General features: G+C 45.9%; 3 protein-coding genes and 1 pseudogene across 3 annotated transcripts; 3 read left to right on the top strand and 1 right to left on the bottom strand.

Annotated features, from left to right (window-relative positions):
- Positions 1-6087: 6087 nt before the first annotated feature.
- On the top strand, positions 6088-13444 carry hyal4 (hyaluronidase 4). Its single transcript, XM_018747255.2, has 4 exons — positions 6088-6181; positions 9152-10143; positions 10578-10667; positions 12633-13444. The coding sequence occupies exons 2-4, from the start codon at positions 9190-9192 to the stop codon at positions 13026-13028; spliced, it is 1440 nt and encodes a 479-aa protein (XP_018602771.1). The 5' UTR covers positions 6088-6181; positions 9152-9189; the 3' UTR covers positions 13029-13444.
- Positions 13445-19952: 6508 nt separating this feature from the next.
- LOC108931498 (hyaluronidase-5-like) lies at positions 19953-24072 on the top strand. Its single transcript, XM_018747267.1, has 4 exons — positions 19953-20017; positions 22256-23205; positions 23294-23383; positions 23694-24072. The coding sequence occupies exons 2-4, from the start codon at positions 22264-22266 to the stop codon at positions 24027-24029; spliced, it is 1368 nt and encodes a 455-aa protein (XP_018602783.1). The 5' UTR covers positions 19953-20017; positions 22256-22263; the 3' UTR covers positions 24030-24072.
- Positions 24073-25958: 1886 nt separating this feature from the next.
- On the top strand, positions 25959-27027 carry LOC114912552 (hyaluronidase-5-like; annotated as a pseudogene).
- Positions 27028-46223: 19196 nt separating this feature from the next.
- gpr37a (G protein-coupled receptor 37a) lies at positions 46224-51319 on the bottom strand. Its single transcript, XM_029249722.1, has 2 exons — positions 50125-51319; positions 46224-47212 (listed from the first exon to the last, which is right to left on the bottom strand). Exons 1-2 carry the CDS (start codon positions 50971-50973, stop codon positions 46409-46411), a joined length of 1653 nt encoding a protein of 550 aa, XP_029105555.1. The 5' UTR covers positions 50974-51319; the 3' UTR covers positions 46224-46408.
- Positions 51320-56318: the final 4999 nt, after the last annotated feature.

Here is a 56318-nt window from a genome sequence, read left to right as displayed (position 1 = left end):
TCAAAGGCGAGAGCCAAAAAAGGCAAAATGGCAACAACCACCCAGGTCCACAGAACGGAGAGCCTTTGAAGGCTGGGCCCAGCGGTGACAGGGAGAACTGCTTTGCCGTGGACCTGCTCCAAAGTAAACATTTAGACTGAAATTTCCATAGCATGGCCCTGTTTTACACCTACATTTAGAGACAAAAATAGTTCAAAGGATGAAAATGGCTTTTGCCTCTTGGAGAACTGGCATCTCTGTTTTAAAAGTCAGGTTTCCGAGCCAGGGCAACCTGAGCTGTGAGGTGGTGGGAGTTCTTTTTTCTGCTCAGCAGATGTTCGATAGAGGCACTGGGAGCAAAGTTAGCACACTGCAGCTAATGAGAACAACCGGCTCTCGCACAATTTTGCAGTAATAACACAGCGATACGATCAGATGCCTTCAAAGTCACCACACAGTTATGATAGCTCTAGAGCTCTGTACAGTAAGTACTGAGAGAACCAGAGCCTCCCAATGGGTGAGAGCGATGCAAAGTAAATGGAGCATAAATACGAGGCAATTACGAGGTCCCTTTGCCACACAATAACACTCCAAGGACAAAAACACCATATAAATACTGCACTTGTGAGAATAGAAAAGGCAGAGTGTGATTTGCAAGTTACCATAGCAAGTTACACAGTTCACAGCACAAAATGGGAAACACATACAACCCCCCCCACACACACAGGAAGCGTTAAGCAGCCAGTTGGTCACACACTTCCCATGCTAATCATCACCTACTCAAAGCTGATGGCGACATTGTAGTTGACTTTCTGCTTGAATGCAACTAAACTTTATCTCCACAGGCCTTGATTGGTTTAGGGGAAGAAAATATTAAATTAAGTAATTAAATATTTAAGTTCCTGAGACTTCTGAATCAACATCTGTGCAAAATTTACAAAACCTGTATTTCCATCTAAGTCATAATCACAAATTATTTTCCTTTCTTCATCTAACCTTTTTATCATTGCCATAAACTGATGTGGTTAAAGCCAAATGAGTAGGGTACTAAATGGGTTTCTGCACCATCCACTTTATGTAAGGCTGTTTTGGCACACTGCATGTGTCAGAAACGTTATTGCACAGTAAGCATAATTACTCATAATTACACAGTGAGCCATTAACAGGTAAAACTAAGGTTTTACTGTGTTTTTTGCTTTTAAGTAATGAAATTTAGTGACATGCTGAGTAGGGAAGCCCCCCTCCTTAGCGGCTAGTGACTCTGGGATAGGCTCCAGACCCCCTACCACCATGACCAGGACAAGAGGCTAATGAAAATGGATGGATGGTTGGATAGAAATACTGAGTGGTGTATGTAATATTTAAAAAAAAAAAAAGTGTTAAGATGGAATTTTATTCTGTCTGCCACATAAAGGGAACATGACGCAAATGTCCCCGCTATAGTTTGCCATTGTTTACTGCAGCCTCATCGGACACTGTCAGGATGAGGGAATGTCCATAGTGCCTGTTTGGTTGGGATGCACACTGCAGCTGCTCAGAGTCATGACTGGTTCCATCGTGGTCGATGGTAAACATGGGAAAATGAACAGAGACTGTAAATAAATAGCCCCATCCCACTGGAGCTAATTCACTCGATATGTTCAGAACAATGGCAATTTCATTCGATATGCCCGGGTTCGGTGTGTGTCTTGAACGACTCTCCAGCCCATCATCGATTTGGGGGGTGGGATTGTCTTATCCACAAAAAAAAAAACAGTCTGTGTGGAACTGGACATGATTTCTTTGTCTGTTGTGTTTTTTGTTTGTTTTTTCTGGTCTTGGCTACTTGTGGGAAAGAACATGAGAGGAGGTAGAGCAACTACTGAAGAGCTGTCATTTGTGTATATGCCCCCAAGGTTCCAAAAAACCACTCTGTCCTCTACTTCCTGTTACACCAACTGCCTTAATTACCGAACTGGAATGACTGTTCGACTTAATAGGCCGCATAGTAATGTTTTCAAGATGGCTATGGTACAGTAAACGAAGCGCCCTTCAGCAGAGCGGTTTCCAGGAACAGGCCTCAGATGTATCAGATCAGCAGAGAATATTGCATTCATATTGCTTTTAGGATTTCTAATAAACACTTCTGACTCAAAGCATTAAGTGAGATTTTATGCTTCTCACATATTCTAAAAAGTTAGTACAATGTTTTGTAACAGATTTATGTTTCAAACGTTTGGAACCCTTACAATCTTGTTATTTATGCAGTTCTACTTCATTTTGCAATTGCTGTATGTCAGACCTTATAAAAAATAATCAATTTTAAAGTTTCCAGTTTGAGAAAAATTCCTCTATAAATAGCTATTCTTTAATAGTGATGCAATAATCACAATAATTGCATTTCCAACATTTAAATATATATGTAAACAAGCAGACGATTTCAAAGTTTGATTTCTGGCCTCTGACTCTGTCTCTCTGTGGTTTCCTCAGGCTCACTGTTTTTGTGGGAAATCTCTCAGGCTATAAACGATACCACACAGCATGCGAGGATGAATTCAGTCTATAACTTAATGTCGTTTGTCCATTCCACTGCTGAAACCCTTTAAAATGCCTTTCCAGTATAAACAAGCCAAATATCTGGAGGGTTAAACACACATTTTAGGAGATCTGGGCAGATCTGTGCAAAGTTGTGGCACGCAGGGCAATCGCTGCTGATTGAGAGGGTGCCACACCAATAATCCAGAGAAGCCAGTCTTGGATGGGCTCTCAGGTGTGATGTTAGGCCTGGTTGATGGCTCACGGAGGGTCAGTGTGGGATAGCAGCACAAGTGGCCTCAATCCCAGTGCGACAGGCTCTCTTGCTGACCCTAAGACACTTTTCTGCAGGTATCTCTCCACTGTGACTTATTTCAGAAGCCTGTGGGTCTACGGTTACGTGTTACTATCAGCGCTGTTGGCAGCAGTTGTTTGAGTTCCATTCTCAAAACAAAAGAACACACCCACAATGCAGTGGGGATTTTCTATATGCACATCTATGTTGCTAAAGGAACATGTCATAGCATATATGTTCAATCCTGAATGTGTTTGAATACCAGATGATTTAAAGGATGAAGAATCACTGCATGTCTTTGGTTTCATGTTCTGCTGAAACATGAAGTGTGATTTTTAAATGCGTAAACCATACAAAAAAGGGCGATAAAGCATTATTGTTTTCTGGCTTCTTATTTCCATGTTTTGGCTAACAATAATCACCTTTTACTTGCTATGATTTTTGTAAAAGGAGTAATTCATGTGGGGCTGGTTGCTCAGAGGTAGAGGGGCTCAAGCACCTACTGGAAGGGTGAAACCCTAAACTCCACAGTCTCTAGCCTCTCAGATTTTCTTCTCATGTGGAGGATGCAAGTAGAACAAGAACATCCAAGAAGTTAAGAAATGTTGCTTTAGAGAGCCTGAAGTTCGTGGGCAGTTATGAAAGGAATGGAGACAAGAAGACAAGAGAAATAAAGGAGAAAGGAGGAGAACATTTTAGGAGACAGATTTGCAGTGAGAAGCCAGCAGAGGCCTGGTCTCCATCAGTTCATGTTCCGGTTGAGATTTTCGTTATGAACAGTGGGAAAAGGCATAAAGAAGGATCCGGAACCACTGGGATGGGAATAATCGCTTTCCGCAGTTCTAAAGGGGACTGAGCCAGGCGCCCGGCCCACACTGGCCCCACTGTGGGAATGTGGTCTGTACCGTGATGGAAGAAGCCTGTCTCCACTCTAACTGCACACAGCAGGGTTCTGCCAGCAGGAGCGGGGACAGGGGTTCAGCGGGGGCTAGACAGCACCAAACCCTCGGCAATAAAATCCTGCTGGGAGGACGGGGTTTGGGGCTGGCGGCTGGGATCGGGTGGAGTTTCGTCCATTCAGGCGCCAGTGTTGTTCAGTTCAATACAGGATGGGGCGAGAAGTCTGCTGATCACCGCCACTCAGACAGATTATATTCATCCCCCTTCTGGTGCAGACTGCCGGTTCCAGCGCCAGGAAGCGGGCTGCTCACCGCGAGACCTAAACTACAAACACATCAATTAGTTAGAATGACGCTGTGGTCATCATGGTACCATTTTGATCATCTGGAGGCGAGTACAGACCCTACTCCAGACAAATGTGTCCTGGGGTCTCAGTGAGTGGAAATGTTCATTCTTTTCTGAACCTCATAAGGATGTGATGTCATCGCATCTGGTCCTGTGGACTTCCTTTTTACTATCATTATTATCATTTGGTAAGCGGTTCAGAAAATGTGTGTGTGTGTGTGTGTATTATCATTTGGTATACACAGATGCATGTACTCATGTCCTGTCAAATATGTTCTCAGTACCTTTCTAGTAGAACCTACCACAAAAAGCATAATTGCAGTCATAGAGACAGTGTGCTCTCTCTCAAATACCAGAGGAAGGGTCTTGGGGCTGCAGAAGGTCAGGAAGAAGTAATGCCATATCTGGGGGTCCAAACCTGGCCATAACTCAAGTAGGGAGTGTATCAGGTAAAGGTAGAGCTGAACTCAGAAGCTTCTGAGAGCTTGGTCCGTCTTCCAAGGTCAATGAACTGAGCACCCAACTATTATTCACAGGTATTTGCATCAAGTTTGGTCCTGCTTTTCTCAGGTGGGAGGGATTAAAATGACTTTACATATCTGTTGCTGTGGGAGCGGCCATGCATGAAATGGCTGGTCCACACATATCTTCAGGGAGGATTCAGATATTGTTATGACTGGCTTTAAAAGAGGACGAACCCCCAGTAATGCGCTGAATGTGCCAGAGATCACAAATAAATATTCTTTGAACATGAAAATGAACTGACAGGGTGTACTGATGTGGCTCAAAAGCCCTGCATTTAAGAACTGTTTTGTAAGAACACATCAACAAGAGCAATTTAGAAGTAGCTCTGGGCAGCTGGAGAGTCCACAGGTCAAAGGGTTCATGTGCTGATTTTTACAGAATGAATGGATTGCTTGGGTATGAAATTCTTAGCACTCTTGATTACTTGTGGTCGAGCAGTGCGGCCAACTTTCAGAATTTCAGGAAGCAGTCAATTTACACGTTCATTCAACCCTTGGGTTATGATACAGCTTTCTGTTTCTGGCATTTCCACCCAAAATTCTGCAGCCCATTTTAATTATGATTGTTCATAAAGCAATTAAAAATCACAAATGATCACCTAGTGTTATTCTACACCTTGTAGCTAGTCATTATCACAAGTTCTATTCTTCTTGAAATTAATCTTTTGTAGACCTCATTTACCTGCGATGAATCCACTTGAGTGTGTGTGTGTGCATGTGTGTGTGCGCGCGTGCACAAATGTCTGAATCTGACATTTGATACTTCAGTATAGCTTAAGCCAGTTGCTGGTGGCTGGCTCTGACCACACACACCACAGACATAGAAAATTTGAACGAGACAAAAAATTCAATGAAAGTGGCGATCACTGATTGTACAGTATTTGTTCAGATGTGGTGTGGAGGATGTCAAGAAACGTTATGGCAAACAGATGAAAGAAACAATATTTATGACAAATAAAAGTTGTAAATAAATGGGTCAAACTGGACCAGAACGCAACCCGGGGGGTTAAACTGTCACCAGTTAAGGCAGGGTTTACATGACAGGGAAAGAGAAGTCTAACGTATTGACTGTCCCGCTACTCACAGACTCACCCCTTCAGTAAGATTACCATACCTGATATCCAGGCCCTGCAAAGAGCATCACACTTCACACTTAGTGACAGCAAGGTTTAACCACACACCCATACACAGAGACCCAAGCAGGACTCATGTGAAGTTTTAACCCTGTTCAGCTTAACTAATGCTAATCAGCAAAGATGGGGATAGGGGACAAGATGCTGGTTCTTGTTGACTTCTAGATAGTGCAGGAGGAGGTGAGGCTGTCGCTTAGTAGGATCTGGGCTGGAACCTCCCGTTGGACTCCCCCACCCCACGTCAGCCTCCACTCCAGGCTAACCACTGCGTTGTGGTGGTTGAGCTGGTGGAGGTTCCTCCTCTCTCTTAAGAAAAACTCTCTCTCCCTCGCTCGCTCTCTTTCTCTCACTGTATAAAAGGGTCCGGGGTGGGTTTGCACCTCAGACTGTGGTGCTGAACGGGAAGCACGCCTCAGTGGAGGAGCGTGGGGGAGAGCCGCACCTCCTTGGACCTCAGGAACGAGTCATCTGGAGCCGTGTGGGACCCATGGGTAAGCCCCCCATTCGCTCCTCCTCTTGAACAGACCTTCTGACGCTCAGCAGGCTTCACAAACAGGATGTCCTTCACGTTATCACACTCTGCACTCGGGCCATTTCAGACCTTTCATTACAATGGGCAGTGAGGTTAAAATGCCATCGCCCATTGTGAGTTTGCCGGCAGACAGGCGTCACGTGCTTCACGACACTCAACATCTATTCTGTGTTCCACCCGAGAAGCGGTTCTGAGTCAGCCACCGGTTGCTTGATACTAACAATTGTTCTTCATTTAAGTTTGAACCTATGCCAAGATAATAAAACGTGTCTTTCGGAGAACGGGGATGATCCCTTTTGCAGACAGTGACACTGACAGCCAAGTTAGATCAGCACTTCTCTCAAGGACAGAAACATACATCCAGATTTGCTGCTATGATTTCCGTAACTAGAGTTAAATTTCACTGCCTTCACAACGTTGAAATGGTCATTCTGGAGTAAATGAACCGAGAAGAAGCGCACACCCTTCAAGAACAGCATTCAGCCACACTTAACTGTGGGACCCAGAGCCTGAGTGGACGTCCTTTTCTTACATATAAGTGCTGTTAACTTCCAAAACCAGTTCGACATGAGCCAGAAACACAGTTTAAAACCCTACTCTGTACCCTGTTAGGTCAGACTACTATTGCAAAGGATTCCTTTGGAAACACGGCCACTTCAGAGAGCAGTCTGTCCAGTTCCTGCTCCCTCTGGGGATCTGAGTCCCAAACCAGCAGCAGTTGGACCTGGAACACAACACATAATAGTGAGGAGGCAAACCTTCCATTGCTACGACCTTGATGACAGTCATCGCTGTAGAAACACAGTGCTCCCAGTAATATTACAGGTCAGGGCTGCAAGAGCTGCCCCAATGACACTTAAACACTGCTCCTGTGAGCTGGAGGATTTCCTGCCCTGGTTTGACCCAGGAGAGAGTCCATCCCTGAGAGGTTCCCTTTCTGTGACAGGGTTTTAGTTTGACGACTGGGACATCGGTGCTTGGGGTAAACAGGATCACAGCTCATCCTAAGGGTGCTGAGTCAGACTGGACCGCGTGACCTTCCCCAGAGAAAGATGCTTGTTTATACACACACACACACAATTAAAACGCTCACAGCTATTTTAAATATCATAATGCCGACACCATATAATACTTTGTTGTATAATTGGAATAATATAACAAATAATAATTTCTTTCTATGTCTTTTAATGTTTTCATACATTGATCCATTATCAATAACCGCTTATCCAATGCAGAGCTGTGAGGTCCAGTGTCCATTGAGGAAGCAGACTAACAAATGGCATGAGATGATCTAAACTTGACCATGAGTTTAAGGCTCTACTCCTGCCAGTGCGAAGGTACTCATGTTATAAGAGCAAGTTGTAGAGGAAAGGGTATACATTTTCATATACTCTCGAAGATTTTCATTGTACAGCACCCCGTGTGGCACCGTGGGCTTCACAGCTTCTTCTTCAATGCAAAGGAGAAAAAAATGCGCGCAGAAACAGAAAAAGTCACTCAAAATAGTATAAATACAGAGTCGCTTATGAGAGTGCTGTATATCTACATGATACTGGACAAAAATTTTCCACCACTAAGCTTCTGCCCTACTGATGATTCCCAGTGGAGAACAAACCAATAATTATGATTAAACAAGTTAATGCACTAAATTCAAAACCTGCTATGCAGCACTGACGCGTAAGAACAACACAACAAACACATTTCTCATCGTGCTAGTTAATGTTTCTAGGAACTTTTCAAAACTCCTAAGAACACAATGTAAAAAATAGAAAACAAACAAATAGAAAAACTTCTCGGGCAACGAAGAGAAAACATTGCTTTATTTCTGTGACTTGCTTGAGAGAAATTTTTGTGAAATTCATCGGGCCACAACTCCGAAATGGCAGCACCTGTGCCCTTTTTAGATGTTCAGCAAACATGCTGGCTCAAAGATGTCGAGAAAAAAATTCTTGTTACCAGGTCAGACGTGCTCCCTGGTGATAATCTGATATAAATTACGAATCAGAGCATGGCTGACATTTGAACCTCCCTGTCTGTCATGCCGAGCATGCTGCCAGACACCAAATTTTACCAAAAAAGACCGACAAGCTTCCAGAAAGGTATTTACTACTCCATAATATAACCACCAGGACACTGTTAAACCTTCCATTATCTCTGGAATGCCCTACTGAGCACTTTTGTTGTACATTTTTGCAGAGCACCAATGTTAATAATGTAGACATGCATCACCATGGCGACAGTTGATTGGTTCCATAAGTTAAGCTCCATTCCAGGACACTTCAATCCTGTGTGCCTGGAAACATCCATGTTTGACCAAAGGGAATTTTCCATGCTGCCAAAGGTTTAAAATTAAAATCACTCATGGCACATATAGATGAAGGAACATCAGTTAAGAGGGGGGAGCACAGTGGAGCTGACACAAGAGAATGTTTTCTATCTTTTCCTACCATTGCATCTTGATGGAAGAGATTCCGGCCGTGGCTTGTTACGGTGTCGAGTAACAAGTCTGTGCCCGTTGGTTGAAGCTCGGGGTGACATTGTCTTGGCCGTTTGAGCTACAAAGTTCAGTTTACAGAAGACATCGGCAGGTGTGTCGGTTTGCTGGGTGGAAATTGCCATTCTGACTAAGAACCGGAGCAGTGGGATCATGGCACCTGTCTTTTACCTGGAACACTTGAAATTAATTCAACGCAGTGGCAGAATATTAAGAATTTATATATCATTTATATGTCCACACTTTCTGTTTTCCCAAAGGTGAGATGTTGTACTGTCTTGAGCTGATACCTGGTGTCAGCAGAATGAGGTGAACGCCTTGATGTTTGTGATGTTCCGCGAAGGTGCCGATGGTCTGCGTGCTGTTGAATAAGAACGACTTGATGTCAATTTGAGTGTGGAACGCGATCCCCATGCTTGTTTTGTCCTCACACAGGCTGAGTGACACCTGTCTCCTCTGAGACTTGCAACAGGATGCCCACGGTGCCCGAGAGGGCAACACCTCACCATGCCGTGTTCACCCCTTCTGCGCTCACCTGCTCATGGTTTGCCCTTATCGCTCACGTCGCCTTCAGCCAGAAGCCTGCCAAGTTGCCCCTGATTGACCGCAAGCCTTTCATTGCTGCCTGGAATGCGCCGCTTGACTTGTGCATCAGCAAGTACAACGTGAGCGCTAATCTCAACCTCTTCCACATCCAGGGCAGCCCTCGAGCAATCAGGACTGGCCAGGATGTCACCATCTTCTATGCCAACCGCCTGGGCCATTATCCCTTTTACACGGAGCATGGGATGCCCGTCAACGGTGGCGTGCCGCAGAACTGCAGCCTGGAGTCCCACCTGCGCAAGGCCAACCGGGACATCAACCACTACATCCCCGCGGAGGACTTTCATGGCCTGGCCGTCATCGACTGGGAGTACTGGCGCCCACAGTGGAGCCGCAACTGGCATAAGAAGGACATCTACCGTAGGAAGTCCCGGGAGCTTGTCCGCAACGGCTACATCAACGTGACAGAGGAACAGGTGGAAGAGCTGGCACACCGCAGATTCGAAAAAAGCGCCATGGCCTTTATGAGGGAGACGCTGGAGCTGGGCACCCGCACTCGGCCCCAGGGCCTCTGGGGCTTCTACCTCTACCCCGACTGCCACAACTACAACCTGCATGAGCACAACTACACAGGCTCCTGTCCACTGACGGAGCAGGTCCGCAATAATGAACTCCAGTGGATGTGGAATAGCAGCACGGCACTCTTCCCCTCGGTGGCTATCAGGAGGCGCCACGCAGACAGCGTCAGTAACCTGCACTTCTCCCGCTGCCGGGTTCTGGAGTCCCTGCGCATTGCGACCCTCCCCTCCCTGGAGTATGAGCTGCCCACCTTTGTGTACATGCGCCTGGGCTACAGAGACGAGGCCTTGGCCTTCCTCACCACAGTGAGTGCTAGGGAACAAAAAGTCATCACCAGTGGCAGCACACGAGCATGTAAAAATAAAGTCATACAGAACTGAGAACAGGAAACATCTCCCAAGAGTCATCACTGCGATCGAGTGAACAGTCAAGTCTTTAAAAATGCAACATCATGCATAAAGACCACTATCTTGTATATAATGTATATACATAAATAAAAATTCCTAATTATATCAAATACTTCAGATTTTATTAAAATATGGAATTATATTCAATTTCGACAGTGAGAGATGGAACAAATGTAAGTTGTGTACAATAAATTCAACAGCAGCATCAGAACAAGGAACAATGATACTGGAGGGTATGAGAAACAATAGTTAACCTTAAGTTAAGTGGCTGCAGCGTAAAACCAGGTGTTCAAAGACTAACAAGCATGGTGCCACATTACTGTGCTTTCCAGAAGGACCTGATCCACACTATTGGAGAGAGCGCTGCCCTGGGGGCAGCAGGCTTTGTGATCTGGGGTGACCTCAACCTAACCTCCTCCAGGGTGAGTCTTCAGGAACACATCCGTACTGTAAATGTCACACTTTGTAGCATTTAAATGAAAGGGATCCCAAGTGCAACAAGTGCCATGGTATTGTACACTGCTTGAATGTTGTGGAACAGTTGGTAATGTACATTTACATTTATTCACTTAGCAGACACTTTACTCCAAAGCAACTTACAATGAACTCTATGTAGTGTTACCAGCCCGCACACCTTATTCACCACAGTGACTTACACTGCTAGATACACTACTTACTCTGGGTCACTCATCCACACATCAGTGGAACACACTCTCTCTGTCACTTACACACTAGGGGTGAACTTGAACAGCATGTGTTTGGAGTGTGGGTGAAAACCGAAGCACCCCCACGCAGACAACATGCAAACTCCACACAGACTGACCAGGGATCAAACCCACATTCTCTCAAACCACCCAGGCGCTGTGAAAGGGCAGCAATACTTGCTGTGCCACTGTGCCATAATGTATTAAGGGGACACTTGTTAAGAGCCTGTTTTGGCTAAAATGTGCTTTATACAGTATGGGGCGTGGTGGTGCAGCAGGCTTGGCCGAGTCCCCGCTGTGGGGTGGGTCTGGGGTTCGAGTCCCGCTTGGGGTGCCTTGCAGTGGACTGGTGTCCCGTCTGGGGTGTGTCCCCTCCTGCTCCAGCCTTGTTCCCTGGGTTAGGTTCTGGTTTGCTGCAACCCTGCTTAGGACATGTAGTTTTGGACTGTGTGTGTGTGTGCTCTATACACAAAGTGGAAATCTCAGTGGAATATTCTAGAACCAGCAGTGGCATAACAACTTACCAGGTAGTGGGGGGGACAAAAAGTATTAGCAGTAGTACACACGTTCCTCGTGTTATGGACATTTATGTTACGAAGTTTCAAAATATGAACATTTTCCAGTACACTGATTTACGTTTAATTACATTTTCTTCACTCTTCTATTTTCTAAAACTTTTGTCTGTCGCAGAGCAAAAATGGCCTGTGTTTCCCATTAATTAATAACAAAACACATTCAAACAGAATAAAAAGACAAGTGGAAAGCAGGACCACTCCACTCATGTTTAACAGTCTGTTGTTGTTCTGTGATCAATGAAATCGGTGAGGGATGTTGTTCACGTTCATGGAATGAATGAGTCAGATATTGGCACTGAAGAGGAATATTGGAAAAGAATGTAATTTCATCTTCAGTGATTTCTTAAGTTTTAATTTCAATGTAACTCCAGGATAATAAAAGTGACATAATGAAAATTCTTACAAAGGGTTTTTATTTGTTGTAACCATCTCCAAGATATTTAGACAACGTGAACAATAAATACATTTAGGGTCTTCATTAGGCTTTTATTGATTATGCAAATGATAAAGTTGAAAATGGCCAGAAGTTGACAAACATTCGACATGTTTACGTAATGAGTTGGTCATCGGCATTGAACAGAAGGTTATGGAGATTAAATATTTTTTATTTTCAGTACTTTTCAATCAGTTTTAATTTCAGTGTAGTTTGACGTTAATTAGAAATAATAAAAAGTGTTAAACGAGGATGTAAAGCTTTCACTTCCGGGTTGTACCACACCACGACCGCATGCTTTATTGGACAAGTCATTATTAATGCTGGATGGAAGTGTTAAGAGTTTTTTTTATTTGTAATAGCTTTGTCAGAGGAATTTACCGAAGCAAAACACGTCTATAATTCCAGTAATATCGATTGCAGTTAGCGATAAAAGTGATTTTAGAGGTATGAATATATTCCTGGTTTCAGCTGAGTTGTGAAGTTGAAGCTGCAGTTGAGTTACACACAAATATTGGGGGGCAAATTGGGCCTATTTCAACACTGGGGCAGGAGGACACTGTCCCAATTACCCCTGCATATGTGTAAATATAGAACATATACACTAATAATGTGTAATAAATAGCAAAAAGCATTGTATGTTTCTCATGACACCTGTCTATCATTGTTTTTCAGCACAACTGCTCCAAAGTGAAGGCCTTCCTGAGCCACCGACTGGGCCGCTACATTACGAACGTCACGCGCGCGGCGGAAGCATGCAGCGACTTCCTGTGCCACGGCGGCGGCCGCTGCGTGCGGAAGGATCCGCACGCCCCTCACTACCTGCACCTGTCCAGCGCGAGCCACCGCATCTCGTCCGTCGGGGGCGGGGACTTCGTGGTCACGGGGCGCCACTCAGAGCGCGAGCTGCGCCTTCTGGACGAACGGTTCCGCTGTCATTGTTACCAGGGCTACGACGGAGATCGGTGCTCGAGTCTCGCGACGGCGCACGAGAGCTCGGCTGTAGGGCGCGAGCGTTCGGCGCCGTTTCTGCCGCTGCTTCTGTCCCTCTTCTTTCTGTGGGCGGGATGAGGCGGCGCGCGGCGATGACAGTTCAATAAGTTTCGATGGTTCTGTGTTTTCGTGCTTCAGAGTTTATTTTTGTATCGTTTTATACGTCTGCTACTGCAGAATGGATAATGGATATCCAGGTGAAACAACAAATAGCCGCTTGAAAGTTACTTTTCATACTAGTTTGGTGGTGTTCAGGCCAGGGTAAGTTTCAAGTTTCAAGCAATAATATAAAATATAACGGTAACAATGAATGATAACACCCGTGCAGCCAGAGAACTCAGAACGTGGGAATGAAATGGGAATGCTTAGTTAAAGTGACAGTGTAATTTACCAATCATTGTGCTTGGAAGGAGCAGTCCAACTCTAACTAAAGCCTAGCACATGATTTGGTGAGTGTTCGTGTTGTATACTCTTACAGCAGTGGGGTAAAAGCTGTTCCCGTACCTAAAAGTGCGGGTTCGAATAGACCTGAGCCGTTTTGCAGATGCCATGGCAGGGAAGAGAAAAGTGCCCGTGGGCCGTGTGGGGTGACTATGATCTCTCATGATGCGCATCGTCTTTCTGAGGCAGCGTGTGGTGTAGGTGTCCTTGACTGCTGGTAGCTGTGTGCCCATGATTTCCTGAGCCGTTTTGACCACCCTCTGTAGGGCTTTCTTGTCCTGTATGGAGCAGCTGCCACCCCAGGATGCGATACACACCGTGAGGATGGACTCCACAGCACACCTGTGACCTGTAGAAAGTGGTGAGGACTGTAGTGGACATCCTGGCTTTCTTCAGACGCCTGAGGAAGTGGTGTTCATATAGGGTAGTACAACTATTATACATGATATGATGCCACAGTCTCCTTATTTATTGGGTCTTACTCATTGTTTTTTATTCCCAAAAATCAAAGTGATGCTGAAAAGGAAATTTGATGATGTTCCAAGCACGCGTAGTGTGAAGGCTGAGCTTAGTCACGTCTCAGTTCTAAATTTTCGGTTTTCACCTAACCTTAAACACGAGGTAGAAGTTGTAACCATGGGCTTTATAGCAGCGAAAGGGGTTGCAATAAAAATTGAAAGTAACCGTGTGGTATTACAAAAAATAGAAATGAGTCATTCCGGAAAAATATTTTCTGAAGAGGAACATTAATACAACACAGAGGCAGTAGCCATCATGTGGTGCCTGAAGAACCACTGTGTAGTATACATTTATTATTTTACATACTACATAAATATATATATATATATATATATTTATATACATTATAACAAGGATACATTGTACCAGATTATAAGCACTTTAAGATGTAAACAAATGTTTCCTGGTAGTCTATTTGAATTCACTGTGAATCTATCATTATGATAATTACTCTTGCCTCTAGCTCTCAGGTGCACATAACATTTCGGAAGCTTGAGAGACTAAACACGCCTACACTTGTGTGAAATGAGAATTTTCTCCTCTCTGTGAAAGATTCCTGGCAGAGATCAGCCCATTTATCCCTAAATTCCACCTAATCCAAGAAATGACAAATATTAATATTCCCTAAGGTTTTCCTAAGATCCAGCACATAACAGTAAAGCCCTTTTGGCCTGTGATTCTGGTATGTTCTCGAGATTGTGTTAAAATACTTAGACAGTAATACTCAAATATACTGTGCAGATGTTATGTGGCAAAGTGATATAAGATGCCATTGAAATTCTGCAAACCTAAACCCTGTTTTTGCTTTCACACCCAGAAAAATAACTATGCAACGACTTTTATGGACATTTTTACTGTTTCTGCTCCACCATGTACATGTGCAATTATCTAAAGCAGATAAAAATATTTTGAACACCCAATATAATCTGCTCCCAGAAAGTGTCAACACTGTGAAACAATATACCTGACGACCACAAGTGATATAATATCATAATGGGCACTTAAGGGAACTTTAAATAAACATTGAACTGGAAAACAGAAGTGTGACTGCAAAATAAAAAATTATGACTGGAGTTAAAGGTCTCAGTTGGTTTTGACGTTGAAATCCTCCTTGACATATCCCCTCAAAGTGACTGCTTCTGAAAGAGCCTTCCTTGTAACCGTCTTGCTGGGATCGGAGAGCTGGTGCACCGTACATGAGTACAATGTGCACTTCACACATTCCACACACTGCACACGTGTCAGCACAAGCAACAGTTCACATCTACTCTTCTCATATGACACAATTATGTGACACATCGGTGTTTTCTGTGCTTCTTATTGTCACCTTCTATTTGGGTCTGTTTTCACCATGAGAGTGAGCACCTGTGGGGGGGTGCGGTGGCGCAGTGGCGCAGTGGGTTGGACCAGGTCCTGCTCTCCAGTGGGTCTGGGGTTCGAGTCCTGCTTGGGGTGCCTTGCGGCGGACTGGTGTCCCGTCCTGGGTGTGTCCCCTCCCCCTCCGGCCTTACGCCCTGTGTTGCCGGGTAAGCTCCGGTTCCCTGTGACCCTGTATGGGACAAGCGGTTCAGAAAGTGTGTGTGTGTGTGAGTGAGCACGTGGACAGGGATGTGAATTCAGTGAGGGCCATGTCCTCCACACTACTGGGAATGACACTATTTACACCACAATTGTAGAGGGTAAATAAGGATCATATATGAAGCACAGGTGTTCTTAACATAACCTACTGTCAGGCTTATTAAATACACACACACATAGATTTAGTCAATATACATCATGCACTCAGTTCCAGTTACTTAGCAGAAATATAGAGTGGAATTAAATGCTAAAATTGCAGTGAAATGTGTTATAATTAATTGAAAAGGTGTTGTCTTAGTGCAAATTCATGCTATCAACAGCATAGTCACTATCCTACAAGCTGAAAGCATATCGTAGCTGGAACCAGGCTGGTTTTTCTGTGTAGTCGCAAAACTTTCCTCTTTTTACACATTTCTTAGAGCCATAATACATAAAAGGAATTCCTTATTTATCCGTAAACTGATGCTTTCCGAATACACATCACTTCTTGGAAAATTGTAAATGTCAGCATGTTACAAAGTCACATTGCAGTGCATCATACACCATACTTGAGCTTTATCAACCACAATGCTTTTCAAACAGTTTATGATATTTACTGAGTTCAGCTCACACATTTCTTTGCTGTATTTAGTGTCTGACTTTTTGATCCACTTGTTTGAGAATCTGCTGTATGGGTCATCAGCCCATGTGTCAATGTGAGGAAGCCTCACACAAGCTGTTTCCACTGGTGAGTCATGGTTCTTGTGACAATCATGGTTCAACCTGTAGTCCGTGAACCATTAATAACTACAACTTCTTGGGGTTATTTTTATATTTAATTTTGTGAGGAAAATATGTTACAAAATAAAGCAAATTTCCTAATGACATTTCTGAGGAAGAAACTGACATATTAATCTGCATTTTAGTTTTCATATAATTATCATCTAATTTTTATCCTCTTCTGTATAACCAATTGTTTTTTTTGCAATAGCTGAAGATACTGATTTCTTCATTAAGTAATATTTAAAGAATTAAGACACTGATACCGGAGTGTTACTGGTAAGGATAATTTTTTTCTTTTCCTCATCAGGGGTTTTGATGTGGCAGAAACAATCACCAGTTGTTCTCAACTGTTTCTCACTATTAGTCTTTGTCATCCACTGTGTCCCAAATGTTTGTCTTTTGCATTATGTTTTGTTATGTTATAGGGTGGGGTTTGTATTAATACTTAATTTCTGCTTTTTTAGATAAGTGAATATTAAGCAAGGTACACGTCTAGCAATAATATTCTCTGTTTCCCCACCCATTTGTGACTTTTTACTTCTTTACTGTATCTTGTGAGATTTCAGTGCTTGCTTATCCAAAATAAACATTTACTGGTTTAGAATGCAAATTAACTGCGTTATTATATGATTTATATGGCATGAACTCTCATTAGTAAATTTCCAGGTTATTTGTAGATTTTTTAGACAAAGTCTCAGATTTTTGACAAACTTTAGAAACAGTGTACATCTAGATTTCTGTTGAGGGACCACATTTGTGTAGAGTTTTTGCCATTTTGGCTTCTTGGGCTAGAATTATATACTAATGACTTGAGTACTTTGTCCCACAAAAGGGGTTTTAAGGGCTAATTCAAATTGTCAAAGCTAAACCTTGTACATACTTTGCTTACTGATTTCATTGACTGATTGCGTTATCATTGATACCTAGCATAGCTGTCTGCAGGTTTTTTTTAGTTGTATGTACAGCATTTACCATGTTTTGTTGCATGATTGGCCTGCAGGTCTGATGTAACACTGCTCCTCAGCTCCATTATCATCCACTGGGTATTCACCTGGATAAAAACGGCACAGAATTTGCTTAAAATCAAAGCAGAGTTGGATCATTGAATCTTCTCTGTGATGACAGGGATGCTGTTTACAGAGAGAAAATATACTATTTGGTCGCAATAAATGGGTGAGAGGAAAATCCACAGTGATTTAACAAGATGATTCCTTAGTATGCATGGCAGGAAAGTGGCTTGTGGCACTAGATATTCATTTATTTAGATCATACTTTTGTCCCGAGCAAATTGCTGAAGGGTACCAGAGCAGCAGAAGGGATTTGAACCAGACTCCAAGATAAAGTCTTAACCAGACAAAGTGTTAACAATGATAGTTCCATTGTTCTAGAGCACAGTCACACCAAAGAGAGTAAATGTTTGATCATAGGTGTGAAAACATAATCGTAGGTTTGCTGCTTTTGCACCAATGAGTACAAATATATGCTTCCTGTAGCTGTTGATTAACTTTACTATGGTATAATTCTGGCCCACTCCGCCATGTAAAATCACTTGAACTCAGTGACCTTTGCAGGTTTTTGAGCATGAACAGGTATTTTCAGGTCTTTCCACAACATCTCAATGGCATTCAGGTCAGGAGTTTGACTGGGCCATTTTGTAACTTTATCATGTTTTTGTCAGCTATTCTGATGTTGACTTTCTTGTATCTCCAAAATCATTGTCTCAGTGTGACCAAGCTGTGTGTCAGCTTTAACTCATAGACTAATGGCTTGACATTCTCCTTTAGAATTTTCTGAAATGATAGATTGCTTGATAAAGATCCTAAATATGTGGAAAATTTCTCACCTGGTTCATGTCCAAAATGCCCATAAGAAAGTTCATCCAACAACCCTGGACACTATTGGCCAGTAGCTCTGACTTTATATATACAGTTGCTTGCAAAAGTAATTAAGTCCCTTGAAAGTTAGGACCATTTTCTGAATTTCAAAAGATACATACAAATGTTCTCCCAATCACTAGTTTTACTGAGATCGACTGTATTTCACAGTCTATTTCAAAAGCCAAAATGAGTTATTTGTCCTCAGATATTAAAAATGAAATGTAAAACTGAAATGTGCTGCTTGCATAAGTATTCAAACCCCGGTGCTCCAAAAGCTTAAAGTGGCAAATTCTTACCAAACATTTGCCTCTTATTTGGGCTTAATTGAATAAATAGTTCATACAAGTGAGCAATTAAAGTAAATGTCACATTTTCTGAATATTAAATTCACCCTGTGTGAGGGTCATTAGCCAGGCTGTGAACACACTGTGAAAATGAAGACTGAAGAGCTTATCACAGAAGTAAGAGATAAAGTGATCCAAATGCATAAGCCAGGAAAAGAGTTAAATAAAGAAAAAATAACAAATAGCTTGGATGTCCCAGTAAGCATTATTGGATCCATTATCAAGTGTATCACACCACCCACTTGTTGTGAAAAGAAGGCCGTCCGTCAAAACTTAGTGCCCGAGTAAGATGAAACAAAGTGAAGCAATAAAAAACGCTAGCCATTACTTTGAAGGAACTACAGAAGTCAGTTGCTGAAACTGGGGTACATGTGCATGAGTCCATGATATCAAGAGCTTTCATAATACTGGCCTATTTGGGTGGGTGGCAAGAAAGAAGCCATTACTCAAGAATTTCTATGAAAGATATGTCTGAATTTGCCACAATGCATGAAAGGACCCAGCTAGGATGTAATGAAAAGTGTTGTGGTCAGATGAAACCAAGATGGAGCTTTTCAGCCAAAATTCAGAGCACTATGTGTAGAGCAACGCTAACACTGCCCATCACGCAAAAAAACACCATCCCTACAGTGAAGTGTGGTGGTGGCAGCATAATGCTGTGGGGATGCTTTTCATTTGGAGGGACTGGGAACTTAACACTGAAGGAAAAATGGATGGAACTAAATACAATGAAGTACTAGAACAGAACCTTATTCAGTTAGCTCAGAAACTGAGGTTTGGGAGAAGGTTCACCTTCCAGAAAGGTAAAAATCCCAAAACAAAAAGTGAATGTCTTCCAATGGCCTAGTCAAAGTCCTGATTTCAATCCCATTGAGAATTTGTGGTACTCTTTGAAAATTGCAGTCCAGAAGCGCAATCCAACCAATGTAAATGATATGCAGAAAATTTGCCAGGAAGAATGGGACAAGATCACTTCTGAGGAATGTGCAAAGCAGGTTCAAACTTAGCCCAAAAGACATAAGGTAAAAGAAGGCTCTACTAAATATTAATCTGTGGAGGTTGAATACTTATGCAAGCAGCATTTTCTCCAGTTCTTATTAAAAAAAATCTTTTGACAAATTATTTACTTTGGCTTTGAAAATAATATTACAAATACATTGGTTTACAATAAAAATAATCGGAAAAAATGTGTATGTATCTTTTGAAATCCAGAAAATGGTGCTAATAAAGGGTTTGAATACTTCTGCAAGGCACTGTATACACACACCAGCAACACCTAAACAGTATGTTGCCGAACAACACAACAGAGCAGTCTAAAGACCTGTAAGGTAACACACACACAGTTGGAACACCACAACACCTGTCATTGCTGTGGGTTGTGCTTAAAGTGACAAATGTGCAGTGTTGCCTTAACAAAAGCCGGTGGTCTGACCTCTCGATAAAGACCTGATATGATGTAGTTTTTATCACGTCAGCAAGTCTCTGCTCTATAAAAGTGATTGCAAAGCCACAGGGGTAAAGTCACTCAACGGTGCACATTTCACAGGTAGGGCATTGAATTACACCTGCGATCTGCTGTATTTTACATTAAGTAATATGTTCACTTTTAATAACAAAATAGGAAAAAATATTTGCATTGGCTTTCCAGGCAAATATTTCACGGTGGAATAATATATGTGGAACTGTCTTAATGACCTTCAATGTATGGTAAACCTTCTTTCATGCCAGATTACAGTGCACTCATTTGGTCTGTAAGTGTACAGTGGTTTATACCACAGACCTGTTGACATATTCATCAGCTTATGAAGTTATTAATGCTGCAAAATGCGCTTTGTTAGTGATGAGACAATAAAATATGTTTATGGTATCTACTTTCTGGTGGCGCAGTGGGTTGGACCGGGTCCTGCTCTCCAGTGGGTCTGGGGTTCAAGTCCTGCTTGGGGTGCCTTGTGACAGCATGGCGTCCCATTCTGGGGGTGTCCCCTCCCCCTCCAGCCTTATGCCCTCAGTTGCCGGGTTAGGCTCTGGTTCCCCGCAACCCTTTATGGGACAAGCGGTTCAGAAAGTGTGTGTGTGTATCTGCTTTCCATTATTTCAACACAACATGTCATATGATCAGAGGGTCTTATAAAAAGAATAGAGGTGCAACTGCTGTGGAACGGTTGTAATAGAAGATGGCATATCTTTCTTAAATGCTGAAGTAACAATGATGTATACAAGTACACTAGTACACAAACCTAATATTCTTACTATTCTACCTGCACAGCACGTCTCTGATCCGCTCGGCAGAGAATTCACAGTGCGAGAGTTGGACTTGTTTTTTTCACAAAGGTGTTTCAATAGGTATGGAATAATGTACTTAAATATGAGGGGTAGTGGCTCACCTTTGTTTCTTCTACCAACAGTTCTGGCAGTGACAAAATTTACACAAAACAAGAAGTGCTTTGACTACTGGCTCTTAGTTTCCATAACACACAGTGTCACTGGACTGTAGCTCATCTCTGCACGGTCACAATCTGTATGTAGTTGTATTGTCTGTTGGAAAATAAAACAGTACATTTCCCAAGGTGCTTTGCTGTGGTACCCACCTGAAAAGTGCTATAAAGTCAAATTTAGGCATTCAAAGACCATAGGAAATTTGTTATTATTATTATTATTATTTTTATTTTTTATAGAGTGCTCTTCTCACATAGTGACACAGAGTGCTTTAACACAGGCATACAGCAAGAAAAAATTGATACAAACAAAGAAGACAGTCAACTAATGGCTACCATAATGAAGAACTCATTATAGAGCTACAAGTATACCTACTGGCCACTGGGGAAAGGAACAAAAACTCCCAACTGAAGGTTGAGGGAGAAAAAAAACCTCTGGAGGTCCACGGGCCAGTGGTTGCCCACCCCTCCTGGGCATTCTAGAAAGTAACAATTTGTAAGCCAGTGTTTAACAAGTAATTATAATGTTGGTAAATGGCATCTTGGATCCCCAGCTCGGCATGGGATTCGTCTGTCACCACTGGCCAGCCTCCTCAGGTCTTATGTAGCGAGGTAGTGCTCAACGAGAAGATAGGACAGAGTTAGTAATTTGTTACTTAAGTAAATTTAAAATGCATTTTTCTAAAGGTGATAAAATAAACAACCAAGGCAGGTCGAATTACATTATGAGGTGGAATGCTTGAGTGAACATATAAGTCTTAAGTCGGGATTTGAAAACAGAAACAGACGGGGCATTTCTGACAGTAACTGGTAGACTATTCCACAGTTTAGGTGCTCTATAACTAAAGGCGCGACCTCCTACTGAGGTCTTATTGATCACAGATACTTTAAGGTAACCTGCATCCAATGAACGAAGATATCGTCCTGGGATATAAAAATAATGATCTCACAAAGGTAAGCCGGAGCAATGCCATGTATTGCCTTATAGGTCAAAAGTAGGATTTTATAATCAACTCTATAAGAGACCGGGAGCCAATGCAAGGATTTAAGTACCGGTGTTATATGGTCGTACTTCCTAGTTCTAGTAACAATTCTTGCAGCAGCATTTTGTATCAACTGTAGCCTGGATACAGTCTGGTACGGACAACCCGACGATAAAGCATTACAGTAATCCAGCCTGCTGGAAACAAAGGCATAAAACAGTTTCTCAGAATCCCGTCTACAAAGGAATCGCCACATTTTAGCTATGCTTCTTAATTGAAGGAAGCACGACTTAGTCAAAGCATTTACATGCGATACAAAAGATTTGTGTTGAAGAAATGTATGTCATGGATGTTTTCTGCACACAGGAGTAAATATGGACCTGCTCATCCACATGAGGGGTGGAGGGTTTCTGCTTCTGACAACAGTAACCCTCTCCTTCCTGGCAGTCATAAGCTTTGCCCTTCCCTCCCCCCCGACCGCATCCCCTCTATTTCATGGATATCCCTTTGTGGTCATATGGAACATGCCCACTCCAGTCTGCAAGATCCACAACATCACACTAGACACCTCACCTTTCCAGGCTGTGACCACTCCTGCCAGTGTGCCAGACCAGTTCCTCGTTCTGTTCTACAGAGGTCGCCTGGGGCTGTACCCATATGTGGACACGAGCACTGGGCAGCAGTTCAATGGAGGCATCCCTCAAAAAGGCAACCTCACCGAGAGTCTGAACATCGCCTTTACAAACATTGAATATTATATTCCATCAGAAACATCCCCTGGCCTGGCTGTCATTGACTGGGAGGGCTGGCGTCCTTTATGGCACAGAAACTGGGATTCTAAAGAAATCTACCAGAAGTTATCTATTGCCTACACCCGTGAGCTTGATGCCAACCTGACTGCAGAGCAGGCTGTCATTGTGGCGAAGGAGCAGTTTGAGAAAGCTGCCAGGGACTACATGGAAGACACACTGGAGCTGGGGATCACAGAGAGGCCCCAGTACCTCTGGGGTTTCTACCTCTTTCCTGACTGTTACAACTATGACTGGGATACACCAGGGTACACAGGGGAGTGCTCAGCCGCTGTCAAGAGTCAGAACGATGAGCTTCTGTGGTTGTGGGAGACCAGCACAGCCCTCTACCCCTCTGTGTACCTTGATTCCCGCTTGAGCAACAATCACAGTGCCGCGCTTTTCGTCCGCAACCAAGTGCAGGAGGCAGTGAGGGTAGCTGCCCTGCCCCAACACCCCTTCACTGCCCCCATCTACGTGTACAGCCGCCCCGTCTTTTCAGACCTCAACAAGGAGTTCCTGAGCAATGTGAGTATAACTTCAGTGGTCTGACGCTGGAGATTCTTGTCCATCTGACCTTGTCTCTTACACCCTTTCATTGTGTTACCATCTTCAGGAGGACTTGGTCAGCACCATCGGCGAGAGCGCAGCCTTGGGGGCCTCGGGATCGGTGCTTTGGGGAGCCAGCGCTGACTTTCGTGACCAGGTTCTGGATTCTTTCTCTGGCAGTAACAAATGAGATCCACACCTGTACTGCAGCACATGCAGACACACCTCCTTGGAAATGACAGATGGGGAGATAAAAACTATCCAAGCTTCAAAAAGTGAAATGGCTTTGTGCCACTTCATGCAATTTGTTCATAATGAATAAATACATACATCCACGACATACATAACAAATACCAGCAAGCTAACGAAGGAAGATGACGACTAAAATAACATGAGAATGTTGTGTCGTATTTGCCTGAATTAAAGACTTCATTTCGAATGTACCTGGACCATTTCCGTCCTTTCAGGAATCTTGCCAGGCGCTGTCTGCTTACCTCACGTCCACGTTGAACCCGTACATCGCCAACGTAACGGCAGCCGCCAAGCTGTGCAGCACCTCGCTGTGCCAGGGCAATGGGCGCTGCGTCAGGAAGGACTACGACTCCGACAGCTACCTGCACCTGAACCCCAACAGCTTCACCATCCACGAGTCCAATGGGAAGTACCAGGCGGTGGGGGTGCCCTCCCTCTCTGACCTCACCGCTTTCGCCGACAGCTTCACCTGCCAGTGCTATGCTGGAAAGAGCTGCTCGCCCAGGCTGCCCACGCAGCTTCCTATGACACCCGTCTCCATTCCCGTGTAGCCCTGCGCGTCTGTCCAGCTTCCGTCCGCCTCGTCTCGACCCGTCCTGCACGCAGATGTAATAATTACTGTTATTTAGAAAATGTCTTTGCGCAAGGTTAGCTGGACTCATGCCGAATGTGTAAAGGTTCCGCATAACAGACGAGAATCATCCGTATAATCAATAATGAATAACACTTGATTATTGATCTCCAGTTCATAAAAAGACATCTGGGTTGACAAAAAATTCTCTACACTTCTAAGTGTTCATCAATAAAATTTCTCAGAGATTGTGGAGAACTGTCTGCGTCTCATTAATGCTCATATTTCTCATTTTGTGCTCAATGCTATATGGCAACATACAGCATGTTGTTATTATACTAAAAACAATACTGGTAACTATCAGTTCGTAAGCCTCAACTCGTCAGAGTAAGTGTATGACCCCTGTTAGGCCCCCCAAGAGGGTGGAACTCCTTCAACATATAACTTCTTTTATTTACTAAAAAAAATACATGCAATATATACATTTACACATTTTACCTCTCATTGTTATCACTGGTTTATAAATGGTAGAAGAAAACCGTAACTTGTTTTATCATAATGGTGGAAATATAACAGTGTTTGGTATCTGGCTGCTCATCTCATTATAAGGCACATTTTAAATTTTCTGCCTAAAGGATTTATTATTACTATTACAGTTATTTGTTCAAAGATATGTCTCAGCACCTATTGTAAACCTTACCCTGCTTACTAACACACCCTTTGTAATACAATATAAAAGCTTGTGGTAAAGCGCATAGCTCACCCGGTCCGACAGCAGTGAGCGCTGTTCAGTCAGAGATCGGTTAAACGAAGGAGCTCCCGCTTTGCTCCATCTCCACATCCTGAGACACTCATGCTGTGAGAGCCAGAGCATCTCTTCATCCAGGTGAATCTCAGCGCTCCTCATCCTTGCTCACTTCTTCTGTCCTGGAGTTCACCTTGTAAAGACCTGGACTGTACTCTATCTTCTTTGCCATAATATTTATGGTCTGACGTTCCTCTGGAAAAAGCAGGTTGTCAATAATGCTTCTGTACTTCGGATCCCCTTTAACCCCAGAAGTCATGAGCTGGCTTTCTATGTATGTTTATTCCCTTCTTATTTCTATTTCTTTTTTTATTATTATTTGTCTCAAATATATGTTTTTCAATTATTTGTCACTATGGAGATAACAAATAATCAATAATCAATAATTGATCAACTTTATTCCAATCCATGACTGATGTCTATATTACTTTGGTCACACACCTTTACATTTAATAATCTAACATTACTGTAATGGTTTCAGATTTACATTATTTTTGAGATTTCTGTTTCAACTGACATATACTTTGATTTTTGCATTTTTTTCTTTTATCACGTATACCTATTTGACATAAAAAAAGGAATTTTTACTTTTCAAACTATCTTCCATAGTATGATTTTCTTAGTGTTTTAACTACTTTCCTCATTGCTCTTAGTTTCTCCTAATGTGGAAGCACAGGCCTCACATAAATCTATGTAGGTTCGCAATTTTGATGTGGTATCTGTTAGACAATAATATGGTAATAACTATACATAAGAAACAGGCTGTAGGGAGTTTATCACATGGTCCTTTTTCAGGAACCTTGAAAGCTACAGTCGCTTGAACCCTGAAGTGGAGATAAATTCAGACAGGGAAGGATCAGTGAAACTTACATGTGGAAGAACAATTTCATAGATATTTTCTTTACACAGAAGTAAATATCCATCCCTCGTCAAGAACCGCTTGTCCCAAGCGGGGCTGTGGCAATCCGGAGCCTAAGCCGGCAACACAGGACGCAAAGCCGAAGGGACACCAGTCTGCTGTAGGGCACGAACCCCCAACCTGCCACAGAGCGGACACTGGCTGAACCCACCGAGCCACTGTGCCCAACCACCCCACAAGTAAACATGAACCTGTTCATTCAGAAGAAAAGAGATGGTCCTCTGCTCCTGCCCATATTTGCCCTCTCCTTCCTACGAACCATAAGCTCCGCTTGCACCTACTCACCCACTGCCCGCCTCTGTCCAGTGAATATCCCTTTGAGGTCATATGGAACACGCCCACTCCGGTCTGCAATAAAAACAACATCCTACTGGACACCTCACCTTTCCAGGCTGCGACCACTCCTGCCAGTGTGCCGGACCAGTTCCTTATTTCTGTTCTACAGTGACCGCCTGGGGCTGTACCCCTATGTGGAACATGGGCAGCAGTTCCATGGAAGCATCCCAGAGAAAGGCAACTTGGCCTTGAGCCTGAAGACTGCTCTTTCTGACACTGATTACTTCATCCGGTCAAAAACATCCAGTGGCCTGGCTGTCATTGACTGGGAGAAATGGCATCCATTGGGGAACAGAAACTTTGACTCTAAAACTATCTACCAACATCTTGTCCATTTCTTATGTCCATGAGCTAAACAGGAGCCTGTCTTTGGCACAGTCCACCGCTGTGGCCGGGAGACAGTTCCCGACAGCTGCCAGGAACTACATGGAAGACACGTTGCGTCTCGGGACCACGGTGAGGCTCCAGTATCTCTGGGGTTGCTACAGCTTTCCACACTGCTATAACTACAACGGAAGGACAGCGGGCTACACGGGGGAGTGTCCTGCTCATGGAAAGAGTCAGAACGATGAGCTCCCGTGATTGTGGGAGACCAGCACAGCCCTTTTTCCCTCCATCTACCTGCATTGCAGCCTGGGCAGCGACCACAATGCCATGCTGTTCGTCCGCAACAGAGCGTCCTCATATACTGTATATCTACAGTCACCCCGTCTATGCTGACCTGAACGATGTGTTCCTGACCAATGTGAGTATACCTTCAGTGGGCCGACACTGAACGTAAGATGTGTCTGCAGCTCTGCCCTTCCCTCCTACATTCCTCCATTGTACCGCCATCTGCAGGGGGACACGGTCAGCACCATCAGCGAGAGCGCAGCCTTGGGGGGCATCGGGATCGGTGTTTTGAGGAGCCAGCGCTGACTTTCATGACCAGGTTGTCTGACACATTAAAGATGCCAGGGACAGGCCACATGCCATCACTCTGCCAGTAACAAATGAGATCCACACCTGTACTGCAGCACATGCAGACACACCTCCTTGGAAATGACAGATGGGGAGATAAAAACTATCCGAGCTTCAAAAAATGAAATGGCTTTGTGCCACTTCATTCCGTCCACCTCGTCTCGACCCGTCCTGCACGCAGATGTAATCATTGCTGTTATTTAGAAAATGTCTTTGTGCAAGGTTAGCTAGACTCATGCCGAATGTGTAAGGGTCCTGCTCAACAACGGGTCTAGTCGATGTCAATGGTAACTTAATGAGATCTCTTGCCTTTGAAATGATAACCTTTTCAGGTATTTTAAAGTTTTTTTGTGCACTTCTAGGTATTGTGCAATAAAAATAACAAGATTGGTCATATCACATCCCTTCAAATGTTACACAGAGAGAGGGAGTGCTGGGCTTGTGAAAACCTCTCCTGGGTGAGAGCGGGCGAAAGCAACTGTTCGCATATCCACACATTTACTGCTGTCACTTAGTTTTATAGCAAAGTTACACAGGATATTGACAGATACCTAATATGAGTAACTAAATGAAAAGATATTTATCTGTTCTTATTTAATAAAATCCCAGAATGTACAGTAAAGTATGCTGTATGTTTTTACAGTTGAAAAAAAAAAACAAAATTCTCTTAACAAAACAGAGGCCTAATGAAAGAGTTGTCATCAAATCAAGTATAAATTTGAAAGTAAAACTTCCTTTACAGGACCTGAAATAGGTGTTTGAAAGTAACTGTCAATGGTCATTTATAAGACTAAGACAGCTTTTGGTAACTGACTGAAACAGATGGTTTGGAGACAGCAAAGTTTTAACTCCTCTCAGACGCGAGACTAAAGTGCAAATGAACATTTTTCCTACATTCTTAACCGACATGTTTAATAAACACAAGACAACGATTCCGTTTTCAAAAACGTTCAACCTTTTGCATCTGCTCAAGGCCGTTTAAAATAGTATTTTCAGCTGTAAGGTTGGTTGGTTTCGCACCAAACGAGTTCACAAAACGACGTTAGATTTACATACAGTTGAAAGAAAAAGTTTGTGAACCCCCTGGAATGACCTGGATTTTTGCATTAATCCTCACACAGAATGTGGTCAGATATTCATCAAAACTCTGTAGCATAATCGGACACTTAGTGCTTAAACTAATAATAATTGATAGTTTATTAATGTGGATACAAGCTTTTTAAAATGAAATGCTTGAAAGGAGCATCTAGCAGGGGTTCCAAGAACAGTTTGAGTTTCAAAAACGCCGCTACCGTTAGCGGTGCTCTAACGCGCGTTATTTCAGGACGCGCTTCCGCAACGCGATTCGCGCAACTGCGACACGCCTTATAGCTGTCAGTGGCGCTGGAAGTACAGCGATGTTGAGCTTCGGAAAAAGACTTTTGAAAAGAATTCGCACTGAAAGACCCTCTTAATAACTTAGCACAACCCACATCATCATGATGATCATGGCAACTTTGCCTTTGCCGCGCATACCAATAACGCGATCGCACTGGGAAAATCAAATTGCGCATTTTTTCTCCGACAAACAAAGCGCTTGAAAGATAATATGTCACACGTTCCATGGCATTTTCTTACATTATTTTCAGCGCTTATCCTTTCTTTGCGATTGATTGTGGTTTTTTTTTTTTCTTTACAGCTTTTGCATCCTCAGTAATTTAATTCAGGTTTTGGGAGGCAGTGATTACGCCCCTGGGGGGCACGATGGCGCAGTGGCTTGGACCGGGTTGGACCGGGTCCCGCTTTTCAGTGGGTTTAGGGTTCAAGTCCTGCTTGGGGTGCCTTGCGATGGACTGGCGTCCCATCCTGGGTGTGTCCTCCCCCCCCCCTCCAGCCTTCTGCCCTGTGTTGCTGGGTTAGGCTCCAGTTCCGCGCGACCCCGTATGGGACAAGCGGTTTAGAAAGTGTGTGTGTGTGATTACGCCCCCCCAACAAGATAGGCTCCGGACCGCCGCGACCCTGAGTCTGAAGAGGACAAGCGATTATGGGAAGCGACTGAGTGTTTACTCCATTCAACACTTTAGCTCCTAAAAATCTCCCGTTTTTCTTTTTTCCCCCCCACGGGAATTGGTATGACGCGAATTATAATGAACAGGACACAACTGTGGCGTTATGGCAGAACTGTGACTATATAAAACAGTCCAAAATTGAGTCATCTCTATATAGATTAAACAACCTGTTTTAAACTGATAAATAAATTCACAGTATGTTTCCATAGCGAGATTATTAATTTTCATACCAGGGAAATTTCCCACTGAATCACATGCACATAATCAAAGACATAAATCACTGGGGAGAAAAAAAACAGAACCCAAACACATTTTTCAAGCAACGACTTCAGTTTTCAGCTTTTTTTCTTTCCTTCTGGAAAGTTCCTCTTGAAGGTGGAAGGTGTTCAGGAATACCAGCGTTAATTATAACTAATCTTTAATAATTGCTGTCCGGAAATACTAGGATGCCGATCAAATACTGTGTCTGTAAAATCCACTTAGGCACAGTATGGGAAGAAAAAGATATTCTTTACCAAAAGGTGGCAGTGCAGCTACGTTGAACTCCAGAACAACCCTTTTTTTAAATTAATTTATTTATTTATTATAAATAATACCTACTGAAAGATCCTCTACCATCCAAGCATATTATAACAATGGATGAAACTGTATAAAGCAAACATGGGTGATAAATGTGATATATCATGTGCACTTTTACCCCCAGAAAATTATAGCTCTGCAGCAAGCCCTTTATATTTCAAATACTACGCTACAAATAATTTTGTGCACTAGAAATAGTTACATTCGTACATTTTCAAGACATGCCGGTGCTGTTGCAGTTCTATAAAGTTCTATTAAGAATTTGCCCAGTGTGTAGGGTTAGGGTTAAAGAGTGAAATACGGTGTGGGGGTGTGATGATGGGAGTAACTTCCCGAAGGAGGCTACAAGTCCCAGATGTGGTTTCAGGTGTTTGCAGTTCCACTCTCATTAGAGATTCATTTCTCCCCCAGTGAAGAAACGTAAACCTATTATTGGATTCTCCTCACCTTCAGCTTTGCTGAATATTTCATTAGATTTAATGACGCATAAATCACTCACAGGGCGGCCTCTCCTCTTTCGCGTGGCTGGTGTCTACATGTACATGCAAGGTTGACTGTTTTGGGAAGGTTGTTGAGAGCGATGAATGATGACACACTATGATGTGTGGTGCAGCTCTCGCTGTGAAAATCAGACCCCTCGATGATGATAACTCAGCACTGCTGAACCTCTTTAACTCCTCATTGCTTTCGAAAGCTGTGGAGACGGTATTGTGACCGCAGAATCCTGCTTCCCCATCTCTCTCATCTGTCATTAACCTTGATATGTATTGTCCTATAAAATTTCCATGTAGACAGGATGCTGAGAAACTGGTTCATGCTTTTTTTTCAGACAGGCTGGACTATTGTAATGCTTTAGTATCGGGTTGTCCGTACCAGACTGTATCCAGGCTACAGTTGGCACAAAATGCAGCTGTGAGAATTGTCACCAGAACTAGGAAATATGACCATATAACACCGGCACTTAAATCATTGCATTGGCTCCGCATTTAGAGTTGATTATAAAATCTTACTTTTGACCTGTAATGCAGTACATGGTGTTGCTTCAGCTTACCTTTGTGAGATTAATGATTTTTATAGCCCAGGACGATATCTTCGTTCATTGGATGAAGGTTACCTTAAAGTACCTGTGATCAGTAAGACCTCAGTAGTAGGTATCGTCTTTACGTATATAGAACACCTAAACTGTGGAATAGTCTACCAGTTACTGTCAGAAATGCCCTGTTTGTCTCTGTCTTCAAATCCAGACTAAAGACTTACATGTTTACTCAGACATTCCACCTTGAAATGTAATTTCACTTGCCTGTGTTTGTTTTTACCACCCTTATACCAATGCACATTAAATTGACTTGTTCAAGTTACAAATTACTAACTATTTCTTCTTATTGAGCATTGTCTCTCTACATAAGACTTGAGGAGGCCGGCCGGTGGTCACAGACACATCCCATGATTGCTGAAGATGATGACCAACTGCCATGAGGGATGAGACGTACCATGCTGAGCTGGGGATTCAAGATATTATACAGCAACAATATCATTATTACTTGTAAACTGGCTTAGAATTGTTACTAAATCTACAATGCCCAGGAGGGGTGGGCAGCTACTGGCCCTTGCACCCCTAGAGGTTTTTTCTCCCTCAATTTTCAGTTGGGAGTTTTTGTTCCTTTCCTCCGTGGCCAGTAGGCGTACTTATAGCTCTATAAAAGCATTATATTATGATAGTCGGTAGTCAACTGTCTTCTGTATTTGTTTTTTTTGCCTTATGCCTGTGTTAAAGTGCTCTGTGTGACTGCTTGAATTTAATTGAACTATAATATAATGATTAAACTGTTTCTTTTAGCTGAACTGCTAACAAATGCTCACTGTAACATGAATTATGAAAATAAATATGATTTTCAGCAGCTGACCAGTGACCAAGTTACTTGTTAATTGATAAAATGTATGTATACCTGCTAAAAGAGACCGTACCGGTGTTTTACCTCAATGACCACATACAGTGCTCTTAGTAACAATGTCATATAAATGAATAAAGGAAAACACTGGCGTTCTCACTATCCATTATATCTATCTCACTATATCCATAATGCACATTCACCAAAGCAGACAAAAAAGATTCATTGTCTTCCTCCTTTCCACAGGATTTCATAAAGAGAACACATTTCTATGCAGCACAAGCAATAATGTTGAAAAAGTTGTATTTGTCTTGGTCCACAGATGAAACACTCTGGTAACGATCTTTTAATGACCTCTCGGGACAACCGGATTATAATGCTTTCTGACAATACTAGTACAGGCAAACAATTAATGTCCTGAAACTGAATAATTTGGAGCTTAAAACCATTTTATTCAATTTCTACTCTCAGAAGAAGCTTTGAAAATGTACTGTGTCGAGCTCATTTGTGCTTCCAGTGTGTTTTTCACCTTGATTTCCCATGGTACCCAAGTAGATCATCACTGTTGATTAGACATTCAGTTCCATGTGCCTTCCTGTGACTTCTTTGGCTCGTGTCAAGTTTAAAAGTGATATGGGCAATGGGACGACGTACAGTACGGGCCACAGAGACAATAGCATGACAGATGACACAGCCAGTTAGTGCTCTGCTAGGCAAATAAAAGCGACTTAATAAAATCACAGCAGGGCATTGCAGGCACACAGGGAAGAAAATCAGGTAAAATCACACAACAGTTCTGTTCTCCTGTCACAGAAGCTCCTCTTGCTGCCAATAATGCATATATTTGTGGCTGGACCCACAGAGGCTGACTGCAGAAGCCAAAGTATAACTGTCATGATTTATGTGTTTCTGCACCGCTTTGAAAGCTCCTCCCAAGCACTGCTTATGAAAAATCAACAATGTAATATCTCCGTGCGCTAAGGAGGAGTCAGTGTTGGTGGTCAGTGGTGGGTGAAGGGAAACTGGAGAGGAGCTCATTTTTGCCTGGATAACAAATTTATAAAACATATATTCAGGAATATTCTGGCTACTTAGAGTCAAGCCAGGTATGTTGACAAAGACACTGATTTCCACAATAATCACAGGTCTCCTTCAATGCACACTCAATTATTTATCACCTCAAGAATTTCCTTTACATCAATGATGGAAGATGCAGCCTGAAATAAACCTTCTCAGCTCTCATCTTTTTATGTGGAGTCATACTGATATTTCTCAGAAAGGTAAAAGGCAAAAGGTACAGAAACAGGAGGGAGTGGAGCCAGAGTACTTTGCTTAAAAAGAAAAAAAAGCCCTTTCAAGAAACAAAGGGTTAAGGAGAGGAGCTGTAATGAAAAGCAAATGACTCACCTTAATGCTACTTTCAGATCGAAGGGCTCATATGCCTGTGTGTTAGTGCACGCACACACACACACACACACACACACACACACACACACACACACACACACACACACACACACACACACACACACACGTGTCTGTGTGTTGCATGTTCACACATCTCCATATTGAATAAAGATTTTAATTACCGAAAATGATGAATGGAGAAATTTATTCCTGTTGAGTTGGACAGTGTGTTGAATCAGACACCCTTGGTGGGCTGGTGATCCATTCTGATCCGCTGAAAAAAAAAAAAAATCTCAGTGTAACAAAGCTTTGCGGACTTAGCTGAGAAAAAAGACAAAAAGCAAGTCCTCTACATCTACTGTGTCCTAATGAGACAGAATATCACATAAAGCCAGAAGCATTGTTATAAAAACAAAACAGAGTGAGCCTTCTATGGTGAATGAGAGGTAAAGAAGCAGGTCTGGTCTGGTCTGGTCTGGTCTCCTTTTGCCTTTGAGCACACGCTGACACTTGTGTCCATATTTCCTTCAACTCCGGAGATGCCTGTCATAAGACAACACAGCAGAGATTTAAACAGCTGTGAAAAGGTCGTTCTTATTTTCTGATGGAGTATAAAGCACGTGGGTCTTTGGATCTAATTCAGGATTAATGAATCTGATGACCTTCTGCGTTACCCTGGTAGTGTCGTGTCAATCAACCCAAAGGCATTCATGATCACAGCAATAACAAGTGGACACTGACTCTTATTAATGAGTGCATGGAGAAGTAAAGTTTGGGAGCAATGGATGAAGGGAACCACACCCTGATCCTCTGCTGAATTAATGATTATTTATGACGGACAGATGTGTAACCTTCAGTGATCTTCCTCCTTTTTTCAGAAGCTGTGGTAGCGTGTTCCAACTGGAGCATCGGGAGTAAATCGTAATTTGAGTTCCCCTGCCTGGAAACATCTCACAAACGCGTCTCTCATTCCGCAGCACTCCATGTGTGCAAATGGGCCATGTCTGACTGCTGAATCTCAACCATCACTGCAATCGTCAGGAAGACGTGGAGAAGGGACCTCAGATGAAGAAGGTGAAATGTGGAAGTAGGCGTTGAGTTTTAAACGTATTCACAAAAGCAAGTTCTCTAGCTTAAGCACTGAACTGTTTGTTTACTCGCAGCACCCTATCGCTGAATTATTTACAGCCTCACAAATCGTTTATTTTGCAGCATCTTCTAAAGGCTGGCGGAGAGTCCACCCTCAACTGTCACTTTGCATTAAGCATCAATGGCAAATGAAAAATTTAAATATTCCTTCCATCTGATTTTCCCCCTTCTCTCCAAGGTGTACTTATTCATGTATGAGAGAGCTGTGATCTTTCCAACCCTTTTCATGGTGCTCTTCGCTGGGTTACTCAGGAGCATTTAACTGGGAGGTAAAGTATGTGTCTTCAACAATGCCTCTCAGTCTGGCGTACAGTAGGTGAAAATCCAGCACGATAAATGCCCCCCAGAGTGGATGATATTATATGTTAGCATAAAGTTTAAAAACTCAAGGGAATGTATTATTAAGCTGTTCTTAACATTTTTCAGTTCAATATATTTTCTAGAGCACTTTTTACAAGAGTGACAAAGCACTGAACATGGTTATAATGTTAAACAAGGTTACTGACGATAATACCAAATTACAGGTATAACATATACAATTACCAACAGGACCTGTGTGGTCATGTCTAAGTACAACTGTCAAGATTAAAACTACGGTCCATAAAAGGTATAATTCATTGTCCAGCCCAAGGCTGCTAGTCTCATCAGACAGCTGGGAATGAACTAAACCAAAAGTCCAGGCTTTACAGTAACCCCTTTGCAACTGTACAGTTCTGGAAAAAGAGGAAAGAAAGTGGGGTAACAACAAACAACATGTTTGTAAATAAGGTAATTACTGTGGTGACCAACAGACGAGAGTGTACAACGAATAGATCAAGAGTAACTCTCCGGTGGAAATTCAGAAGGAAAAAATAAGTCTTAAGCCTGGATTTAAAGGCTGAGACTAAAGGGCACCGCAAGTTCACTTGTTAATGCACATTAACTGCTGACAATATAGCTATCAGCTGAGGTGCTTTGATAGTCTGTTGTCACTCATTCACTGTGTTTCTGCGACTGATGGACACTAAATGTAAAATCCATGGACCTTGGTAGCTGGGAGTAAGAGGACTTGGCCCAATTATCCGCTGACCTACTTCCTGGGCTCATTTTCTTGATACGGTGACGTCGGATTAACGACCACTGCCCTCATCAAATTCCTTAAAGATCTGGAGGAATACAAAAAAGAATCCGATGGCGTTTGGCACAAATCAGGTGTTGTTTGCTTGACGCAGAGGAACATATGCCAGGGACATTCATGCCAGTGAAATGTATAACAGTAGTATGATAATCGTGAGCAAACGACTGAACGTGAATAATGGAGTGAGCGGAGGGGGGGGGCAGCCCCCGTGTTTCCTCCACTGTGGTGTCTCGCTGGTGCCGGACGCGGGCTATTTCAGAAATGGCTTTGCGTGTCCTCGGGGTGGCTGCTCGTTGGCGTTTGAGAGAATCGTTTCTCAAACACACTGATGTGTGATGATGGATAGCGCCGCCGGCTCTTCTCGCTCGTCCGCACAAGCGTTCGCTCCCCGACACTCAAAACGTTCCCTCGCCCTTTTCAGTCCAGCTGAACGTCTAGACAAGAAGTGGCATTTTCAATCTGTCAAATTTTCGTTCAGCGCAAATTTGACTGAACGGGTAATTAAGCGAGAATAATATCTATCTGTAAATGAATTTGCACACGATGGCGCAGCACTTCTCCGTATTCAGTGTTGCATGCCGACAGTCTCATATCAGTCGTATCGGCGTTCCTCATCGAATTCCTCTCTCTCTCGTCGTCACACCATTTTGTTCGCAGCTCAGAATTGATGATACAATTTCTGATTCCAGTGTCTTCATCACCACAGGCCAGCCTATCATCATCATCATCATCATCCTCATCCTACAGCGCACCATAATCCACAGCTCAGTCCAAGGAAGCCGAAACGGCTGAGCTGTTGTGCACCAATCTCATTTAAAACACATCAAATTTATCTAAAATTTGTCACATCCGGCAGGTGACTTCAGTCATTACCGTGCGTCACCAGGACCATTTTTGAAAGAACGAGGTTTGTTTTTTATTGGCATCAATGAACAGGACGACATTCAACGGTCGACCTGATTGCTCCCGCAGCGTTTGCGGCTTAATTCGCGGTTGCGGTTTCACCTCCAGGGATGCCCGCTGCACTGCGTCGCTCCCGAATGAGTCCTCTCCGCAGGAGAACGCTGTCCAAATCTTTCTGACAACCCACCTTCAGATCCCCTGCATGAGGCAGGAGGGGGTTGGAGGTGCCGCCAGCCGTCCTCCCTCCAGGCCCCAGTCTAAACGGAGAGGTCATTACAAAAGCCCCCAGGCGAGGAAAGCAGAGATCTTCCATCAGAAGGAACACCAAGAATACAGAAGCAGACTTGCAGCGACCAACAGTCCAGAGGTGAGTTTTTGTACTTGTTAGTTCTGTTACACACAAATGGGGCCTCAATGACAAATCTAATAAACTCCCATAAATCAACAGTATTTAGTGGCTAACTCTTGAACTCCCTCTGCGCAGTTTTCCAGCCCGTAAATTACTCACATCTGCAAAAGCCAGAGGAACTGTTTTTCCAAAAGCTGCTTCCAGATCGTAAAAGCACGCAGGGAACAGCAGCGATGTGGAGAACCCAGCGCAGGAACGCTTTTCCCGAGCCGCACTTTTGTGTTGAACGATCGACTTAGATGCGCAGCAGGACATGCTGTGTTTCCATGTTTTTTATGCAGCCAAAGGCCCTGATAGAGTCTGCAGTTGGAAAGGATCACAACGGAACTCCTGACGCTGAGTGACTCAGAGATATTCTGGGCTATTAGGACAGACGCAGTTTTCATATTTGTTTTCCACAAACTCCAGCCAGTGACATTCAGGAAAGGCAATGATGGTTTCTATGGAAACGGCAGCAATTTGAGCTTCGTTTTTTCCAGGAAATCCATTTCAGACATGTCACAGAGCTGAGCATTATTCCATAGGAGTTAGTGGAGCATCTGGATGGACAAGGACATAATTCACAACTACTTTGCCACAAATATACCGACCAGGTGCCACACTGTGCTCCAACGAGGTAAGACAATAATCAGGTCTTCCAATCTTAATTCATTTAGACAATGGACATTCATGTAATAATATTTAAAAATTGCCAGTAGGTTCTCACCCCCCTAGGTGCCCTTGCAGACCTCTCAGCGGTTGCAACACTCTTTACATTAACCATCACCCCTTTATGCAAATAGCGACTATTTACAGTGCTGCTAGGGGACGCCCTTCAATAGCGTGGGATGCTTCCATGCCATATTTCTAACTCCACGACCAAAAACAGACCCGCAAAGAAGCCATCCTAATCCATCCTAATGAAAAAAGCTCCAGGTGAACGAACGGATTAAACTAATTTGTTTAATTCTTCTTTGGAGAGCAGACAGAAACTGAGAACGAACTTATTCTTTTTTCCACGGAGGGTATTAGCAGGCGCTCTCGGAGGGAGAGCCGTGTAGCGTGGCCACCAGGTCCAAGACTGAGCGAACCTGCGTCCCTGGGGGGATGATACCTAGGGTGGGGCCATCTGGCTTCAGAGGACAAAGCCACAACCCTCGGCAGCTGAGCTAAGAAACAAACCGAGCGTCTGAGGAAGGATTGCCCTGTTGATCTGGGCCTGTGGCCGCATGCCAAGCTGCTCCTCTTAGTGACCAAGCTGACAACTAGTCCTCCGGTCTCCATGGTGGCCTCACCGTCTGTGAACTAAGGGCATTTCGCTGTTGTTGGGTGACATATGGGGTGGTGCTTAGTGATGGCCTCTGCGGTGCCCAACAGGCAGTAAATATCCTGTCCGCCGACCCCCGTAGCCGGCGTGTGTACGCGTGTGCGGTCTGAAGTGAGGGATGAAGTTCTGCTTTGAAAGCCTTACTTTAGAAGAAGCTGAGAAGTTGTGTCACGGCGAGATGCCGCCCTAAAGAACGTCTTCCTCAGCTCAAGCCTGCACGAGAAACAATGCAAAGCGGGTCCAAATTTTGCTCTTCGTTCTCACATTGGCCACACGAAAAAAGAAGAGACGCCAAAGTCAACAGAAAAAGGGGAGATTTGGCTTTTCTAACAATCATTAATAATGATAAAGGCATTTGAAGAAGTGCGCGGTTCCAGCTGGTGATGTGATGCTTCGGCAATGAACTTACACAAAAAGGGTCCCGCTGTTGAGAAGACACTCGGTCCCCCCCCGAGAGGCCCGGTGCTAAACGCTGGAATAACTGCAGGCTCCGAGGCATGAGCTGAAGCTGGATCTGGGCTCTGTGTTGTCTTTTCTAAGAGCGGCTCATTAGCAGGGAACACACACACACACATACAGCGCGGCGTCCAGCACCGGAACCAAGCACAGAGCAGAAGTAATGTCTGCCCTGCGGCCCAGTGCCGTCCAGCTTCGTTTCCACAGCAACGCCGGTTGGTTTTGGTCACAGCAAGGAAAAATGCTGTCCCTTGTAACGTAGACGCAACCCCCTATACAGTGTGTGCGTGGACACAATAATGAGAAAGTGCAAGAGGAGAAGGTGTCCAGTGGAAAAATCCGCTATAAAAACAGGCCATCAGTGCGATGCAAAGGTGAAAGTAGACAGTTAGCAATTACCTGTGACACCATACCAGTGAGTGTGTGTGTGTGTGTGTGTGTGTGTGTGTGTGTGTGTGTGGGGGGGAGGGATGACTCTGTTGGAAATGGCCTCCGAGCCCCAAGAGTTCAGTGACAGGGGCTCTTTGTGGCCTCGCAGAACAAAGGCTGCTCATGTGAACAATGATATTTTTCTTGTGCGCCGCTGCAGGGGCTCCTCGATCATCCAGAACAATTGTCAAATGCGCTCAGTATTTTCTTCCACGGTATTTGTGAGCAAACGTGAAAAAGATTTCGGTGAAAAGCTACATCACGGAGAAATACCGATAATGAAAATGGTGAGAAACCGGTGTGGAAACGTTGAGGTCAGACGGTTGAGGGGTGTGAGAAACCAGCCTTGAAACGGACCGGCGGTTCTCCTCTTCCCGAAAGTTTCAGGACAGCTCCTTCAACGTCACCCAGAGCCCTCCCAGCGTCCAGCGTCCAGCCTCAGAGCTGGGTCTCGACTCAGCCGGTCAGCGCCGGCCGCAGGTCCGCGCCGCGCCCACTTTCGGACGGCGTGGCCCCTTAGCCAGCTCCCACACACCACAGAAAACAACACAGCAGAGCCATTGTTGCACCCAGAGGAGTCTCACGAGGACACAAACCGTCCCCTTTGTCTCACTGGAGATCTACTGCGAGTTTCCCATAAACATCCATTGGAATAAAACTTGATGGACATCTGGTAGACAAGGTGTCCTTTCCTGCCTCATGCATCATTCACAAGTGTTATCCTGTTTGGGTATAATAGTACATACAGCGCACATGCCTGCCCACACACACACACACACACACACACACACACACAAAGCTGATTCTTACAGCTACTGGATGCACAGATTGACTAAAATACTTATGTCCGAGGGGTCACCGCAGTGGTACACTCGAGGTATTGAAAAGACATCACTGGGAAACGGCCCTAAACCAAAAGTGAACTTCGTTCCAGGTTCCGCTGCTCCCCAGGATTCCTAATGTGGGCCACTCAGGGTGATCCTGCGAGCCCATGAGTCACACACATCGGTGGATTCGTGGTAGATGGGAAAGCAGAGGCTGTTCTGCCATTAGCCGTGTGCAGTCGCGAGCCCCGAATGGGAAAGTGCCCCCCGAGCGCTGGGCTCATTCCCCCCAAGGTTCCCAGTGACAGTCGGGGCCCCTGCTCCTCCGCAGGGTGACGTGGCCTCTGTCCTCGTTTTGTTCTCCCAGCACAAATGCTTACACACTCGGGCACAATGGAGGGCCTGTTTGGAGCTCCTGGGGCCCTCATTGTGCTGCCGTGCGCGTGCGTTCGGCCCTGACGGCGTGGGGCGCTGCCCTACCCAGCCCTCCGCGCTCCTCCGCTCCGAGGCCACGTGAGGCAGCGGCACCCAAAACGGCACCTCAACAGCTCGGAGCTTCCCGTTCCCCTTGTCGCAGCTCCATCGGGTTCGTTTCTTCAACGGCCGCGCAGTTGTGGCCGAGCCAGGCGGTCAAATCCATCGCAAATTACGGTGACATCGGGACGGTCGCCAAGCGCTTCCGAAAGCTGAGCAGGTACAAGTGAGCTACAGCACGTAACACGGTGTGTTTGACGACTCCCTGCAAACCAACTCTAAACTGAAACAACTATTAACTGACGCACAATTAAACATTGCGGACCTAAAAAAAACGTCGAAAACATTCTTTCGGTGTAGCGCTGCAGTTTACCGGTGACCGCCAGCACACCAAGACTGTGATCATACCTCAATTCATGGGTCACGGCACAGTTCCCATGGCGACCGAATGACAACAAACGCTGCAAATGCCGGTATATTTAAAAGCTTTAGAAAAAGTGAGGGAAAAAAGGTGAAAGCATCTTGTCATAGAATATCGCCCCTGAACCTGGTACTAAAAATGACAGCACAGTGGTCAAGGCCCTTAGACTTACTAAAGGATGATAAAGGTGACCGTGTGACCATGAGCAGCGTTACTGGGACAATGGGCGCGAACGATGGGCGCTGGTGTTGGGACCCCTGGAGGGAGCGGTCGTGGACGGGCCTTTCGCTCCAGCATGAGGAGCGCTCTTCAGAAGCACAGAAAAGAGACGGGGGAAAGGGAAAAGGCCAACTTGGCAGCAGAAGAACGTCGCTACAACACTTTTCAGAGGAGAGGAGCGGGGCGGCTCATTGTGCTTCCGAGGAGCACGGCCCTTCGTCGCGGAAAAGGGAACTCTGAGCGCGCACAACTCATTTGGCCATTCAGGCGTGCACCAGTAGCGGCGACCTACAAACAAAGGAACGATCGCACAAAGGCCAGAAACACACAACGAAGACCTTATCTCCCTGGATGCCGCTTCCAAACCCTCCATTATTCAATTACGCAGCTCGGCTGGGGATGCAGGACCGCTGACCCGTTAGCAAAACCCCCGCTGCCTCACTCCGCCGTACCGTTTCAACGAGACTCGAGCAGCACGCATGTTTCCGACGCTGTACCGTGGTATAATTTGTACTTAATGATGAACGAACACCGACTGCCTTTGAGAGCTCCGGCATATTTGCTGGCTATTCTCATGCTGGATGAGGGCAGTAAAACAAAGTATCTCTCCGGGCCTCCATGTGGTACATCACGCTCATCCCTCCAACAGGTCTGCTTGTGGTGCGGATGTACTGTACTGCACTCTACCGTAGGTCACAGTTACCAGTTGGGGAAAAAAACGGTCTGCCTCCAACAGCTGGAAAGACTCAACTGATCCCCGATTGTCTCATATATATATATATATCTACACTGTATTTTTATGGTTCCTGTAAGTGAAGTGACTGGACACCACTTTCCTTTCAAGGACTCAGGTTCAGTGAAATGTAGGGCCATTATAATGAAGTATTTATACACCATACAGACACCGTAAAAAAAGTGTTAATTCGTGTCAGTTGAATTATTTATTATTTACATCGTACGACTGAGCACATTCATCCGTTGACACGGCGAGGTTCGAAGTTGGTCATTAAAAGCCACAAAACGTTTCTTACGCTTGAAGTTTCAGAATCAATTTTGTTTTTACCCTTCAGATTTTTAAGGAATGTCCTCTAATAAAGTGTAACACACAATGTATATACATATATATATATATATATATATATATATATATATATATATATATACACACACACACACACATATATATACGTACATATATATTTACAGTGTATACACTGTGTGTATATGTATCTGCCCTGTGACCCGGTCCCGGATAAGCAGAGGAAGATGAAGATGAAGATGACACTGTGTGTATATGTATTTATACTGTACATATATATATATATAAAAATAGGGGGGTGCGGTGGGGCAGTGGGTCGGACTGGGTCCTGCTCTCCGGTGGGTCTGGGGTTCGAATCCCGCTTGGGGTGCCTTGCGATGGACTGGCGTCCCGTCCTAGGTGTGTCCCCTCCCCCTCCAGCCTTACGCCCTGTGTTGCTGGGTTAGGCTCCAGTTTCCCGCGACCCCGGATGGGACAAGCGATCCAGACAATGTGTGTGTGTGTGTGTATATATAAGAATTACATAGGAGAACATACAACATACAAGTTGAGGTCACTGATGCCATATATCAGGTTATTTGCACTTCATCTCTCACCTGTCTGCCTTCACTGTCAACTGCATTTGGTTGCCATTCGTACTATGATTGTGGTAACAGCAGGGCAGGGGCTATTGCGGTAAACACAAAGGTAAATTTGTCCATGACAGAGGTCAAGTATTTAGTGCCAGCTGCTTCTGAGAAGCGCTGGAAATGTGTTGTGTTCAGCGCCCTGCGGCAGCACCTCGGTCCTGCGGACATGCTGGAAGAGTTGCGTTGCTCAGGCTGATCCCCCGAACCCCCCCAATGCTGCCGTCGCCGCGCTCGCTTTAGCGGAGCAAAAAGGAAAAACGTGTTTTCCTGTAGCGCAACAACCCCGGGCTGTCGAGCACGCTGGGCGTTTGGGAAGAAACGGAGACGGAGCCGAGCTCATAGGCAATTTAAAACACGTCGCAGGGCCTCTCGCAGGGATGGGGCTCCTCCGCCTCGGAAATTGCGTGGTTTTATGCGCTCTGCTCTGTTTCTGACGACCGAGCTGCAGCAGAAGGTTTTAGAAGCAGAAGCGTGAACAGCAATGAGGTTGGGCTGCTTTTTGGACCCGGGGGGAGGGGCACATACGTACCGTGGTAGGAGACACCCGGACTCACGGTCACCGCACCGTGAGGAACCCACCTGGGTAGGTACAATTCCAGCACCTCTATCACAGGGCCTGTATGTTGGGTTAACAAGCACCGGCAGCGCAATCACTAAACAATCACAACCGCTAATGGACCGATGGAGACGTCCGGATGGGGACAAAATGAGGACATAATGAGCCACCTGTTACTCCTCATCGGTCTGTAACGAGAGGTGTTACCCGCCCCCGAACGAGCACCCGGCCGGTGGAAAACCCCGCACCGCAACCACCTGGGGCGCTTCGTAGAGGAGTCCTCTCCCCGCGGTGAGGAATTGTGGCAGCTGAGCACGACGATCAGGTGTCCTCTGGGACACGTCTCGCAGCGAGAATCCTGCCTTTCCAGCATCCCAGCTCACGAGCGGCTGGACGGATAATGAAAGTGACTGATTTGTTTATGCAAAACGACAGGATGAGAATGAAGACCTAAGTCTTGCGGCTACAGTCGGTTGTGGGAGTTTTTTTTTTTTTGTTTAAAATTAGAACTGAAATATACGGTGAGGCAAGAATAATATCAACCGTTATCACTAAAATCTATTTTTAGTATATTATAATATAAGATGACAAACTAAAGCAAGCAGGGTTGATATGACAGCAGCAGCATCGGGGTTAATCACGTTTTGCTATTTATGACTTAGAATAAAAATCTATAAATAAAAGAAAAAGGAAAAGTGAGTAGAGTCTCAAAATGATCACTATGTAAAATTGCATAAAAATACAAATATATGTATAAATTAATGTATATGCAGTATGTACCAGCATATACACGCGTTCACACACACAAATATTTATAAATTAAGGGGTATCCGTGAACATTCCCTTCTACCTGCTCAGTAATCTACCTGCACTTTTCTTGCGGGTTAAATTTCCGCACAAATCGAATATATACCTTATTTGTGTAAGAATGCGACGCACATTTGGGGTATAATTGGTGGGTTTTTGTTTGGTTCTGGGCGCTGTGCTCTGCTGCCCGACAGAGTGACTGCTGAACATGAGCTGGTTCCACGAAAAGTGCCTGGAAAAACGAGATACCTTTATTATTTATTATTACTTTGAGAGCGAGTGTGTTGCGCTCTGCTTCCACACGCATTGTTCCAGCTTTAATGTTCATAGGAAGATTTAAATGGATGGGGGAAAAAAAAAAGATGAGCTGAGGGGTATTTGACGTGAGGAGATGTGATGCGTGGCTCTCTATTTCAAGACGACCGCCGACAGGGCCTCCTCTCTTCTGCACGGCACCCAAAATAGGAGGCTGCAGCGTCCAGAAGCTGCACATGAGCAGAACATCTCCGGAAACAAAGGGGTCTTTGAGCGGCGGAGGGATGCATGATAAATCGTACGTGGATATATTTGGACGCATGATTTATGGACTAAGGCAGATTGCGCGTTTTGTCTTAGAGCGACCAAATTGATGACGGAACTAATGACGGGGGGGGATGCCGCTCCGGTCCAACGCTGTAACGGGAGAAGAGCAGAAATAAATGTGAAAGTCTGTCGAACCCACGACACCGACCATGGGGACCGGAGCGAGAACATCAGCCCACGTGGATCACGCTGCCAGTTACCATGGCGCTGCCCTCTGCTCTCTTATTTTACTCCTGTTAAGAAGACACCAGCGTGAGGGTTTACCGGGGTTAACAGAAGCCAGGTAGACGGACAAGGCCCTCCGTCCTTACCGTGCCGTGGTTTCCTCCCGGTCATCTTCAGCTGGTCGGTTGCGCCACTGCATCGGCTGCTCTCCGGTGGAGTCTTCCGGTCGCCGTGGAAACGAGGGTATGACAACAGCCCCCGTGTGCGTTTCTGTCCCGGTGATGTCATGGGCAGCAGATGAGCAGGACCCTTGAGGACAGCCTGTGTCCAGCACCAAGAGAGCTGTGCACAAGGGAGACGGTCGCTGCCGACTGGACCGCACCTCTGTGACCACGTTTTACCACCGATGCTGACCGCGGTAACGTGAGTAGGACGCACGTGCTCCCGGGTGGCGGTCGCTCCCATGCTGACGTGTCCATGACCGGGATGTTCCAACATGGCCTGGATGGGAGAGGCCCAACAGCTGCCTTTGCGGGTGCGCGTGGGCCACTTTCACGGGCCACACGTCACACGTGGGAAAGAGCGTAAATTATGACTTGCCCCACCCACCCACCCCCCCCACAGAGAATGAGCTGCAACCTTCAGCAACGTTCATTTCTGTTTTATTATTAAAGTGAGATTTCATGACTAAAAAAGGAGCACTTTGAGCCGGCGGCCCAGTCGAGGGACACACACCACACTGTTCAGAGTGAATAAAATAATAACAGCATGACGATAATAACAACAACAATACTAATAAGTCTTAATCAGAGGAGCCTCTCAGCTGATTCGCAAGAGGTGCGACGACACAACAGCAGAACGTCCTCACGTGTGTCACTACCGGCGCTTCGTGGGGAAACGCGTGTTCCGCGTTCAGGACTAAATAAACTAGGGCCTGTAAAGACTATAAACAGGACGTATCCGAGACGCGTTAAACGCACTGCAGCTCCACGACAGGGTTCCGGTGTCGGGGACGAGGACAAGAGGCACGATGTCCTCCAGCGGCAAACAGCGCGTTCCTACAAACAATAACGCTGTAATCCTATTTTTGTGTTCACAAAATACACGTGGGATTGTGTTTCCGGGTGGGAACACGTATGTCCCACGTTGTGTGTATGTTTACGTGTAAGTATGTTTTCCTGCAGAAACGACGGGAACCCAGTCAGTGGAGGACGTGGGACAGGACTGTTGAGCTCAACGTTATTTATGAGCGTTTTTGGCTAAAACATGTAGAGAACAGGGCAGCACAGCGACGCAGCGTGTGTGTGGAGTTTGCATGTTCTCACCGTGTCTGCGTAGGTTTCCTCGGGGCGCTCTGGTTTCCTCCCACGGTCCAAAGACATTTGTTTCAGGTGAACTGGTGACTCTAAATTGCCCGTAGCGTGCGTGCGTGCGTGTGTGCGTGCGTGCGTGTTTGTGATTGCCCTGCGATATGCGCCCAGACTCCCCAGGGTACACTCTGCTTCACAGCCTATGCCTCCAGGATGAGCTCTGGACCACATGGCCCCGCCCTGGAAAAGCAGTTACTGATAAGGGCGGGGGGGTGCGGTGGTGGGGCAGGCTTGGCCGGGTCCTGCTCTCTGGTGGGTTAGGGGTCGAGTCCCGCTTGGGGTGCTTTATGACAGACCGGCATCCCGGCCTGGGTGCGTCTCCTCCCCCTCCAGCCTTGCGCCCTGTGTTGCCGGGTTAGGCTCTGGTTCGCCGCGACCCCGCTCAGGACAAGCGGCATCTGTCAATGTGTGTGTGTGAGATAATGGAGGGACAGAAGGACATTGACAAATCAGTCTGAACTTTCATACTTTCAAGGTTCGCATGCACGCACGCACGCACGCACGCACGCACGCACGCACACACACACACACACACACGCGTGCAGCGTCCCGCAGCCCATCTCAGCAGTGCGTGCCCACGGGGCTGTAGGCGGATATCTCGCGGCGGATGGTGCTGAAGGGCGAGAGCTCCAGCTCGGTGGTGCATTCCTGCTCGTTGTCGTCGCTGGCGGCGGTCGAGGAGCGGGAGGCGGCGGCGCACTCGTCGCAGCAGCAGCAGCAGCAGTCGAGGAAGGCGCGGCCGAACGGGCGGCAGAGGCACAGCAGCAGCACCGGCGCCGCGGCCGACTTGCAGAAGAGCAGCATCTGAGCGACGAGCTGCAGGAGCTCCATGGTGCGCCGCGGGACCCCCGCCGCCATGTAGGCCCACACGATGTTGCAGATGTTCTCGGGAACGATGCACAGGCCGTAGAGGATGGCCAGCGCCACCACCGTGCAGTTCATCTGGCTCTCGAGGCGGATCTGCTTCTTGGTGCCGCGCACGCAGGCCCTCTCCGCCTGGCGGATCTTGCGCGCCGTGGCCAGCGAGCAGCCGATGGTGAAGAGGGTGGGCAGGCAGAAGTAGCAGCCGAAGTACCACCAGAGGCGGGCGCTGTCGTAGGTGAGCCCCAGCACGTAGACCGTGTCGGGCAGCTCCGTGGAGATGCGCACCACGCAGCGCTCGTCGTCCTCCTCCCGCTCCAGCTGCCGCAGGAGGAGCTCGGGCAGCGCCAGGAGGAGGGCCCCCGCCCAGATCACGGCCAGCTTGGCCGAGGTGGAGGCGCAGCTCTCCATCATCTCGTAGTACAGGCGCACGTTGGTGGCGGCGCGGAAGCGGTCGATGCACAGGGCGCACAGCGTGAAGGTGCTCACGCCCAGGGACGCCACCTACGCGAAGAGCACAGCGTTGCGGTCGACACACAGCGACACACTCCCCGCAAGGAGTGCAGCTCCTTAACCATGTAGGGACCTTCAAACCTTAGCAGGGCACGTTATGAATTATTGGAGGGAAATACGAAAAGGACTGACACTCACGTATCTGTCGTCGTGTTTTCTACTACAGGAAATGAACAGCGAGGAGCTCGAGACCACAGACTCGGTCCTCTGTACGCCATTTATTAACTAAGGCTTAAAACTAGACAGAGGGGCAGAGCGGCGCAGCGGGTAGCACTGCCACCCCACAGCGTCTGAGCCGTTTGGCCGTAGGTGCGAATCCGGCTCAGACCGCATCGAGTTTGCATGGGTTTCTGCCGGGCGCTCTGGTTTCCGCAGTGAACGCAAACAGCAACTCAGCCCAAGAAAAAAGGCTGACGGACGAATCATCGAACCCAGAACCTAATAGCACTTTGGCATCTGCTGCAAACGAGGCCCACGGCTCATCTAGCAAAGCCTAACTTTAATTAATATTTTATTTTGTATTTTTCTTTTAAATTGACAATATAACCAACATTCCTCGTGCAGCGCTGCACCGACAGGTTCCGGAACGTCCGGGCTCTCGTACGCTAACTTCACACACGACACCATTTTTCCCATTTATCGCTTAGGCTTTATTAAGTATTCTTCCTTCTGTAAAATTTGGCTGGAAGCATGATGGAATTTGTAGTGGCATGCACGCACGCACGCACACACACACACACGCACGCTTGCTTTCCCTAGGACGAATGATTAAGGGCTCATTAAAGATTTAATCCACAAGTAATTCTACACTGAATTATTCACAAAGCGTCTCATGATGTATTTTGTGCTGCTGAAATTGTATCAGTGACACACAGAGCGCTGCACTGAACCCCCCCCCCCGGCCCAGGTGAAGATCTACAAACACCCAGCAGCACCTGGAATTTGTACGTGTCCGGTCTTGTGGTTGCGGAAGACTGTTGTCCTCCTCCTACACACTCATGTGTTAAAGCATGTAAATAAAACACTATCGAACAGGTAACAGTCCATGGGTTCGAATGTAACCTTCAGACACACCAGTGAGATGCACTCTTTACATACACACATGCACAGGTCAATAGCAGGTATCTCTTCATACAGCCTAATGTAAATCACCATGGGCTGTATTTACTACAAATACAGTAAAAGAGGAGTAGTTCGGCACAGTGGTTACAGCTGTTGCCTTCAGATCTGAAGGTCACAGGTTGAAACACCACTGACTGCTGTAGTACCCTTGAGCAAGGTACTGACCCTGAACTGCTCCAGTAAAACTACCCAGCTGGATAAATGGGTAAACTGCATGTAGATTAACAGGGTAAGCTGATTTGGTGAAAAGTGTCAGATAAACACTCATAAGACAATTAAATTTTCAGGTCATTTCCTTGTATGTCAGGAGTTGCACTGTAACAAGAGCTTTAGAAGCCTGTTGAAGTGCTGGACACATGGGGCTCTTTTTGACCCCCCTATCTTGCCCTGAACAGAAAGGCAGCACCATGCTCTGCGGACACGTTTAAATCGTAACCCAAAACTGGAGACACCTGTTCCGCCAAGTTCTCCGAAAGCGTCCATATCTCGCACCTCCAGGTCCACCTTACATGATCTCACCTGCTTCACTGCAACTCCTTCCAACCTCTTCCATCCTCTACCATCAAGCGTCTACAACGACCTACAATGACCCATAATGCAACAGCAAGAGCGGTGTTTGACCTGCCAAATCATTCGCACATTTCTCCTCTCACCTCCTTCCATCGACTTCCTCTGTCTTCAAGACTCGGCTTACAGCCCACCAGACAGCTCAAGGCTCAGCAGGCCAATATCTGGAGAACCTGGTCATTCCTTATATCCCAGCCTTCTCTTCTGCTCACCTGGTGTTCCCACTCATGAGTGGTCCGAAATCTAAAGTCTAGGTTCTCTATAATGGTCCCTCCTGCCGTGGATTTGCCACCCAACTGCTGAACCCTTCTCAGCCTGGAAATGCATTTGAGTTGAGACTTGATGGTGCTGAATTTACAGTAGAGCACTCAGCAATGTACTGAGGGACCTACAGCTCATACGCGAGGGCCAAAGACATGCGTAGAGCTAACAGAGCGTTCCTGAAGGTCTGTAACGAGGAGGACCAGAGCGAACAGAATGAACAAACTTCAGTGTGGTCAGGAGGTCATGAAGGCTACTAGAACCTGCTGTTGAAAGATATTTTGACAAGTTTTTGAGTTATAATGATGTTGCTGCTCAGAACCACGTTGGAAGATAAATGGGGAGCAGTTTCTTGAGTTTACATCGTTCCACAAACACAAACACCACATTCATCTGCAGGTTGTGGACTGGACTGATTCACCACTGACCACCTCTATCCAGACCGCTTGGACAACGTTCATTCAACTTGACCAAACGCTGTTTTCAGAGTCCCTTTTCACTTCTCGTTCACACTGCAGCACGAAGGTACTACGGTAGAGAAAGTGCTGTCAGATCAAGACGACTACCCTTGTTGTGGCAAGGGAGGGTACAGAAGGGGTTTACTGTTGCCTCCTGCACATGTCCTGGGGGTGCGAATAAGGGGAAAAGCGCGCAAAGCCCGCATTTCTGAGCCGGATTCAAACCTACGCCAAGATGCGCAGCTCAGTCACTCTGTCATCGCTATGGCAACACTGAGCACAATATGATGCATTTGTACTCTTAATCTGCAGTCATATCAGATGACCCTAACCCATACTGAACTGGGGGGATGGAAGGATAGATGAAAGCAAATTACAACTATATTAAGTCCTCCTGCACCACTACACTGTAAGATTGTGCTGCACTTGAATCACAACGTTCTCAACTTTTCTACTCATAATCAAACTCATAGTGGTGAAAAGTTATCATGGTACCTCAATGTAGGGTATGATTTTGCAGGAAACCTCTCCCAGGAGCCATGTCTTTGTCAGCTCGTGGAATACCACCAGGGGCAGGCAGAAGAAGATGATCAGAAAATCCCATAAGGCCAAATTGGCCAGAAGAGAGTTGGAGATGCTCCTCATGTAGTAGTTGTGACACACGATGCACATGATTGCCACGTTCCCCATTATTCCAACGGCGAACATGATGACTGAGATGCAGACGGTCGCGTACGCTCCGTACGACTCCGCCGTCAGCGGATAAAACGGGTTCTTCAGCCTGTCTGAACCCCCCCGGGTACTGAGAGGAACGAAGGGGGTGGGGTCCCCGAAATTCTCATCTGGGAATAAGTCATCGTCTCCAGTGATGTCAAAGGGAGAGTCTTCCGATGACTGGTTCAGGGCCAGGGCTCTGGGCCCCGGGTCGAGCCGCCCCTGCAGGGAGTCCAGAAGGATCTCCGTCCGAGCACCCTTCCTCAGCTTTCTCCACCCAAGTTTGCTGCGGTCTTCCACGGTCCCTCTCCGGCGTCTCTGGGATCCGCTCCAGCCCAGCGATGGGGGTCCTGGGGCGGGGCGCTGCCCACCTGCCGAGTCCATGGCGCCGCTGGAGTAAAGCCCCGTCCGGTCGCGTCGCCTCCAAGCTCCTCTCCCAGTGAACGGCAGAACCTCCCCGGCGGTTGCGGTTCCGGTGCCGGTGGGGTCCCAGGGGGAGCGTCCCTTCGGAACGCTGCGGTCATCACTCCCAAGTTGGACACGAGACCTGGACGCGTCCCTGCGTCCGTGCCCTACAACGGACAGAGTCCACAGACAGAAAAGGGCGGCGCGCGCGTGTCCCAGCTGCATTGTGGGACGAGGGGTGGCTAAGTGAAAAACGCCGCGGCGATCCCCGGCGAGACCCCCCGCAGAGACCACATGGGCGCCGCGGAGCTCCGCTCGCAGCGTCTGATCGCGCGCGCTCCCGCACTTTAAACCATCCCCAAGGGAAGCCGGAGCGGTCGGGCGGCCTGCCTGCCTTCCTTACTCCGTGAGCGCGCCGGGAGCTCGTCCCCGTAGCTCTTCTCGGGCTCCTCGTCGGAGCGCAGAACTTGGAGACGCGTCCATGTGCGGGAGACGTCCGCGCGGCTCGGCAGCGCGTGCGCGAGTGTGTGCGCGAGTGTGTGGTGTGGATCCCCCGGCGGCTAACCCGGATCTGTCAAAGCTCATCAGTCACCGCCAGCCCTTGGCACAAGCAGCGCGCGCCCGCCCCGCGCCGCCGCGCCTCCAAGCCCTTGCACACACAGTACGGACCGGCGTCTCGCGCAGGAAGGACCCCCCACCTCGCAGTTCTGCGCAGCGATTCGCTCATCTGCACGTAGCTGAGCGGCCCATTACAGCTACATGTGAACACAAGGTGGTTTTACATTTACATTTATTCATTTAGCGGACGCTTTTGTCCAAAGAGACGTACATCTCATAGAAAATACAATGTATGCATTACATTAGGAGAAAGAGACATAGTTGCAGACATGTGAGTCATAAGAAAGCTTAATTGTTTCTTTCCACTTGATGCACTGATGTCCATTGCATGAGAAGGTGCACAAAACTCAGAATAGACTAATCCTGATCACCTTCCTACAATTTTTTTTTTAAGAATTAAAAAAAGGTACACAAACATTTACGCACAATACAGGAGTAGCGGCTGTATAAAGGCTTATCTGGGGATCATCATGAAGTTGCTGCATGAACATTTACATCATACGTGAACTTAAGAGATCTTGGGCGGAGTGAGTCTGGAAAAGGTGAGTTTTCAGACCCTTCTAGAATGTAGACAGAGTTTCAGCAGTTCTGAGTGGAGGGGGAGGTCATTCCACCACAACGGAGCCGGAACCGAGAACCTTCGCGCTTTACTTTTCGTGCGCGGGACCACCAAGCAGGCAGAGGTAGACAAGCAAAAGGGTCTGGTTGGGGTTTAGTGGTTGATCAAGTCTTGTAAATATCTAGGACCAGATCTATTGATGCATTTGTAGGCCATAACCAGGCTCTTGAATTTGATCCGGGCAGCTATAGGAAGCCAGTGCAGAGAAACGAGTAGAGGAGATACACGGCAACGCTTCGGCAAGTCAAACACGACTTGTGCAGCAGCATTCTGTATCAGCTGTAGCGGTTTGATGGCAGTAGCGGGAAGGCCACATGGGAGAGTTGCAGTAGTCCAGATGGGATGTCACCATGGCCTGGACAAGTAGTTGGGCAGAGTCAGTTGTGAGGTAAGGACGGATTCTGCAAATATTATGCAGGATGTATGTACAGGTTCAGATTTCGGCTTCGATGTGCTGAGAGAAAGATAGACTTGAGTCAATCGTCACTCCCAGGCTTTTAGCTGAGGAGACGGGCAAAAAGAGTGAGTTGTCCAGTTTGATCGATAGATCGTGACAGGATTTTTGTAAACAACCGCATCTGTGAGACAAGGGATCCATGTCGAACTGTTGGACCTTGGAGTTTCCCTGCATTTTGCGCACTTTGTTACTCTGTGCTGTTGAGGGCACGTTCTAACCCTTACCGACATTAATTATTATTATTATTATGTGCCTGTTCTCCCCACGCGGTGCCAACTGCACTCACACCGACAGCGTTTCTGAAGAACTTCACACACCGATCAGTAATTATTTCAGTCACTTTCCAACACGTCGGTTGACCTAAAAGAAGGAAGTGTGTAATTCTTCTAGAGACGTTTCAGAACGGGTTTCACAAGTTCCACACACCGAGCTTCTCATTTCTACAGGAGATGCTTCACCACAATTAACAGCTTGATGACACTGAAGGAAAGAAAGGAAGAAACTAAATGAAGACAAGACGGGACTTGTTTAACCGTGTTCGAAACACCTGTTGCAAAGAGAATCTCATTTTCGAAAATCATCCCAAACAGGTAAAACTGGGTGAAAGTGATGTGCTGGTTCAACGCGGATCATCCCGTGGGAATAGCATGGTCATGATAAACAGAGGTCCATATTTGGAAAGAAACACCGTACTCACCCCCCAGGGGACATAAAGAAGGCCCACGGAACGAGGAGGTACTGGCAGCACCGTAATGCACCGTCACCGCAATGGGCGGCGACAGAAGAGGTGGACGAGCCGAGGGCGAACACACGCATAATCGACGACTCCGAAAAGTCGAAGATCTCGAGACTTTGAGTAAAAGCGTAAAGCGTTACCGTCTACGGCGCTTAAATGCGCCACGAAAGTGACAAGGATGTGCCTTTCCGGTGACGTCCACAACCCACACCGCGCAACGACTCTGTGGGGCCATGACCGGAGTCCCGGGAACCGCAAAAATGAGTAAAACACCCCCCCGGAAACTACGCGAAGTGCGAAAATCACAGCGCTGTGGGGCACAAGACGCGGTGTAGCGGAAAACATGGACTCATTTCCAGCATACTGTACTCACATGGACACAATATTACTGTATCCCAGGGCCTTCAGAGGCCCAAGTGAGAGACCAGTAACTAACAAGCGCCACCTAGCAGTCATGCGCAGAATAAGTTTAAACTTTTAAAAAATACTTCATTATAGGCAGAAATTATTGTATTTCCAGAAATCAACCAAAAACAAGTGATGATGATTATAATTTATTACATTTATTTATTTAGCAGATGCTTTTCTCCAAAGTGATGTACATCTCAGAAAATACGATGTGTGCATTACATTAGCAGGAAAAGAAATAGTTGCAGACGCGTGATTCTTAAAGTTTGTTACCTTCCACTTTATGCACCGATGTTCATCGTACGAGTAGCTGCATAAAACTCAGAGTACATGATTCCTGATCACCTTACTACGATTTTTATTTTTATTCTCGGGGGAGGGGTTCACTTGGGCTCCCACTGCAAGGTGTCCAAACCTGTGTCTTCAGACTGTGGAAGGAAACCAGAGCGCCCGGTGGAAACCCACAGACACGAGGAGAACATGGAAACTGCACAGACTGAACTTGGGTTCTCTTGCAGTGCTCCCTGCTGTGTCCCTGCCCCCAGTGTACCACAGTAGAATAGTACTGAGATTTATGTTACTGCAAGCTACAAGGACAGGCATCCAACATTTTCCAGCGTGCGTGTCCGGTGTCACCGAGCCCTGTGATGGACTGCTGTCCCATCCAGGCTTCCCTCTGCCATTCGCACCCTCTGCTTTTGGGATAGGCTCGAGAGCACTGCAACCCTGCTTTGGACAAGCGGTAATTAATAATGAATGAATGAATAAATGCATTAAAGTGTCACTGAGAAGTCATCTGAAACCCTGCGAGGGAGTAAATGAAGACTGAAATGACGACTTCCTTTCAATAAAACAAAGCGTTTCCATGGTTTCTCAAGATTAAAGATGACGGGGAAAGAGGTGCGGGTGCCTACAACTGAAGTGACAATCTGATCTGCATCAGATCTGCTTCCTCCCATCAACTCAGTCTGAGGCTTCACTTCAAAGCCCGTCGAGAGCACGAGCAACACAGTGGTTAAAGCACCGCATTACAGTCTGAGGGCTCCTGGTTTGAACCGCACTCGTACTGCGGTACTCATCCATTTCATAACCCTGCTGAGTAAATGAGTCAATAGCTCCACATACTGAGTTCCTTACAGTAAACATTGCAAGTTATTTTGTACAAAGGTGCAAAATTGTAAAATAAAGCAGAGTACTTGTACAAATTAACAGGGCTGCTTCAGGTAAAAATCCCCCGTTGCCGCTCATGCTGTTGGACAGGTGCGAAATGACGGCAGCGAGATGTGTCCCACAACTGGCAACAGGACACATCCCTCCAGCAACGATTCTTTACTACGTCTCAACCATGGTAGATGACCGTGTTCAAGCTGCATGTCGGCAACGTGCAGGAAGACAAGGTCAAAACAGGACAAGGGGGGAAAAAACTGCAGTTTATAAATAGAGGGGATTTTTGCTCTGCGTAGTACATCGCAGAAAAGTGCTAAGACTGCTTTTGTTAAAGGATTCCTTTCATTAAGAATCTCTACACTAAACTTTGTAGATAATTATCCAGTTAATGTCATGGTAGGAAACGAACCACTTGCTGTACAGCAAGTGAGCTTTGAAGATGAAGTGCATTTTTACCACATTTTCACACTGCAGCGCTCATCTCGCAGTCCTCACCGTCGCAGCAACTCACAGCTCTGCTGCGTGAACGTAAAGCGCAGGGAGAACAGGGATGTGGGTGTACCTGTGCACCAGGTGCGAAGTCCGCGAATGTCACCTGTAACCCGGTGTGCGGGGAGCAGGTGAGAAACACACCGGGATGCTGCGAAAAGGCGCACAGCTCTCCTCTCGTCACGTGTCTGTGCCGGAGAACACACACACACACACACACACACACACACACACACACACACACACAGAGAGAGACGTCAAGAGGGGACCTTCAGCACCCCTTTTAGACCCACAAACTGGAACGTGTCCACATCTGACAAGCTACAGCAGTCAGCAACCCGAAGGCTCCGTGCGCAACAGCGAGTCCTCTCCCGTTAATGAGCGTGACTGCTGCCGTTGTGCAGCGGTGCGTAGGAGCGACTGCACGGCTCCGCTGCCTGTAAACATTACACAGTGCATCGTGTTTCTCATCAACAGGCTGCATCTGCTGCTGGGAGGGGAAAGCCAGGTGCGAGACCACCACTAGGTGGGGTTGCAGGACTGTTTGGACAACCACTTGGAGGCTCTGTCGGGCCGTGCTCTGCATCTGTGATACTTCACCTGGCACTGTGTCCACCGCTAAAACCAATCATTGCCAGGTTGTGTCCACTGGAGGCACTTTTTGACCAACGCGCAGCGGGAAGAGGGAAAACAGCTCCGGGTTCCGTCCATGTTTCAAAGTGGGACCAAAAGCGTCTCGCGCTGAAGGCTTTACGGCCGCGAACTGCTTCAAGTAGGGAGGCAAGTAGGAAACCGTGGCAGTGACAGGAGCAGGGTGAGATACGACGACTGTTAAGGAAAGCAAAATCCTTTACTGTGTTTCTACACATTCCTCCTACACTGAAGTAAATCTTTACGGTATTACATGAATTAATTTAGGAGGCACTTTTCTCTAAAACAGGAGTATTGGTGGTGTAGTGGTTGGAGTGCTGTAGTAGCATGGAGAAAGGTACTCGCCTTGAACTAATCACAGCAAAAAATTAGCCAGCTGTGTAAAAAGGTAAGTCACTGTAAGCAGCTGAACAGCGCAACTCAGC

The sequence above is a fragment of the Scleropages formosus genome, chromosome 2, assembly GCF_900964775.1.
Source record: "Scleropages formosus chromosome 2, fSclFor1.1, whole genome shotgun sequence".
Lineage (NCBI taxonomy): Eukaryota > Metazoa > Chordata > Actinopteri > Osteoglossiformes > Osteoglossidae > Scleropages > Scleropages formosus.
Note: the sequence above shows the minus strand (reverse complement) of the source record. Positions and strands in the feature narration are given on the sequence as shown.

Excerpts from the sequence above, each read along its gene's own strand:
- hyal4 (XM_018747255.2), top strand. The coding sequence starts at position 9,190 with ATGCCCACGGTGCCCGAGAGGGCAACACCTCACCATGCCGTGTTCACC. Across the intron at positions 10,144-10,577 it reads CCTTGGCCTTCCTCACCACA|AAGGACCTGATCCACACTAT; the intron begins GTGAGTGCTAGG and ends TGTGCTTTCCAG. Across the intron at positions 10,668-12,632 it reads TCAACCTAACCTCCTCCAGG|CACAACTGCTCCAAAGTGAA; the intron begins GTGAGTCTTCAG and ends ATTGTTTTTCAG.
- LOC108931498 (XM_018747267.1), top strand. The coding sequence starts at position 22,264 with ATGGACCTGCTCATCCACATGAGGGGTGGAGGGTTTCTGCTTCTGACA. Across the intron at positions 23,206-23,293 it reads ACAAGGAGTTCCTGAGCAAT|GAGGACTTGGTCAGCACCAT; the intron begins GTGAGTATAACT and ends TACCATCTTCAG. Across the intron at positions 23,384-23,693 it reads GCGCTGACTTTCGTGACCAG|GAATCTTGCCAGGCGCTGTC; the intron begins GTTCTGGATTCT and ends CCGTCCTTTCAG.
- gpr37a (XM_029249722.1), bottom strand. The coding sequence starts at position 50,973 with ATGCAGCTGGGACACGCGCGCGCCGCCCTTTTCTGTCTGTGGACTCTG. Across the intron at positions 47,213-50,124 it reads AAATCATACCCTACATTGAG|GTGGCGTCCCTGGGCGTGAG; the intron begins GTACCATGATAA and ends CTCTTCGCGTAG.